The 52,550-nt window shown below is 39.1% G+C and overlaps 5 protein-coding genes across 6 annotated transcripts; 2 read left to right on the plus strand and 3 right to left on the minus strand.

The window, feature by feature from the left end:
• Positions 1 to 1,806: 1,806 nt before the first annotated feature.
• On the plus strand, positions 1,807 to 2,719 carry LOC110095930 (50S ribosomal protein L28). Its single transcript, XM_028696289.1, has 3 exons — positions 1,807 to 2,059; positions 2,142 to 2,434; positions 2,573 to 2,719. Exons 1-2 carry the CDS (start codon positions 1,846 to 1,848, stop codon positions 2,372 to 2,374), a joined length of 447 nt encoding a protein of 148 aa, XP_028552122.1. The 5' UTR covers positions 1,807 to 1,845; the 3' UTR covers positions 2,375 to 2,434; positions 2,573 to 2,719.
• Positions 2,720 to 12,314: 9,595 nt separating this feature from the next.
• Positions 12,315 to 16,110, minus strand: LOC110095929. The gene is made up of 2 exons (XM_020821655.2): positions 15,118 to 16,110; positions 12,315 to 14,907 (listed from the first exon to the last, which is right to left on the minus strand). Exons 1-2 carry the CDS (start codon positions 15,470 to 15,472, stop codon positions 14,168 to 14,170), a joined length of 1,095 nt encoding a protein of 364 aa, XP_020677314.1. The 5' UTR covers positions 15,473 to 16,110; the 3' UTR covers positions 12,315 to 14,167.
• A 4,729-nt stretch (positions 16,111 to 20,839) lies between these two features.
• Positions 20,840 to 22,600, plus strand: LOC110095928 (caffeoylshikimate esterase). The gene has a single exon (XM_020821654.2). It carries the CDS (start codon positions 21,301 to 21,303, stop codon positions 22,309 to 22,311), a length of 1,011 nt encoding a protein of 336 aa, XP_020677313.1. The 5' UTR covers positions 20,840 to 21,300; the 3' UTR covers positions 22,312 to 22,600.
• Positions 22,601 to 23,283: 683 nt separating this feature from the next.
• Positions 23,284 to 34,131, minus strand: LOC110095927 (SAP-like protein BP-73). 2 transcript variants are annotated; one of them, XM_020821652.2, is made up of 4 exons: positions 33,952 to 34,092; positions 33,802 to 33,872; positions 33,169 to 33,262; positions 23,284 to 24,546 (listed from the first exon to the last, which is right to left on the minus strand). In XM_020821652.2, the coding sequence occupies exons 3-4, from the start codon at positions 33,203 to 33,205 to the stop codon at positions 23,465 to 23,467; spliced, it is 1,119 nt and encodes a 372-aa protein (XP_020677311.1). In that variant the 5' UTR covers positions 33,206 to 33,262; positions 33,802 to 33,872; positions 33,952 to 34,092; the 3' UTR covers positions 23,284 to 23,464. The 2 variants fall into 2 exon arrangements, with proteins under 2 accessions (XP_020677311.1, XP_020677310.1); XM_020821651.2 differs by lacking the exon at positions 33,802 to 33,872 and having other exon boundaries at positions 33,952 to 34,131.
• A 4,804-nt stretch (positions 34,132 to 38,935) lies between these two features.
• On the minus strand, positions 38,936 to 43,702 carry LOC110095926 (lysine histidine transporter 1). Its single transcript, XM_020821650.2, has 8 exons — positions 43,423 to 43,702; positions 41,256 to 41,401; positions 40,771 to 41,154; positions 40,096 to 40,489; positions 39,908 to 40,013; positions 39,725 to 39,816; positions 39,578 to 39,646; positions 38,936 to 39,277 (listed from the first exon to the last, which is right to left on the minus strand). The coding sequence occupies exons 1-8, from the start codon at positions 43,480 to 43,482 to the stop codon at positions 39,179 to 39,181; spliced, it is 1,350 nt and encodes a 449-aa protein (XP_020677309.1). The 5' UTR covers positions 43,483 to 43,702; the 3' UTR covers positions 38,936 to 39,178.
• Positions 43,703 to 52,550: the final 8,848 nt, after the last annotated feature.

The following is a 52,550-nucleotide window of genomic DNA, read 5'->3' on the forward strand; positions in this document are numbered from 1 at the left end:
GTGGGAAGAAGAATCAAAATGTTATTTTAATTTTTTTCTTAAGCTTTAATAATAAAAAAAAAAAGTAAAAATCAAGGAACATTGCAAGTAAAAAAAATTTCTAACGGGAATCTAAAGTGCAAAACCGAACAACACTATTAACCTAGGCATAAAATGATAAAAATTAAAACCATTAAACCAGACAACATTACAAGTAAAAAAAAAAAAAAACAGCGAAATAGAATACCAACAGACCTCTGGAAGAAGACAGGCGGGAAGAAGAAACCAACAAACGGAGGAAAAATGCCACCGTCGCCGTCGAAGGCGATCTCTCGAGTCTCGGCTCTCGCTCGCAGCTCGCCGTCGAAGGGGGTCTCTCTGCTCTCGCTCGCAACTCGCCGTCGAAGCCTCCAAAACGATCTCTCGCCTCTCGGCTCTCGCTCAGTCGCTCGCAGCTCGGAGAGGAGAAGGGCTGAAGCGGGATGAGAGAGCGAAACCCGATTCAATAGGGCAAAATAAATATTTGAGGGGGGGCAAAATTACAAAAATAGCCCTCCTCTAATTTTTTTTTTTTTTTCAGGGGGGGCAATTACCCCCCTCACCTCCGAATGGTTCCGCCCCTGGTGATAGAGGCCCACGAATGGCTGGCTATAATGTCATTCAAAATCATGAACTTGGTCTTATTTTTTGTTGATAAAGGTTAAGGTAATACTTTTCACACAAAGAATAGATATTAATATCTTGACTTTGTGTAGAGAGTATAATAACACATGAGCAAGCATGCCTCATGCCAATGATAAATTATTTTGTGCATACACTGGACATCATCTGGAGGCCAACCAGCACGTTATTTTTTTGCTCAGTACTAATGTTGGGTACTACTCTTATCGGGTGACGTGACATATTTTGGTTGACCTCCGGACCGTCCAGTATTCACACAGAATAATTTATCCATGTCCACACATACCTCACTCCTAGGATAGAAAAAATACATGTTGCTTATTACTACTATAATGTTGGGTTCTATCAAAAAGAACAGATGAGCAAGCAGGCCTCATGCCCACGCACATATATTATAATATAATATAGTTCTGATATGCAATGTGAAAAAATTATTTTTAAAAAAATGTCACCTTTTGGTAATTTTAAATGAGTGCTCAATTTCTTACAGTACCAATAAACCGTTACGATTCCTCAAATCTACATATATCTATATCATGTCTAGGGGTGCAACCAAGTCAATCCGACTCATGAGCTGGTTCGGACTCAACTCAGGAACAGGCTCGACGAATCGAGCTTATCGAGCTCGCAAGTCGAGCTTAAAGGCTTATTGAGCTCGAACATGCCTAAGACTCGACGAGCATCTTGACGACGGAGCTCACAAGCGGGAAATCCTAATCCACGGAGCTCGTGAGCGGGAAATCCAAATCGACAGAGCTCGCACGTGGATCTCGACGGCGAACAAGCTCTGGACGTCGACATCCATCATTTTCGACTACGAGCTTGGGACGACATCGCCGAAGTTCAGGAAGACGACTGACACGATGATGAGCTCGGGATGAAGGATATCGACGGCTGAGGTCGGGAAGACGAATGCGACAACGGACGAGAGATGACGGACGGGACTCGATGACGAGGGAGAGAGTACGATAGCGGAGCTCGGAACTGAACTCGACGAGCTGCTCGACATGAAGACGAGTCGAGCTCGAGCTCGAAATTAGATAATCAAGCTCGACTCGAACAACCCCTAACTTGAGCTGACTGGACTGATTTCCACCCCTAATCATGTCCCACTGGCCACTGACCGCCCGTCTCTTATCTATAAGGCCCTAAGCTCTTTCGCAGCATAGAAGACGAGTTGGGAAAATGGCAGCGCAGCTCCTGCGTCCGTTCACCATGTCCTTTGGGAGACTGGATCTTAATTCCAAATCTATGTTTTGTTTTTCGACTTCCAGCCCGTCGTCGACGAGGTGTCAAGAGTTAGGGCTCCGGAAGTCACAATTCGCCGGTCTCAAGCTTAGCATCTCCCCCCTACCACCTTCCTTCCACCCGACAACTCCAGTGCACAAAATTCTTGCCAGTAAATCCACACATCTGGCCGTTAAAATCCACATTTTTCTTGAAGATTTTGTTATTTATATTTTTTTTTTTTCTTCTCGCAGAGAGGATTTGCCCATTCACAGGGAAGAAAGCGAACAAGGCTAACAAGGTATCATTCTCCAATCACAAGACCAAAAAGCTGCAGTTTGTCAATTTACAGTACAAGAGAGTGTGGTGGGAGGCAGGTAAGCGCTACCTCAAGCTCCGCCTATCCACCAAGGCTCTTAAGACTATCGAGAAGAATGGCTTGGATGTTGTGGCCAAGAAGGCTGGCATCGATCTCCGCAAGGAATGAGAGAACTCCTGTTGGATGATTTTCCACTCTCTCAGTTTCAGTTTCTAGTTTTTTTTTTTTTTTGGGACATTTAGGCCAATTAAGGCAAACTCACACACACAACGCATACACATAGACTCGAATCTTGGACCTCTTAGTTGGAAGTCTAAGCTCTCAACCAATAGGCCAAGGAGAGTTGTGTTCAGTTTCTAGTTTTATTTTTGAGCTTCTGCTCTTTCTTGCCTGCTGTTTACAAATAGCACATACTAGTTTGGTAATTTCACTTGTTTTTATCATTGGAATCAAATAAAACAATTGCTCTCCAGCCAAGTATTTTGAGTGCTTATTATTTTGCAATTGCGATAACCTCTTTGCCTTTCTAAATTATTCATGAACATAATATGCTCAATTTGTTTCAATCTTAATCCACAAATGTACAATCTCAGTTCTGTTTTAGTATAGAAAATGTCGATGCATGCATCTCTTTTTAAGTTACTCTATCTCAAAATAGCAGTTCACTTAAAGGTGGTATCTATTGTCATTATCCAGAAACTGCAAATTATGATCAAGCAGAAGTTCAGAATCAGAAACAAGTTAATGCTAGTGGGGAATTTAATGAAAAAATGATTTATTATTGATATTCCATTATATATAACTTGGACTATGCATGGGAAGATTCAGGTATTCATAAACCAGATGGAGTTATCTCTTCATCCTACACGTGGTTATAGTACTTGTGCTGAAGAGAAAAGGTAACTCCGCAATCCCTTTATTTGATCAACTACAAGTTTAACCATCCAAAAACTATTAGTCATTTCACGATGTGAACTTGCTCATAAGTAGAGGGTAGGCGTTATTGTTATACTGATTCCCGAATATCCTGCATGCTTGAAAAGGGTTATGATCAATTTCAATTTGCAACACAAGAAATGCTTCAAATCGGATTATTTAAGCAGTCTATTTCCTGTTACTCTTTTTTTTTTTTTTCCTGTTACTTGTTAAGCTAGTTTTACATATAAAATGATTTAAGCATATAAATTATTCTGTCAGCTGATGGAATGATTCAATTATGACTTATTTGAAACAGGAAAGAGTCGTAATTCTATATCTAAGAAGTAAACCATTACTTCTGAAGGACCTATACCAAAAGTTTTTGAGTAAATTACAATTTAAGCTAGATGGGTAGGAACATGAGTGATACACATATATAATGTTGTTTAACCTTTTCATTATTTTCTTCCATTGGAATTAGGGAGCACTGATGTTGTCTTGGGCTAAAGTGGTTGCAGACCTTAGGAGTAGAGGTGTCAATTCGGGTCAACAGGCCGTAAATGGGTTGACACTAACCTGACCCAGTTTTGCAAACGGGTCAGGTTTGTCAACCCGAACCCGACCCGTGCAGGTTGCCGGGTTGACTCGACATGACCCGCGAGCGAGGGCGAGATCTAGAGTTTAGGTGCAGTTCAAGCGAAAGCAAGTGTTGCGTGAGCTTGCGGCGTGCCTACGAGGCTACGAGGCAGTGCGATGTGGATGCGACCAGACCACGCGAGCGCTAAGGTGAGACTCGAAACTAGGGGTGTAACCGAGTCGAGTCGAGCCGAGTATTTGTCTTATCAAGCCTGGCTCGTTTAAGACTTAATGAGCTCGGGCTCGAGCTCGATTAGTGGGCTCGAGATCGACTCGTTTGGAGTATACCAAGTTCGAGCTCGACTCGCAAGCTCGAGCTAGAGCGCGTTTGAAAAGCTCGAGCTCGGCTCGTTTAATTGGCTTGACTCTTTAAATGTAAACCTTTTTTTTTCTTAAATTTAGTTCTTGAAGAAATCAATATATAGTGTCATAGTGAGCAATCATCTTCCTTTAAAATATTTGATCAATATCAAGTGCAACTTTATGCAATTAATTACAATAAAAACATGATCAATATAATAATAGAGCATTCATATCAATGTTAGACCAAATTGTATATCATCACATCATTATACAAAAAAAAAAGTAATTGGAATTATACAATCCATTAAGAAGTTTCATGATAGAGCATAAGTAAAAAGCACAACAAAAGATAAAACTATTTATTCCATGTCTGTCTGATATTCCATATTCTTCAAATTCTTTCATCTCAACTCTCTATTACCAATTAATATCCTGCAAACCTGAAAAATTAAGAGAAAAGTTAAATAATAATTATTTTAAAAAATAGCACTATAGCAACTGTCTAAATTTACATATTCTTGTTGCGTGCTAGAATATACGCGGCGGTAGAATTTGTAAATTCATGTTCGAGCGTTGTACGAGTATTCAGCACACAAATAGAAAAGTGAAATGAACACCAAGGTTTTTACGTGGAAAATCCGAAAAAGAGAAAAAACCACGGGGCCTCGCCCAGTTGTAAAGTTCCACTAGTATTTGTTTGAAGTACAAATGTTGATCCGTCTTACAAATCAAGACGATCAGTTTACAATCAACTTCTCACAAAGTTACAAAGTTTTGCAAATTCCCGACGTTTCCCGAAAATCTGGCAAAGTTCCGACGTCTTCAGGCGGCGGGAAGAGCTCCGGCGGTGGTCGAGGAGGAGCTTCTTCCTTCTCTTCATTCTTCTCTTCTTCTTCTCTCTCTTCACTTGAGTCCCCCTTTGTGAAGAATGAGGGCTCTATTTATTATTTTTTTGGAGTGGCGTGGCTCGTAAATAGGTGTGAGATCATGGGCGAATAGGGAGTGGTTTGAATGGACGGCCGATATTGAACCCTTCGATCGTGCACCGTTCGTTTGACATTTGGAGGCTTTAATGATGTTGGAATTCGGCGATCTTGGGCTCGTTAGATTCGTCTCGTCGAGTCGCTCGATTCGAGTATAAGCTCGTTAAAATCGAAGACCGTTTGGTAACTCAAATTGCGGTTTGAACCTTCCAACAGTGCTTCGGGTCCTTGATTTGGACCCATTTGGGCTTGGATTGGGTTGAATTTGATGTCGTTGGGTTCGTATTTCCGAGACGCTCAATTTGATTGTAAGCTTATTGAAATCGGAGTTCGGGTGCTCCCGGCCTGCACGCGCACTTGGGCTTGCGCCCGCGCAGTTGCTCGCACCCGCCTGGGCTGCTTCACGACCCGCGCGTGGATCTCCCGTGGTTCCGCCGGCAGGCTGCTGCCGCTGCAGCTGGCCGAACGCCACGCGGCCTTCGCGTGCCGCGCACACTGCGAGTCGCGATCTGCACGGTTCGTCTGTGGTTTCGTGCGTTGTCTGCGCTGTTTCGAGGGGAGAGAAAGGTCGGTTCGGCCCACCGCCTTTGTGGGTCCCACATACGTAGAAATAGCGTTTTTTTGCTATTTTTGGCTCCAAAAAATTATGAAAAATTTTAAAAAATTTTGGGATTCCGAAAATGGCAGTAACTTCCCCTCATTCTCTCCAAAACCTATAAATAATCCTCCAAATCCTTAAGGAAACTTGCACCTTCTCCTTTTCTCCCTGTGGCTTTCTAACAGTTGAGGCTTCCGCTATTTGCGAGTGGGAAATTTCCCCTGCTCGACTTAGCGCCCCTCATCTCGTGCAGAAGTTTAGGGGATTTCTTCTCCTCCCCCCGGCTTTATAACGGTTGAGGCTTCCGCTATTTGTGAGTGGGAAATTTCCCCTGCTCGAATTAGCGCCCCTCCTCTCGTGCAGAAGTTTAGGGGATTTCTTCTCCTCCCCCCGTCTTTCTGACGGTTGAGGCTTTAGCTATTTGCAAGTGGGAAATTTCCCCTGCTCGAATTACCACCCCTCCTCTCGTGCAGAAGTTTAGGGGATTTCTTCTCCTCCTCTCGGCTTTCTGACGGTTGAGGCTTCCGCTATTTGCGAGTGGAAAATTTCCCCTGCTCGAATTAGCGTCCCTCCTCTCGCTTAGAAGTTAGGGGATTTGAGAAGATCTGGCGGTGATAGCATATTGGAGGAAATCCATAAGTGATGAGCAAATTGAGAGAATTTCAATGTCGTTTGAGCGGAAGTTTACTGGCGACGGACGATCGAGTTGAAGCCCATTAGCAGTCAACGACCGAGTGTAGAGCCAAAGGTGAGAGTTCGAGGGTGCGTTGCAAGTAGCAATCGAGCAAGAAGACGATGCTGGCTTGTACAAAGTAAAGGACCGACGACGAACATCAGGCAAAGAGTCAATGATGACGGTGGTCTAGTTGCATTTTGCAAAGATAATAAGCATAAATACAAAAGTTTGCTGACATCAGATATCCCTTATTTAAGAGGTCGGAGCAGTGTGTTATGTCGACATTCTGGCGACAGATGTATAGTATCAACTGAGTTGAGGCCTGAAGAAGACCAATTTGTAATATGTCTTGTTGCTTGATGTTTGATGATTGTAACTTGTACAGCTCATGTCAAAGTACTTTTTGCTTTCAGATTCTTACAAAAATGTATTTTTTTGTACAATTTTTGTTATGTAACTCCAGTGATATTGAATATGAAGTTGAGATGTTATCCCTCAGAGGAAATTGAATTGTTTATGCATCTTTGAGTCATGCTCTGATATATTGCATAATATACTTTTTTGAAGCTTTTTCGCCTGCTAAGAATCTCTGTAGAAGATGCCGAAAGAATCCATAAAAGATGTGAGACCTATACGAGGTTGTATGTCGGAGCCTTTGCTCGACAACGTTAACCTGTGTGGAAGAGATCGAGAGAATCCACCAATGATGTGAGACCTATCTGAGGTTGTATGTCGGAGCCTTTGCTCGACGACGTTAACCTGTATGGAAGAGGTCGAGAGAATCCACCAATGATGTGAGACCTATCCGAGGTTCTATGTCGGAGCCTTTTTCTCGACGACGCTAACCTGTGTGGAAGAGGTCGAGAGAATCCACCAAGGATGTGAGACCTATCTGAGGTTGTATGTCGGAGCTTTTTCTCGACGACGCTAACCTGTGTGGATGAGGCCAGATCAAATCTCCCTGGGATTGATCATCCGGTGATTGAGATACAATGTAGATTGTGTATTTCTCGAATCACAGAGAAAGAGTTTGAGAAGTTTTTTTATCTTTCACAAGAGAAAATAATATCACAATAACATGAACATTATATTACTGCATTATGTAAGACAATACAATAGTTCCCTAGTATGAGTTAGGGATATACAAATTACAAAGTACTCAACACATAAGATCTACGTACGGTGACAATACAATATTTAACTTGAAAGAAGACATTAGAGATATCAAAGTGACACCCTACTCAACATAAAAGAGACAACAAGACAAGTAGTATTGCTAATACAAATGCACGGAGTGCGTGATCATTCAATCTCTCCAACCACTTTAATATTATTCAATAGTTGTCTTTATTGTTGATTTTGCCCCCCAGCGGGACGAGCTTCCTCTCGGGTAGGTGGATCCCGAATAAACTGCCAAAGATAGCCTTGACGGATAAGCCTTTCAATTTCCTCCTTCAGTTGTCTACAGGTTTCAGTAGTGTGGCCACGACTTCGATGAAAGTGACAGTACTGATCTGCATTTCCTGTGTTCGACTTCAAAGGATTCGGTCATTTTAATATATCTTGATCTCGAATGGCCATCAATACATTTGCTCGAAACGCGTTGAGTGGGGTATACTCCTCCTGTCGGGGTTCCCATCGCGGTAATGGAGGCCTAGGAGATAGATCATTCTGCCTTTGCTTTTTCTGTTGTGAGAATGAATTATTCATCCCAGGTGCACCTTTGCGCTTCCCGTTGATTTGTTCAAATTGCTTCCTGTGAGCATTTATGGCTTCATCTGCAGAAATTTGCGCCTCCACGCGATGGATCAGGTCAGCATATGAATGAACAGTGTCGCGCATGAGTGCTGAATAGAAGGGGTCAGGACGAAGACCTCCAAGAAAGACCCCTCTGAGTAATTCAGGGTCTACTCCTGGAATCTGTCTAGCCTCGGTGGAAAACCGTAGAAAATACTCCTTTAACTATTCTCCCTCATTTTGGCGGATTCCGGAGAGGTGGGAAGAATCCTTAGCAATTCTTCGATTAGCCACAAACTTTTCAACGAATAGTTTGAGCCTGTTCTTTAAGGGTGGCAGGAAAAACCTGGCAAAGGAGTGCGTCTAATGCTCGTTGAATATGCATGATGGTTCTGTAGTAGTCGATATGCTCATACGGGTCGGTCGTCCCGTTGTAAGACTCAACGTTTGGCACTTTGAATCCGACCGGAATGGGGTGCTGAAGAATGGCTTCAGTCAGAGGTGATGACTCCTGGAAGTTCCTCTGTCGGAGAGCTCGCCTCACATCTCCTCGGGGGAACTCTTCCGTACCAATTTTCGTAGTTCGTGCCGTAGAGCATTGTGAGGGAGCTCAGCAATGTGCGGTTGGGCAGAACCTTCTGGCAGATCAGGGAGAATGCGAGGCTGCCAAGTTGAAGGCGGAGGATGTGTAGAACTTGCTGTATCGGCAAGTTCGTTATCCTGTCGAGACTGAGGAAATCTTCTAGGTGGAGGGAGATGAATCTCTTCTTGAAGATGCTCGAATTGAACATCTTCAACCCTTAGTGGATCCCGAGGGAGAAGGACCTTCTCCAATGTCGGCTGTCGATTATCTTGCAGGAGTTGAAGGATCTCGTTCTAAGATTCTTCCATCTTCTGGATTCTTTCTTCTAAAGAAGGTCCCGAGGTCCTTTCTCCGGCAGCATTCTGCCCCCCAGTATGAAAAGAGACAGGCATCAGGCGTCTGTGATTTGCAGACAGATTTCTGGACTAGTGGGAGTTGGAGCGAGAAGCTCCAATGATGCGACTGCTACACCTGTTGACCATTGTAGCAATACTTGAAGTTGTGCGATAGTGTTTCCTACAGACGGCGCCAAACTATTGCGTGCTAGAATATACGCGGTGGTAGAGTTTGTAAATTCGCTTCCAAGCATTGTACGAGTATTCAGCACACAAACAGAAAAGAGAAATGAACACCAAGATTTTTATGTGGAAAACCCGAAAGAGGGAAAAAACCACGGGGCTTCGCCAAGTTGTAAAGTTCCACTAGTATTTGTTTGAAGTACAAATGTTGATCCGTCTTACAAATCAAGACGATCAGTTTACAATCAACTTCTCACAAAGTTACAAAGTTCTGCAAATTCCCGGCGTTTCCCAAAAATCCGGCAGAGTTCCGACGTCTTCAGGCGGCGGGAAGAGCTCCGGCGATGGTCGAGGAGGAGCTTCTTCGTTCTCTTCCTTCTTCTCTTCTTCTTCTCTCTCTTCACTTGAGTCCCCCTTTGTGAAGAATGAGGGCTCTATTTATAGTTTTTTTGGAGTGGCGTGGCTCGTAAATAGGTGTGAGATCATGGGCGAACTGGGAGTGGTTTGAATGGACGGCCGATATTGAACCCTTCGATCGTGCATTGTTCGTTGGACATTTGGAGGCTTTAATGATGTCGGAATTCGGCGATCTTGGGCTCGTTGGATTCGTCTCGTCGAGTCGCTCGATTCGAATATAAGCTCGTTAAAATCGGAGACCATTTGGTAACTCAAATTGCGGTTTGAACCTTCCAACAGGGCTTCAGGTCCTTGATTTGGACCCATTTGGGCTCGGATTGGGTTGAATTTGATGTCGTTGGGTTCGTATTTCCGAGACGCTCAGTTTGACTGTAAGCTTATTGAAATTGGAGTTCGGGTGCTTCCGGAATTAATTTTTGAAGTTTCCAACTAACTTTTTGCCTCGAGATTCGTGCCCGATCAAGATAAATTTGTGATGACGTATCAATTCTATAGATCTCAAATTTGATGTCTCATATTAAATATTAATATACCTCTATCCTGTCATTGGAGAAATTTTTCTCATTAGCAGATTGTGAACAATCCTTCCCCTGAAAGCAGCAGAAGGCGAAGAACTTAATCAGGCAAGAAAAAACGGGGAGCATATGATTGGTTCAAGAGGTTGAGAGGGATTGTTCTTGTGATAGCTATGATGAGCAATGCTTGAAAATTTTTCTCTGATTTGTTAACAAATGGAAACTTCTAGTTACAACTCCCTTATATGGGAATATTTGAGATGGGGTCATCCTCCAAAACCACATAGGTAAATAAGTTTTAAATAAGAAACAAGAATCACTACATGTTGGATGAAAATTAAATTACAATGCCGCAGCTGAGGTAGCCAACTAAACTTAGCTGAAAAGAAAGTTTAAAATTCTAAATATTTATACAACTCTCCAACTAAACTTAGCTGAATAGAAAGTTTATACAAAATTGGAACATAACTATGCAAATAGTTATGGACAATCTAAGTAAGAATTTCTGAGAGACGGTCGGACCTACTCGCCTCAGTGTGAAACAACCGAAGGGAAGAAATTACCTGGAGTCGGCTCACCGTTGCAGTCGCGTGAGAGGCGGCCGGACCTACTAGGGGTCTTTGCGCGACTTTTTCTCGGCTCGGATGAGAGGACGACGGAGGAATTAGTCGGCAGACTCGGCACTCGGCACCTGTTCGGTCGACCGAGGGAGAAGAGAGACTGGAGTGACGAGAGGCCACACGATGTGTTTAGTTAGGGCATTAGGAGGCAAAATGAACAGATGTGCGGCGGGCTAGGGGTTTTTTTATCCTATAAGTTATAACATATAATATGATTTTTAATATTCTAAAAATTATAATATTATAAATATAATATAATCGAGTATCTTGATAAGCTTTCTAGTCGAGTCAGGTTGAGCTCGAACTCGAGCTCATTTATCATTCGAGCTCGATTATAGGCTCGAGCTCGAAGCTCGATAAGCTCGGCTCGCGAGCTCGTTAACGAGTCAAGTTTAAGCCAGCTCACGAGCCAGCTTGACTCGGTTACACCCCTACTCGAAATCGACGAGAGGTGATTGTCCCGAGTCCCGACTGGGCGGCACGGGTGCGACCAAACCATGCGAGGAGGCGAGGGCTAGCCGCTAGGGCTAGACTGTGGTTGTGACTACGCGACGTGGGGCGATGAAGACCGGTGCGCCTCCGTGATTCGACTACAGAGTGCGAGACGTTGGGCAATTCGACGACCGGTTACACTTCGTAGCCGGGTCAATTCCGGATCAATTTCGGGTTACCGGGTTGACCCTGACCTGACCCATTTTTTTAAACGGTTTGAAAATTGAAACTTGAACCCGACCCGTTTATTAAACGGGTCAATCCTAACCCGGATTTTCCGGGTCGGGTTTGGGTCCGGGTCGGGTCAATAATTGACACCCCTACCTGGGAGATACCAATGTCAACTGGGGAGCTCTAACGATGGAGTTGGTGGTGGAAGGAAAAATGGTGGTGATTAGGGGAGTGCGAATTGCAGAGTCTAGAAGGGATCAAAATAGGAGGGGATGTTCCCCTTTTGGTGCAGTCACTCATACAATAATTCAGGAAGGTCTTTCAGACACCTTAGGGCTTACCACCGTCATGGGAGCAAGAGTATGCCATCACCCTAAGGGAGGGGGTTTTCCCTATCAGTATCCGACCGTATTGCTACCCTCAAATTCAAAAGGACAGGATTAAGAAACTTATCCGAGGGATGTTGGAGGCAGGGACTATTAGGCCGAGTGTGAGCACTTTTTTAAATCCAATTTTGTTGGTCAAGAAGAATGATAGGAGCTGGAGTAATCTTTGTGATTTGTGATTTGTGTTTTTTTAACCATTTTTTGGAGGTATTGATTTTGATTTTAATGGTTAGTATCCATAGTTGTATTTCTTTGCTCTTAATATTTCCATTTCCTCCTTTTTGTTTAACTTTTATGTTTCCAATAATATTTTGTGATTTATAAAAATTTTCTTCTATATGTTTCAGCTAATTGCTAGATAATAACCATTTGCATCAGGACCCCTAATGTTCTATTCTCTATTGGTAAGAAAGCCTCTTCCTTGTGGCTCTTGGGATGAATTGGAAGATCCAAGATCACTCATGCTCCTACATCCATGATGAAACCTAATGAGTTTGATTTCCAAGCATATAGAAGGTATTAAGCCTTTTGGGAAGATAATTCTAGAATGTAAGGTTCCAATCTTCGCAAAGTTGGTCTACAACTTATTTGATTATTCTAAAAACCACTATTTAAATTTTGGGTATATAAGTGTATAACATTTAGGAATGTGTGAAAATAAATTTACTTTTTTTTATTTTTTCTCAAAATGTTATTGAGCAATAATAATTTCCCTTATGAGGGTGCCCTCTCAATAGAGGATTACAACACTTTCATTTTATCTTAAGTACTTAAAAAATATAAACCCAAGAGCACAGTTAATATAGCAAGCCACTCATAGCACTAGCCATATTGTCTATATAAGAGTTGAATGACTTGTGATATTAAGGCCAACTTAACTTTTATCATGAAAGTTCACTCTTTTGTTCCTTTTAAATCTATGATAATTAAAGAGTCCTCTGGTACTGTTAGATTTTTTATTTATTATTATTTATTTATAAGCTCACTAAGAGAGTTTTGTCTTTTTTCATTGTGGTCTTTTTATCATTACATATGTTAGTTTACTTGTTCATGATCATTTCTTATGTTAGGGCATCAATCATCCCCACTGGGGAGGTCTTTGGATGCACATGAGGGCACGAATTTTATGAAGGTGGCTAAGAGGTTAAACATTTGATGAGACATGAATATGAAAAAATAAAAAAACTGTCCATTATGAATGGTTATAAAATTTTCATCAATTTACTATCTGATATTGCCTCTATTGCAAAGTCTAAACTGGGGGATAAAGCTCAAAGAATTATAAGCTAGCCTATTTTGCCTTATAAAGGTACTCGTCATCACGAAGATAGTCCTATTGTTGTTAATATAATTTATCTACTATCAAAGAAAGATATTCATGACTACCTTGTAAGATATGAACTCATTTTAGAGCAACAATTTGTTCTACAGTTTAGGGAAGCAACTTAGAGTGCTACTGAAGCTTAGTTAGAATCAAGCATAGTTCATCTTCTGGCAATGTTGTAATAAGCAACTAAGGCATGACTCAAAAAGGAGCGAACCAAGGTCATAGAAATTATTGTATCATTACTGGAGAGTGAATGCATTATCACTATGGAGTTCAAGTTTTACAAATGCAAGTACAAGGTTGAGAGATGGAGGCAAAGTTCATCTCTCTGGTTCTTACTTGAGGCCAAGAAATGGCAAGGCATGGCTTATATTAAGCCATGCGAAGAGGTAGAGTAGAAAAAGGATTATGTGGTGGCTTAAATTTTCACCCAACTTTAAAAGGAGAGGGATGTCCAACTTGCTATTGATTAGGCTACTTCTTCCATCAATATTAAGGATGAGGCCTTCTAAATTGTCCTTAGACCTCCTCCACAATACTTCAAAGGGTTGATTCACTTTTCTCTATCTCTATGAAAAGTGAAAGAGGACTTGATTCTATATAAGAAACATTTTCCTTGATGTAATGCTACTGATTTTGGAGGAAGATAGTGTAATCACACATTAGGTGGGTGAAGGAGCATTCATAGAAAAATGAGACTCTTCAAAGGAGAAGATAGAGGAGAACAATACTTTTAGAGAAGTACATCATCAAACTTTTACCATTATTTTAACTTGAAATCTCAGAAATCAAATAAGGCTTTCAAGTAGTGCAATTTTTTTAAAACATATGAAGGCTTCACCTTGTAAAGGATAGAAAGATAATCTGCATAAACTAGTAATTATCAATCATCACAAGCTCATATTATTGCTCCCATTGCTCAAGGTTTTAGTAGGTCCAAATATATGTAAATTTAATACATGTAAATTGATGTAACATTGTTGAATAAAACACGACCTCTATTATTGTTTTTTAAATAGTACTAAGATCCAATACTTGACTCGATGCTTAAAATACAACACTTAATTTGGCTTCGTGCCCATCAATACAGAACCACATCCACCGTAGCAGCCTCGCCACTGATTGCATTGGGTAACTGGAATCGGCAAGATCCGCAATGCGGAGACATGAACCCCGGCGTCTGGTATCGATCCTCCCCACCCATCATCGGCATCGCCACTCCCTTTTTCACCGGACTGATATATCCCGCCCTATACGTCTGGCCCAATACCCCCTCCACGTCGTCCGACAACCTTCCTAACTTAAACTGCATCTCCAAGTGCGCGAACGCATCTCCTGACGGCAAACCATATCCGTGCGTCCTGTTCTCCTCCTCGCCAATCCCCACCGCCCTCACCTCCATCTCCAGCATCTCGGATACCGTCAACCGTATGCTATTAGCCTCTGACGTTCGCTCAACCACCACCTCACCCGTCTGGCTCCGCCACTCGCCATCAAATTCAATTGGAAGGGCGATGGCAACGCCATCAAAAAGCAAGGAGAGGACGTCCACCGAATCATCCCAGACCGCCACACGTCGGGCCGCGACGACGAGGCTGTGGGACTCAAACATGATTGCGAGGGCTTGAACCCAAGTAAAGTCACGGGAACGCCCGACGGGACGAATGCCGATGAAGTGAGCGTTGATGTGGAGGTGGCGGTCGGAGACGAGGGCGAAGTTGCCACCTTTGGCACCATGGAAGTAGAACATGGTGCCGTCGCCGCCGACGAACCGGGGATCGTAGCAGATGGACCCGAAGCCGTTGCAATTCGGCAATCGATCTGTATATGTATCCATCAAGCATCAATCAATTGGTATAAAGTCTCCTTAATTTTGTTAGAAAATATTTTTTAGTTAAATCTACGCGAAAATAGGATATTAAACAACCTCTTAATACATCTTAAAAAATTTAAAATCATCTAAAATTGGATCTCGTTGCCTTGTACTAATTATGTTAATAGATATGGAAATTATTAATAAATTGGGCGTACGCTTGCAGGTGGTTTCGCAACGGCTGCTGCAATCTGCGAAGCAAGCCTTTACGATTCGGTTCTTCTTTGGCTTGCGCCGAGGGCACTGCGCCGGGCATTGAATTATTTTAAAACGACACCTTCCTCTTGCCAGGCAGAAGAACCTCTCCTGTCCAGTTTTAGGATTCCTGTCCAGCACAACATAGTTGGTCGATGCCGGATCCAATTTCCCCTTGTTATTATCGCCGGCAGCTGCTGCCGCTGCTTTGATCATACCTTCTCCTCCGTCAAGGGAAATCAGCGGGCTGATCAGTGAAGAGAACAGCACCATCAGCAGGCCCATGGTCAGCTTCCTGCCAATAATCCTGTTGGCCATCCTGATCTGATTAACTGGTTCATAAGTGTTAGGAGTACTGGCTAGTTATTTATATGGATGTGGTGCGCGGGGATCGAGAGAGATAGTAGACTTTCTACGGATTTGAAGGAGGGCAGCTCATGCGTGACTAACGCTAGCTGCTCGATGCAATTGCTTATAAAGTTTTGCTTGGAGTTGGGAGGATTGCATGTGCTACTTCATCCCTATAGTTCTTGTAGTGAGAGCTTATTAGTTAAACAAATGCTTTTCAGCTAACCCAAGTGAGAAGTCCATTCTTGACTTGACGTACAGATTCCGACTTGATGCCTTATACTGTAAGTCCACTTTCCATATGCTGTATTAGCATGTTACCACATGCAGGCTTGATGGCTTGTCGTGGAAGTTCTGCATCCATAAAAAAAGGTCTATATGGCTCAATGTGTGCTTTCTTTACTTATATATATCCTTACAAATTACTCAAAATAATCTCTTGATTATTCATATGCAATCTAAATTTAGATCAATTTTGTATGGCTGATGAAGAATCAAATTAGGATCAATTTCATGTCCCATTTTTTTGTCAATTAACACCTAATGAATTAATTTGAGATCAATTTTGTAAAGTTATTGGACTATATTTGTCATCACCTTCGAGGAAAATATGAAGATTTTTTTTTATTATTATTTATTTTGGGGCATATTAGGGGATTCGAGCACTAGCAAGATTGGGAGGAAATTTTTTTTTCGTCGATCAACTGGCCTGCAACCCGATCTCCAAGAAGAATATCATGTATTATCCAAAAAATAATTGGCATTGCATATTAATTGGATTACACCAATTGTATGAAGATTTATTTAATTGTGCCATTTTGTGGTGAACCATACGGTTCAGAGGGTCCCAGTTATAATTGTTTACCTGTGGCGTCATTTGGTGGCGAAATACACAATGTGGTGCTATTTGGCGGTGAAATCACCAGTTAAATGACACAATTTGTCTGCTTAGGTAAACTATTGCGAATGGTGGATGAATTTTTGTGCTTTAAGTGTTTGATGATTTATTTCATTTCTAAATATCTTTGAATTTTGGTGTTTTTGGATATTTTTAATTTTATGGGTATTTTGTATTTTGTGAAAGTTCAAGGGAATTTGATGATATACGATCCACTCTGGTTGAGATTAAAATTCAACATGGCCATCATCGGGGAGTTTATGGGTTGTTATACTTTTGCTCGTTGAACCTTATCAACTCTGCCTACTTGTCGGCAGAGGATCCGGTTTGAACATAAACTTATTTCTTAACCCGCGTGGTATTCTCTGACGTCACGTGTGTACCTACGACACACTCTCTAGGACCTACGTGGGTATATGCAATTGTATACAGTTTGTATGATGCATTCACGTGTGTGTATGATATGATTTTTGAAATGCAGTTACAGTGTCATATGATATAATGGAGTGAAATCCTCTGCTTATGTAGGATGATGATTTTGGAATATAATTGTGATGTCAGATGACACACTGGAGTGAAACCCTCTACTTATTATAGGAGGAGTATTTTTGAAATGCAATTACAGTGTCAAATAAAATACTTGAGTAATACCCTATGCATATCACCAACACATGCGAGAGGTATTTTGAAATGTAACAGCAAAAGTCAGAATGACACGCTAGAATGAAATCCTCTACATCCTACATATGTATATCAAAGGTCTTTTTGAAATATAATAGCGATGTTAAAGTGGCACGCTAGAATAAAATTTTCAACATCCTACAAATGCATGCGGAAAGGCCCTTGATCATGCATGTACGACACATATGCATGTAAATGCAATGTTGAATAATATGCTTATATAACTTATCATGCTTATTACAATGCATATATGAGGGGCATTTTAAGATATTTGCATGCAATGCAAGGGGTGTCCCACTACAAAAGTAACTATCGATGTTGAATGTACATGGTTTTATTTTGGGCTTTCTTGACCTCTTCTATCTGCTCGTACGAGTGCTGCATATTCGGTGGCATAACGTTGCGCTTCAATAGCCCATGGTTTTTACTACTGATTCCCTGCTTTTGCTTACAAGTGATTCATAGCGCTGACACCTGACCGCCATGAGATAATTCATTGTTCTGACGTATACTCCCTTTTCTCATTCTTTGGAAGATCAAATCTATGAATCGACCGGCCCTTATTTAGATTGGGTAAACACATATAAATGACATAAGGTCATTTTGTGACATATGATGTATGACAAGCTAATGAAACCAAAGGCTTAGTTAGTACATGGTTATATTGCCTTTTTCTTGAATCGTCATGAGGGTAGGATATTGAGTTGATTGACTTGATCTTCTGGTCTTCACTCAAATGGTTCGGCATAGTTTTTGGGGGCCCTAACACTTTTTCAAAGATGATAGAATGAGATATCATTCATTCATTTTCATTTTTTTTTTCTTCTTGTGCTCATTATTACATAATCATTCATAAAGCCATTTGACTTCGCATCACAGTGCCGTAAGAAAATTATTTTACAAACTTCCTATAATAGTAAGCAATCCCTAAGAAATTTTGTATCTCTCATATGGCAGTAGGTCTAGGCCAATCCGCAATTACTTGAACTTTTTAAGGATCTATAAAAATACCTACGCTACACACAACGTGCCCCAAAAATGAAATGCTTTTCAACTAGAGCTCGTATTTTGAGAACTTCGCCTATAACTGAAGTTGTCTCAGAGTCTCCACAATAATCCTCATATTCCTATTATTATCTTCCTCAAAAGTAGAATAAACCAAAATATCATCTATAAAAATAATAACAAACTGATTTAGATAATTTATAAACACTTCATTCATCAAATTTATAAGACGGTTGGTGCATTAGAACCCCAAAAGGTATGATTAAGAACTCATAGTATCTTTACCTTGTACTAAAAGCATCCTTTATCACACCAGACTCTCTCACCTTTACCCAATAGTATCTGGATCACAGATCAATCTGGATAAGATCCATAAAGTTAATCAAATAAATTGTCAATCTTCAGTAAAAGATATTTACTCTTAATAGCGACTTTGTTCAATTTTCCTGTAGTCAATGCACATACACATCATATCATCCTTCTTCTTCATAAATAAAATATGTGCTCCCCACAGAGACACACTAGAATGAACAATTCTTTAGTCAATTAACTCATTAAGCTACACCTTCTACTTTATGAAGCTCCTTAGGTATCATCCTATCTGGAGCCTTAGAATTTAGAGCCATACCTAAAAATATATTAATATTGAACTTTATATCTCTGTCCAGAGACAAACTAACAAACTAATTATTTAGGAAACTCCCACAATACTCGAGCATTAGAAAGAAAATAAGAATCTACTCTACTATCTTGAATTGATGTTAAAAATATCATACAACCCTTCTTTCTACATGTACATTAGTGATCATACAAGATATAACTCATTTAACACCCTAAAATAAATAGCTCTCACTACCCAAAAATAAGATAACTTACTTTTTCAAGCAATTAATTCGAGCATCAAACAGTTCAATTCCCAAAATAACATCAAATTCTAAAATGAGCAACAAAATTAAACTAGATCTCCACTTCCTATCAGATATCATAATATCACATAAATAGACTCTACTAGATATCGTACCATCTCCAATCGGTAAAGTAATAGATAAAAAAATATTATAAATTGAAGATAAGTGTAATAAATTAAAATTGTGGTCAGAAATAAATGAATGATTAGTTCCAGAATCAAATAAAATATGACATAACTGAGCAAAAATATAAGATGTACTTATCACAACATCTTGAGCCTCATAAGCCTCCTACTAAACTATACACATGTGCTTGAACTGGAGCTGGTATAATAGAACTATCAGGCTCCCTCTGAGTGCTACCCAATGGCCTCCCTACCATGGAACCAAAACTACTGTCTCCACCAAAGGAACTCTGAACAGCAGTGTTAAAGGGTACTATATTCGATCTCCATGACAGTTTAACAGAACTCTCATATCTAGGCTCAGATCGTCATTCATATCATGCCTATGGACTCTCATCAATCATATTTCTAGTTTGCCCACACTTGAAGCACTATCCAATCATTATGTAGCACTAACCAAATTGATTTTTACTATAACTTTAGCATACATGGTCCCATAATCTCAATGCTTCCTACCTTTGATCATTTGGCTTCTAGAAAAACTGCTTAGCATTGAATCAATCCATTTTGGAAATTCTAAAATCTCTCATCCTGGTCTCAATCTTTGAAATATAGGAAAATATTTGTCACTACTTTAATCAAGAGTATTATTAGGTGATTCATCTCTTCTAAAATGTAATTAACTATAAAAGCTTGCCTTTATGCGATACATATAACTCCAAATTAAAATAAACACTGTCTTATTTTCATAAAGGGAAAATCTCTGAAAAAATGTAAGAATTTAGAAAAAATACATTTTTGTATTCAGTATACATTTGTTAAATGTCATAATCGTTCTTCGAGGTGATATTATATTTTGTTTGTTGTATTTTCTTACATAAATGGTAATTTTTCAAAATACATTCTTGCATCTAAATACCTTCGTAAAATATTGTATTTCCCTTTTGAGGTGATATGATAGCCTCCCTGTTGTATTTGTTTGCATGAATAGTAATTTTCCAAAAGCTCGTTTTTATTTTAAATACTATCTTAGAATAGCAAGTCAACCTTTCAAGGAAGTATATTATTCTTTTTTTTATTAAATTATGAAAATGAAAATTTTACAAAATCATATTTTTATTCTTGAATCCATTTTAGAATATTGTTTCCATCTCTCGAGATAGTACGCTATTCTCAATACTATATTCGATCACAAGAATAGAAGAAACCCCATTTTGTGTGGGGTATTCAAATTTATTTTCCCACATATGTAAAGTAAAGAAAAAAATACAAAGTTATGAATGATCTAGCATGTGATGAATTTATGATAATCGGTGAGAAGTGAGGATAAGTTGAATTCAAACTCTATGAATAGTCTGTAGCTGTAAAAATCTTGTTCATTCCTTAAAGGTCCTTCTCTAAGGGTTTTGAACTCACACACTCGAGTAGCCATTCACTTGAGAATAGAAGCACAATAAGTAGAGTCAAAAAACTTAAGAAGTGCATTTTCGATCAATAATTAAGTGCTTAGCTTTACAAGATGATTGCCAAGATATATAAGCCTACATCCAAATTCAAACACCACACCAAGCATTTGCCTACCATCATTACTTTCATATATACCATTAATAGCATACCTACCACCAATTCTAATAACATAAAATCATGTATGGGTCATGACATAAAAAATGACCAAACACATACAATCCCCAAAATACCTAATAAATATATGATCAAAATATAACATCACAATGCAAATGCCCAACAGTATAAAAGTCTAAAATACAATTTTATACATCTTAAGTACATAAACTTAGACCTTAGGACAATGACAAAGGAGATGACAATGATCCCTAAACCCTAAATGGATGGAGAAATTATGATATAAGAGAAATTGATGGATGGACCAGAATTTATTTTAGGACTTGTTGAATCCACCCGTGACCCGTGACCCGTGACCCGTGACAAAATTATCAGATTTGTTAGACGGACGGAGGCATTTATAAGTTAGGTGGGAGGTGCTTCTCTCACCTTCCTTCAATGCATTAACTCTCTTCAGTATATTGCTTGATTGATGCTTCAAAATAAATGTTCTTACTTTGTTCGTATATGTGATAATAATCGCATTAACATTTAACACCCCAACTTCATTCCCTCCCTCTTCCAGATCTCTCTCTCTCCGAACAACCAACGCATTGGGCGATGGAGCACCACCCGGTGGCGGAGGCCGACGATCGGAGCCCCTTTGGACGCCTCACGCCCGACGAGTTCTACGCCCGACACGGAGTCTCCCACGACTCCTCCTCCTTCCTCAACCCACGCGGCCTCCGCATCTTCACGCAATGGTGGATTCCCCTCCCCACCTCCTCTCCCATCATCGGCATCGTCGCCGTCGTTCACGGATTCACCGGTGAGTCCAGCTGGCTAATACAGCTCACCGCCGTCCATATCGCCAAGGCGGGCTTCGCTGTTTGCGCCATCGACCACCAGGGTCACGGCTTCTCAGACGGCCTCCCCACTCACATACCCGATATCACCCCCGTCGTTGATGATTGCATCTCCTTCTTCGATTCCTTCCGCGACCGCTTTCCCGCAGCCCTCCCATCTTTCCTCTACTCCGAGTCCCTCGGCGGCGCCATCGCTCTCCTAATCCACCTTCGTCGCAGCGCATCTGCTGGAGTCGCGTCCCGCCCCTGGGACGGCGCCATCCTCAACGGTGCCATGTGCGGCATCAGCGACAAGTTCAAGCCTCCTTGGCCGCTCGAGCACCTTCTCTGGCTTGCTGCGGCAGTGATCCCCACCTGGCGGGTGGTTCCCACAAGGGGCTCCATCCCGGAGGTCTCATTCAAGGTGGAGTGGAAGCGACGGCTGGCGATCGCGAGCCCGCGGCGTTCCCTGGCTCGGCCTAGGGCAGCCACGGCGCAGGAGCTGCTTCGAATCTGCCGGGATTTACAGGCCCGATTCGAGGACATCACCCTGCCTCTGCTTATCGTGCACGGCGGTGATGATGTCATCTGCGACCAGGCCTGCGTTGAGGAGCTCCATCGCCGTGCTTCCAGCCAGGACAAGACCATCAAGATATACCCCGGCATGTGGCACCAGCTGATTGGCGAACCGGATGAGAATGTAGACCTTGTTTTTGGTGATATTATAAACTGGCTTCGCACTCGGGCCGAGCGTTCAACCGCCGGCCGGCCGGCTGCTGGTTCATAATTGGGGCTTCATTGGAAATGGGTCGGTATCTTCTTCACGCTTCTTTCATGTGGTGCTGCTGCAAGCCACCGAACTCTAACTACCTGTAGCTGCCATACATACAAGCTAGGTCACAGCCGACTGAATTAGTATTAGCCTTATTTCTAAGGTTATTATTTATTAAGTGCTTAATTATGGTATTTTTATGTTAAGATTTAGTCTCTCTCTCTCTCTCTGTGTCTTTTGCTATTTTGTATGTAGTGGTGGTTATTAAGGAAAATGTAATGAAGTCATTCTGCTGTTTCGTTTAGTTCTGATTGCAGAGAATTTACAGTCCTGAGCTGGGAAGAGAAGAGTAATCTGCCAAGGATATTTAAGAGTCACATCAGTTTCATAAAGAGATGTTTCAAAAAAAAAAATTTGCATTGAAATCATTCAAGAAATGCCCCCACAACAGCCATGCATTTGTAGCTCCAACATAATAGCGGTTTGGTTGGAGACCTTTTCGGATGAATTTATAAGATTATTATTATTATAGAGATGCAATAGTAAAGTATATTAATTGAATCCATATCTACAGCCTTGGCTACCTAAGTTTTATGAGGTGTTTCCAGATTAGCTGCGGTTGCCTTTGATAGACTTATATTGAATCACATCAATATGATACGAATAAGATTTTTCAGCCTGCAAAGCAAATAATATTTAAGATCTATTTGGAATAATTTTTTCTTTATTTACTTTTGAAATCACAACCATATTTTCTAAAAAATATTATTATTTATAAATTTCAAAAAAAAAATTATTTTCCTTATAATAATTTTACAGTCATTTTTATAAAAAGCTTAAATCCTTAACTTGAGTGATTTTTATTTTAATAAAAGAAAATATAGTTTTGAAGATGATAATATTATTTGGTTTTTCATCTAAAATGAATTTTAAACAAATTTCTCGACAACCTTGCTAATGATAAAAAAGCAAGCTGAAAGGCCTTGCTAGGTTAAGCCAAATTGATTTCTGTTGGGTTGTTTTTCTTTTTTAATGGCGAATGGCAAATGTCAACTGGCAATTACAGAACATGGAGCTTCATAACAACATAGGTCGATAACACAATAAATAAACATTAAAAAAAAAAATTAGCATGAAAGATCCATATAATGAATGCATTGCAATAAGTTCAAGCATTGTTCAACCTCAACAATTCCAAGAGCTCCATTTTCTTCAGCTTGGTATAACCCTTGATGCCTCTAGATTTTGCAAGGCCCCTCAATTCAGAGAGTTTCATGGAGCTCAAATCAAAGCCCTGTACCATGGACGGTTCTGAAACCCCCGGATCCGTTTCATCCAAATCGGCAGAGTCGGATCTACCTAAGCTCACTTCACTCTTGGCATCTAAAGATCCAAGCTTCATTGAAGACTCATCTTCAAGCTCAAATAGATGCCGAGGTTGAGGGTCCAACTTGGTTTCAGAGGCAACACCTGTCATCCCTACTGACTTCAAGGCGGGACTGGAACTGCCACCTTCTTCCTCAGCCGAGAACACAGGCTGAAACTTCACCTTCGGTACAGGAGATTTGCGTTTAAAGCTTGAAATGGGCCTACTTGAAGGAAAGGGTTTCTGCTCATGAACCACATCCTGGGTAGTACCTAGATTATCAGATCCAAAGAAGCTAGAATTTTGTTCCTCTTCAAATAAGTCACTTCTCTCTGGTTCATCAAATGGATTGGTCCTCTCAGGCTGATCAAGATCATAGCCATCATCACTGCTGCTCTTCTTCCCTTGAGCTGCCGAGTGTTTCCTCAATAATTTCAGAAGAGAATCTACGGTTCCCCTCTCTCCCTGACCAAGCTGTGCGGATTCAACCCTCTTCTCTTCCTTAATAGCTGCTCGCTCTCTTAGTTGTGACTGAACCTTTCTAAATAGCTCAACAATTTCCTTCTCCCTTCTCCCAGGAGTGGCAGTAGCAGAAAACCTTTGGTTATTGGAAAGGGAAACCAGAGACCCATTTTTAGAAGAAAGAAGATTATCCTCCAGGTTCTCAGCGTTTTCTTTTTCTTGGCTTTGCCTCTTACCTTTTGAAGATCCTCTATACTTTCTAGAAAAATCAGGGTTTCTTTTGTTTGAACTAGCCTTACACATGGACACAACTGTAGGATAACGAGAAATAGATGTGCTCAATGATACATCATCAGCACCTAGAAAGAGTTCGTGCCTTCTATTGTTTGGAGAAAATGATATTGAAGTCTTTCCGATTACCCCTGGGCAATAAAGGAACTTCCAATCAGAAACCATGCAGTAAAATATAATATTTTGCCATCACATCACTTGAAGCATAGAGATCACGAAAGATGCATTCTACATCAAGACCATTAGGTAAATTATGGCGATGGTAATAAAAATGGAAGATTCAAAAGACACGTGCAGGAAAACTACATATAAATCAGGAAAAAATAAAAACTATAAAACTCAACAAATTCTTGGAAGAACTGCTAGGAAACTTGGCTAACGCAAGCTACCATGCAAAAAAAAAAATCAAGAAAAATTATATTTATGTATTCTCCATGAAAGTTTTTTTATTAGTCTCAACTTTAGGCCAACATGGTAGGGCTTGGATTTTAGGTTTCAGAGGTTTTCTTAAGCACATATCTATGCACATGTAATGCGGTAGAAAATTTCTCAACAAGGCTAGAAGTACAACCTTATATACTCCACATTTTTTGGGCTATCTCTTGAATACATTTTTTATGTACTTCAAATATTTTGATCAAATTTATAATAAAACAATGAGTAAATACCCATATATTTAATAAATAATGAATTTTCTCGAGTACATAGTTATGAATTGATGATATAATGATAAAATTCTTAGTAAGGCCAAACATACAAACCAATGTACTACATAGTTAGGAATTTATTCTGACTTCTTCATGATATTTATATTTTCTAAAATAATACTGATTTACCACAGGATCAAAGCCAGTTCATAAATTCAACAGATCGAGTAACTGGGCATGAGGCAAGCATCAGGTCAGCTAGGCAAATATCACGTCAGTTCAAACATATTCAATAATCTTTTTTATGATATTTTACTAATACTGCATCACCTATTCTAAAAGTAAAATATACTATCCCCAAGCTTGGTATTGATTTGGATTCTAAGATTACATGTCAAAAAATAAAACAGAATTCCAAAATCAATGTTATATGAATGGTTCTCAAATCACCTAATTTTCTGTTGTCAGCAAATAGCGAAGGGATGATGCTTAACAACCAGCATTAATTTGTGAGCTGCTGAAACAGAAAGGGGGAGGGGTTGGTAGATAGCAACTAGAAGTACAATAGCATTGGTACAGATAGTCAAGCAGAGAGTGATCATGAAAAGAGAATCACAAAACAAAGATAGGTAGGACAGGGAAGAGAAGGGATTAGATTGTACTACAGAAAGGTTTTTAATATGTATTCGTTTATTTAAAAACCAGCAGCCTAACTATAAACCATTTTAGATAATTTTCACATCAAATATAATACATATAGAACAGAGTTTTAATTGACAAACCCAATTCCCACAGGGAATACCAATATTTGAAATGGGCATTCAATTAGATTAATAATCAGAGAGAAAGAGGAGGAGGCCAGAGACAAAAAAGATGTAATGAGGCAGCACATTCGTAAACCCTAAAGGAAACATAAACTATCAAATAAGCCATTACATAAGGAAAATAACTTTTCATAACTCTCATACATATCATCATTCCATCAGCCTTATACAAATTATATGCATAATGATAGCAAATATAGCTTCCAAAATGGAGCATTTGCTTGGATACATATTATCATTACAAACAGCCTTACCCCACGGGTTTAAATGTTGCCCATTGTAATTTGATCCCGCCTTTAGAATTGCACTCTTACCCTTCTAGAGTTAGTTTGGCAATTCGGAGAGTTTCTTGGATCACATGTTGCTATGACTGTCTCTTTTCCTTCTAGTTTCCTATTCATCGATGTCCATCTCTTGCAATAGTGATGGTTAATGCCTCTTAATAAATCGTTCCTTTTTTTAGGAGAATCATGAATTGTGCGTTCCAAATATTCCATGCGCCCAATAATCCTGTCATTGCACTATGAAAACAAATGTTGGTTTGTTTTGTTTCTCCATGATGTTAGTGATCTATAACTTTCCCTATAAAATTATTTATAAAAGTGGGATTTTTATCTCATTCTTGCAAAAATCCTTCTAATGTATGTTTTGCTTGTGAATTGGCTGATACAGAACAGAGAAAATCGGAACAGAAGAGGAAAGAATGCGAGACAGAGAAAAGGAGAATAGGAAACTATTGTATTGCATGACCTTTATTATTACAGAGTATACATGTATATATAGAAACATAAGCTAGACATGAGTATGGAAAGTTCTGGACCCGGTACTATACCGGGTGACGTGTCAGTTGCCTGAACAGTCCCCCTCAAATTGATCATTAGGTAAGCGAATGGTTAATTTGGATCTTAGGTCTAGAAACCGGTTGATCGGAAGAGGTTTTGTAAGAATATCTGCGATTTGATCTTTGGAGCATATGTGAGCGATGCTAATGTTGCCCTGTTGAATGTGACTGCTGATAAAGTGATAGTCGATTTCTATGTGTTTGGTCCTTCGTGAAAGACCGGGTTGTTGGCGAGTGCAATGGAAGAGGTGTTGTCGCAATGTATAATTGTAGGTGTTGTCGGATGAATGCTGAGATCGGCAGCGAGACGACGAATCCACAGAACGTCCGACATTGCCGAGGATAGGGATCTGTACTCCGCCTCTGTCGATGATCTTGTCACTGTATTTTGCTTTTTGACGGACCATGAAATTAAGTTTGGGCCGAGGAAGGTGCAGAATCCTGAAATGGATTTGCGATCGGTGGGATTGGCGGCCGAGTCAGCGTCCGTGTAGCAGGGGAGGTTGAGTGCGCCGGTTTTGATCGGAAGGCCGAAGTCGAGTGTTCCCTTGAGGTACCTTAACAGGCGTTTGAGAGCTTGATAGTCGTTGTTGCGAGGATGATACATCTGTTGGCAGATAGCATTTGTTGTGAATGCTATGTCCGGACATGTGATTGATAAGTATTGAAGGGAGCCTGCTAGCTTGCAATATAGTTGAGGGTTGGAATATGGTTGGTTGTCTGGGCTTTTGGGCAATCGAGTTGGAGCTGGAGACGCCAAGGGCTTACAGTCGACAAAACTAACATTGTTAAGAAGATTTTGTGCGTAGTGTGATTGAGTCAAAAAATAGCCTTAGGTATTTTTGATAACCTGAATTCCTAGGTACAGGGAGATGTCGCCTAGCTGTTTGAGGCTGAATTCCGAGCGAAGATGCTGTAGTGTTTTGTTCAGTTTGACGGTATTATTTCCGGTGATCAAGATGTCGTCAACGTATATAAGGATAAACAGCCTTATGTCTTTTTGTTTGAATAGAAGAAGGGACGGGTCCGCCGAGCTGAATTGAAACCCAAAATTCTGATAACTTAGTTAGCTTTTGAAACCACTTCCTCGGAGACTGTTTAAGACCATAAATGGATTTCCGAAGTCTACAAACGTGCTGCGGATGTCAATGTTTAAAATTGCGTATTCAGGTATTGAGGTGTTTTTCATTCGTGAGGCGAGACGTAAGCCTCAAGGCGTTTTGAGGCGTAAGCCTCAAAATCAAAAGATTGCGTAAACATAAAATGATAAATTTTTTATATACTAATGAGTGAATAATATAAAACATAAAAAAGCATAAGATATGAAGTGAAATCAAAATATCCTAATAATAAGACAACATAAAATATAGTTCAACTCAAAATTCTATCTTTCCCAAATCCCGGTATTCTTTTCATTAACATATAATTCAAATTTCCAAAAATAAATAGCAATGATATATCACATAAGAACTCATAAGTCATCAGCACTGTCATCACTAAGGGGTTCTTCATTTGAAACATCATTATAATGAGATGCTCTCTCCCCTTCCTCCTCTCCTATAGAGTCTAATGTCGAGCATTTACTTCAAGATTTATGTAAGTTTTAATATATATATATAGCGTGAGGCGTAAGCCTCATGCCAGTGAGGCGAGGCGGGCCTCAACCAAGTTGAGGCACAAGCCTCGTTAAAAAAACCAGAGGCGTAAGCATCGAGGCGTTTTTTACTGGAATTGCATAAAGGCGGACCTCAAGGCGAGCCTCATATTGCGCAATTTTAAACCATGGCGGATGTTGAGTGTCTTCAAAGCCCCGCGGTTGTTTCATGTAGACCTCGTCGTGCAGGTCTCCGTGAAGAAAGGCGTTCGAGACATCCAGCTGGGTGATTGACCAATTTTGGGTTAAGGCTACCGTTAGGAGCATTCGAATAGTTACCATTTTGCGACGAGATTAAATGTCTTGGCGAAATTTATGCCAAATTCTTGAGAGCAACCTTGTGCCACAAGTCGAGCTTTGTAGGTGGCAACTTGTCCGTCGGGGTTGAGCTTTTTCTTGAACGTCCATTTACTGCCAAGTATGGGCTTGTCAACCGGAGCTGGTACTAGTGTCCAGGTTCCTTGAGTTTGCAGGGCTAAGAATTCGGAGGACATTGTCGAGCGCCAGTTAGCATGTTTCACGGCTTCGATGTAGGAAGTGGGGGTGGGGTGGACTGCTCATAAGAGGTAGCGGATAGCGTGAAAATTTGTTTTGGCTTTGAGATGCCAGACCGAAGGCGAGTCTATATGTGATGTCGAGTAGGAAGAGTTTGAGACGATCCGCAGTGGGTAGTATCAGCAGAGACCGGAAGGATGGATAAATGTTGATCATTGGAGTTGGTCGAGTGGATAGCCTGATTCGAATGTTTGGTGGCCGTGGACGAGTTATTACTAGACGATATTGTGGACGATGGGACCAGAAGAAGAGGAGAGTAATACTTGGACGGTAGCATATTGGGTTGATTTGAAATTGTGTTAGAGTACGGAAAAATGTGTTCGTGGAAGACCACATGCCTCGAGATATGTAGCCGTCATTGATTAACGTTGAAGCAACGATAACCTTTGTGCTGAGTGGAGTATCCTAGGAAGATACATTCCTGAGAACAGGGTGAGAGTTTGGTAGTCGCGTAAGGTTTCGTCTAGGGAAAGCATAGACACCCGAACGTGCGCAGATGGTTGTAGGATGCCGGGGTGCCGTGAAGGCGGGAATAGGGAGTTTCATCTTGAATGGCTGAGGACGGAAGCCAGTTAATGAGGTAGTTCGCCGTAGACACGACTTCGGCCCAAAATGCGTTCGGGAGGTTTGTCGCGTGAAGCAGAGTGCGGGTAAGATCAATAATGTGTCGATGCTTCCTTTCTGCAGTGTCGTTCTATTCAGGAGTATGCGAGCAGCTGGTTTAATGAGTGATACCAGGTAAGTGCGGAAGGCATGGCTGGTGAATTCGCCTCCGCCATCTGTCCGAAATGTTTGAATTCTGGTATTGAATTTATTATTAACAAGAGCACAGAAATGTTGAATTTTAGTAAAAACTTCATCCTTGGTGTGGATTAAGTATAGCCATGTAAATCTCGTGTAGTCATCTATGAAAATGACATAAAACCTAAACCCGTTAAAAGAGAAAGAGGGGGTCGGACCCCAGACGTCCGAATGGACGAGCTGAAACGGTTTGTTACAAACAGAACTACTGCGAGGAAAAGAATGTTTATGACTTCTAGAAACGTTACAAGAAATGCAAACATTAGTAGAAGGGCCTAAAGAAATTTCCGAGATGTGTTTAGCCAGAATTTGCAGCTTGCGAGTGTGAGGGTGGCCGAGACGCGCATGCCAGGAAATCTTGGGCGTTCGGACCGTGGTGAGAGCGGCTTCTTTATGGTTGGAAGGAGCCTTGATGTGGTACAGGTCATTGCGTATTGGACCTCGGAGAAGCACTTGATTGTCCTGAAGATTCTTAATGACAAATTCATTAGCGGTGAAAGAGATTGAAATGTTGTTGTTAGAGGTTAAACGAGAGACAGATAAAAGATTGTGAGAAATTGACGGAACGTGTAAAATCTTTTTCAGGTTGAGCTTACTGTTGGACTCGGGTAAAGGTAGGAGTCCTTGGCCCAAGTTCTGGATAGAGAGTTGCTTCCGTTGGCAATGGAGACCGAATCGAAGCCATTGTATGGGGTTGATTGCTGAAGATTAGTTGCATCTGTAGTGAGGTGAGAGGAAGCTCCCAAATCCAAGATCCAGTCGTTAGTTGCGGCGTGTTGTTGTTGCACCGTAAGGGCCAGCGGGTTGGTCGGAGGTGCATAGCTTAAGTTGCACTGATGCCAACAGTTGATCGCGAAGTGACCGGATTTTTCGCAAATTTGACAGAGGTCGTGGGTATTGGTTTCTTGTTGAAGCTTGAGAGTCTACGGGAGATTGTCGCTCCGCAGACGACTGGCGGTAGCTGGATCGACCGTGGGATTTATTTGATTTCCCTCTGTAGTTTGCGGATCGGTTGGTGAACAAAGCCATAGAATTGGAGTGTTGGCTTTCTTGCATCTGTTGATGGTGAAGATTTATTTCTTCGCTGCTTAGCAGAGAGTATAAGTCGTCAAGATTTATAGGTTGAAGGGAGGTTCTAATTGACGTCTTGAAGGAGTTGTATGCCGTTGGCAGCCCGTTGAGGATGTAAAGAACTATATCCTCTGTGTCAACGGTAGATCCTGCCGCTGTGATGTTGTCCACGATTGTCTTGATTTGATCAAGATATTGTTGCATTGTTCGATCTTTCATCTGCATTTGATGGAGCTCGTTCTTGAGCTGTATAACCTGGGATCGATTTGTGGGTTGAAGTCGACGCTCTAGTGTCCAGACATCGTGAGAGGTGCGAAGCGTGATCACATACGGAAGAATGGATGGGGAAATCGTGGAGAGTAGTGCGGAAACAAGATTGCGATCTATGAGCGTCCAGCTATTTCGCTCGGATTCTTCTGATTACGGCGGGCATACGACCTGACTGGTGAGATGCTCATCGTAGCCGTTCGCGGAGAAGTGCTGAAACAATTGGAGCCTCCAGATCGAGTAGTTCTCAGTTGTAAGCGTGGTGGGAACCAGATTCTTGATATTAGATATCAAGAATTTGAGATGGGGTTGGATATGAAGATCTGTTTCTTTGTTGGAGATCATCGATGTAGTCTGGCGGGAGCCGGCTAAGTCTTCTTCGGCCATGAAGATCAAGAAAACGTTGTGGAGCTTTTTAGCTCTGATACCATGTGAATTGGCTGATACAGAACAGAGAAAATCGGAACAGAAGAGGAAAGAATGTGAGACAGAGAGAAAAGGAGAATAGGAAACTATTGTATTGCATGACCTTTATTATTACAGAGTATACATGTATATATAGAAACATAAGCTAGACATGAGTATGGAAAGTTCTGGACTCGGTACTATACCGGGTGACGTGTCAGTTGCCTTAACATTGCTGAACATGAGATTTGGAATGCATTTTTTTTATTAGGAATTATTTTGGATATGGAAGACGTTTTTATATGATATACCAAATAAGAAAATTTTATATTCACGGTTTCTACCTCTGTGGGCCTGTTGAGAATTTTGTTGCTTTTTCATTAAGAAATGTATGAGGGTATTGGTGAGTGGAGAGATGATGTTATGCTTCCCAAAAAAACCTGCATTTAAACTAAAGCAATAAAAAAAATTACTACGAAGGCCTTTTTTGTTGAAGAGGATGAGGTCTTGATTGCATTTTTTATGAAAAATTATTTTGAAATTAGGAAGACATTTTATAATATACCAAATGAAAATTTTATCTTCACAATTTCCATCTCATTGTAGATCATTTGAGAATTTTGCCCCTATTTCATTGAGAAATCTTTAACAGTAATTGCGCCGAGAGAAAACATATACTCTCCAAAATAAACCTACAATTAAACATAACTCACAATCATTTTTTTATTGAGCATACCAGTAATAATGCACCCCAACCAAAAAAATATGACACTCCCTGTTGTAATTCGAAAGCCTAAGCAAAAACACATATTGGTCACTTGATTATGATATATCTTTATACATATATAAGCCAGATTCTATTATTTTCTTAAAAAATTCAATAACACTCAAAATGGTTGAATATGCAAGCTAAGAAAATTTGAAAGAGTGAATCGACTAATATTTCAAAAAATATTAACTCCACTTCTCTATGTAATTCAACATTCGAAGCAAAGAAAAATTGAAAGAATGAATCGATTAATATTTCAAAAAAATTAACTCCACTTCTCTAAGTAATTCAACATTCGAAGCAAAGACAAAATTGAAAGAGTGAATCGACTAATATTTAAAATATCATTAACCCCACTTCTCTAAGTAATTCAACACTCATGGCCATGGTAACCATCTCTCTCTCTTCTCAAGAAAGTTCATGGCAATGGTAAGCAATGTACATAGAAGCGCTCAGCATTCCACAAATATCAATTATCAAAGAAGTAATTCTATTCGATTGTCCTTTAAACATTACTTTTCAAGCCGTGATAAAACTTGTTCATATTCTTAGTTTCCCCTCACCTTATTTCAGATATATTGGTTGTGTATGTTGTGCCCTAACAATATAGTCTGATGTGAATTCATTCTTAATAGTTGATTGAGGTGAGTGAATATATTTCGTGATTTCATATAATGTAGCTTTTTCCATATTATTATGCAATGCTTACCATTTAAACTGCTGATTTTTTAGAAAATCATATGATTAATCTGATATAGAATGAGATAAGGATAGATATGGAGATATTTTTTGGAGGGAAATCATTAGGGCGGGTTGGCTGTAGCAGGTAGCCTGGAGCATCAACTAGTAAGCATAAAGGGCCCCATAAGAAGCCTAAAGTGGACTAATGATTGGAGCAATTTTCTGTACGGGAGCATACCTGATGGGAATCCAAAAAACGAAATATGAACTGACATTATTTCTGGTTTGGATCGCCTGCTTGAAACAACATACTCCGTTGAAGTTGTGATGACCTGCTTCAACAGCATAAAAGTAGAAGCCAAAATTGTTTATTAATTGACAGCTGTGAATAAGCCGATTTAAAGTCAATCAAAAATCAGCTCAAAATCGGCAGTTAGCTCTGAATCAAATAATGGAACAAACATATTCGATATAAAGCGGCTCGACTTCAATATGGGTTATTTTGATTTCAAGCCAACTCAAAGTGTTTGTATATTCTTCATCACAAAAGTATGCATGCTATCAGAATAAGCAACGCCATACATATTAATGTTAAAAAGTTTGAAGAAACTATCAAGAGAAGTTTACTAATAAAAAAATAGTATCAGCAGCCGATGAAGACCATTAAAAGGAAATATAGCCATCGCAAAAGGCTACCAGACACTTCAAATAAACTAATCTAACTTCAAGGATGCAAAAATTCGAGAAAAATAAAAATTCTTGCTCAAGAAACTAGAATCGCTCTTTTCTTTTTGGGGCGAGAACCAGCCTCTCACAGTGTCCTGCTAATATAACCTACTAAATGATAGAGATTTCAAATGCAAATGCACACCTTGCCAGCAAGGTTTTCTAAAGCTTCAATCTTTCATTCAATCAACTGTCCGGAAACTTCACTCCCTCACCCTGAATCCCAACATAAAAAAATAGTAATAATAAGCACGCGCAACAATAAAGTCTCAGAGTAAACCCAGAACCAAACTACCTTTGAGAAAGGAGAGAGTAGAGTTAGGTTACAGAAGAGAGGAAATGGGGCGCTGTGAGGCGAGAAGCGGGCGATTCCAGATGTAGAGGACAGCGACCATCTATTGCGGCAGCGTGGACGAGTATGCACTCTCGAATTTGGGGATTTAGGTTGGACGTTGGCCATCCATATTTCCTTCGTACCAAATATCAATCAGAGCCCTTCATTCAAAATCCAATGGTTAAAACAAGAAAAATTAAAGTATTATAGGCATGTGGTTCGCACAATAAGTAAGGAGATGTGGACCACATAACAATTATTACTAATATATATTGCAAAACTAATCATATTTTCTTTCTATTGTCTAATGTATGAATATAAGAGTAAATTTAGTTCATGATGAAAATTTGATACTGAAATTTTCAAAATCTTAGAATTTGTTAAGTATATAATATTAAAGAAAGTTTAAATTAATTCTGATTAAATTTTGATCCACTCAACTTGTTTTCATTAACACTTTATTAAACAATTTGATTCAAGTCTTTTATGACTCAAAATCATATTAAGATAAATCGAAGTCGAAATTTTTATATTGTTACAAAATTCACTCATTTCGATCTAAATAAAATTTCATATTATCATGGTTGTAAGGCTAAGATTCATAAAGAATACATTTCAATTTATTCTAGTTAGATGCACATAAAGAGAATATTTTTGTGTGGTTAGAGATACAAGTGATGAGGCATTATTTTTGAATGGTTGTTATGTATGCTTTGTTGTAGAATATGTTAATTAGAGAAATGTTGCTTTGGTTGTTTAGGGTTAAAACTCTTGTATCCCGTACAACATATATACGATAAGATGATATGTTAGTTATCAACTTAATGCTAAAATATTTATATATTTTATACTTATTAAATTTTGTATAACTCGATCCATCTCCAAACATATCCAATTATCCCTATGACCATTCATGATTAAGAAAATTTATGTACATGATGCAATCATCAATATTATAATCACTTACGTAATTCAAGTTGATGTTTTGTCAACCAAAGAAAAGAAACTACCTAGACTAGTGTAAAACAAACCTAGAGATACAAGTGATGAGGCATTATTTTTGAATGGTTGTTATGTATGCTTTGTTGTAGAATATGTTAATTAGAGAAATGTTGCTTTGGTTGTTTAGGGTTAAAACTCTTGTATCCCGTACAACATATATACGATAAGATGATATGTTAGTTATCAACTTAATGCTAAAATATTTATATATTTTATACTTATTAAATTTTGTATAACTCGATCCATCTCCAAATATATCCATTATCCCTATGACCATTCATGATTAAGAAAATTTATGTACATGATGCATGCATCAATATTATAATCACTTACGTAATTCAAGTTGATGTTTTGTCAACCAAACAAAAGAAACTACCTAGACTAGCGTATAACAAACCTATCACTAGTAACATACTACAAGCATATGGGTTGGTCATCTGATATAGTCTTTTAATTTATGCAACCTTCCACGAAAAGCATGTCTTTAGATTAGAGATATGTTAGTTAGGCATGAGTAGCTTAAAAACATAAAAAATATGCTTATTATTAAATATTCATGGACTTTAGTTAGGGGTTGCACATACGCCTAATTTCTTAGTCATGTGATCTTTTTATCGCTATTAGGAAACTATGAAATGATATTTTAGCTATTTGTTGAATGGCTTATTTCATTTGTAGATGATCGTATATAGTTCCCCCAAATAACATAGAATATTACTCATATAAAAAAAAAACAGAGTGACACTTAATCTCACTCATATTTTGAGATATTTTTCAAGAAAAATCAATATTTAGAAAGATATCTACACAAATATGAAATATTGTTAATTAAATTGTATTGCTTCTTCTATTAGGGTATTATGGTGGTAATAGAAGGCACACATGCACCTATTATGGTTAGAGACAAGTTTAAAATAAGTCCCTTGGTTTAAAATGATATAGATCCTAAAATGTTATGACAATCGTCTCTTTTGATCTCTAATTTGTCTATAAAACTATTTAAATAGATGGGTCACTAGTTAAATATGAGAGTGCTTAGTTAAGTTGTCAAAAATGAGAGTTTTTTATGTAGGACTAAATGCTTTTAAATGGATGAAATAAGAATATTGCACGATTCTTTGTTTAGAACAATAAAGATGAAACCATTAGCAATTAAAACAAAAGAATTGTGCCTACGCTTAGGCCAAGCCACTTGCTAAACACTTGGAAACTCAAAATAACATAGAAATTCAACAACATGCTAAGTAAGTAAATTTCAACAACAACCCTAATCTAATAATAAGATTAGAAGCAAATAAAGTGCACTTAATCCCTACGATTGCTAAGCTCGGCAGAGTTCGATGAATAAGATCTTCATGAATCTATCAAATCACAAGAACAAGTTAGACATTGAAAATACGAGAAAAAAGATATGGGTAAACCCTTATAACGGTTGAGTTGCAATCCTCCACTGAACGGTGTCAAGTTGTTTTTCAATGGCCTCGACAAGGGTGTACAAAATGCGCTCAACGTACTCTTCGACGGTATTGTTGATGAGCGGGTTGACGTCGAAAACAATCGAGTGAAGGATGCAAACAAACCTCTGTTCGTCGTAGGCGATACCGTAATCAAGATCTGGATCGGCCATGCATCGATCTTGAAGTGTTGAAGTGTTGTCGTAGATGCTTCTTTGCTAACTTTGTTGATTTCTTTTGAGAGAAAAGGGGTTTTCTTTAAGAATTTAAGTAAGAGAAAGCAAGGAAGGTGGCCAGCCAAGAGGGAGAGGTTTGGGCAAGATTGGGTCAGGTTTTTGGTAATTAGGCTTAAGATTTGGAGTTGGAAGAATAGGAGGGAAGGCTGAAATTACTTTCGAAATCAAAGTCCTTTGACTTGGCAAGAATTTGAATAGCCTAAGGGGGGGAAGAGAGGGGGCGGGTAAGGCTAGGCTGAAATTGGATTTAATTCCAAAGAAAGAGGGTTAATTTCTCTGGACAAATTTCGTCCAGACGAATTTCATGAACGTCCCCGGCGACTGGTCCTCTGGAAAATTTTCGTCCAGACGATCCATGCAGCCAGAACTGTTTTCCTGCCTGTACCGATCGTCCCGGACGATCCAATTTTTATCCGGACGAACCTGGAGCAAAACTGATGTTACAGCATGTGTCCAGATGCAATGTATTTAGACTTAAGGCTTTAATTAATCAATCCATCATTATTTGATTGATTTAATTACATAAGAACCTTTCCTAAAATAGGATTAAGAGAAAAGAAAATATTTGAAAATTGAAGCTAATGTTTTAATTAATGAATCCATCATAATTTGATTGATTGAATTAAATAAGAACATTTCTTAAAATAGGATTAAGAGAAAATGAAAGATTTGATATCTAAAATTGATTTATTTCAAATTCAAATCATTTCCAAAAAATAAGTTGACTTAAATAAGGAAAGTGGGGGATTTAGGAAATAATTTGAAAGGGAAATTGGGGGGTGGGGGGGAGGGAGTGCGGGTGGAGCATGGACTACAGGTGGGGAAGGGGAAGATAGGGTCGGCAGTGGTGGGAGGAGAAAGGGAAAGAGATAGAAAATTAAGACCACGAACCCGACTCTTCTTGGTTGGTGGGTGATGCACGATTCTCCCTCTCCTATGGATCCTTCTCCTTAGTCTTCAAGCTCTCATAAGAAGGTAACAAGCATAATTTTTTTTTTATAATCATTCATTAGCTTTAGAAGAAGAACATGAGGGCTATAAATAGCCTCGTACACAAGACTCAAGAAATAAAATGATGACAATGCCCCTAGGGCTTACATACGACTTCCCTTAAGAAAAGGATAAAACAGAAAAACAAATACACATAAATAATAAAGGCTACATAATATAATAAAAGAAAACAAATACAAGAAATGACTCAGAAATACATAGACTCGATCGTGGCCGTAGATCGACGGCCACGCCTCTGATATACTTTCCATGCTCTGATGTCCCCATCAGTTTTTGCTACACTTTTTACATGCTTTTAAGATACAAATACGGATATGCTACTTAATAACATTAATAGGATATTAATATCATCTCATTGAATGACATGGGGGTTGCCCTCTTTGATATTTGTTCCTCGTGAGATAATTGATCGTCAACATACCGAGTTAATTACGAAGTATAGTGAAGTGGGTGTTTAATATCTTGAAGGAAATATATCAAATGCTAACTCGCATGCAATAAATTTTTTTTAGCATTTTTTGTCAATATTATTTGTATTTTTGTCATCCTCAGTAATTTAGTTGACCACTATCATGAACATGATTTATATTTAATCACGTCTCAATTAAAAATATAGCATTATAGTGAAATATGCTAATTGAGTACAAATAACAAAGACATTGATAGACATACAATACAACAATTAGGAAGATATTTCGAAGGAAATTCATTGCACTATATGTTTGCTTCAAATATTTAGCATCCATGTGTAAGATATTAATGGGATAAACAACAACATCAAGCATTTATCCCACTATGTGGGGTTGGCAACATGATTCTTTTTTCTCCATTGTTTCATGTTTAAAGTCAAATTCTTGTTTAAATCTAATAAGAAAATATCATTTCTAATACTTGCCAACCAATTATTTTTAGGACTATATCTACCTTTCTTAATATAAGCCAGATCTAATACATATGTTAAGATCACAACTCTCTCTAATATTATTTGTCCCTGGAGCTACTCCAACCTTTTCACATAAACACTTGAATATATATATTTAAAGTCAAATTCTCATATTTTCAATCACTTGAATGATGGAAAAAGTAAACCCCAAACAATGAAAGATTGTCACGCACCAAGTTAAAGTTAAAAATATTTTTATTATTCACCTATATTATGATCGAGCTTCTAAATACCATTTGAACGCATAACCATTTTTTTAATTGATAAAACATCTCCATCTCCCAAATTCTGAAAAATAATTAAAAAAAAAATCAACAATTTCAATAAATAGAAAGTTTTTGTTGATAACAATTCAAAGATAGCCATAATCTTTTTAAGTATCCTTCTCCCAACAAAGCATCCCAACATTCTTCATTGATCAAGAAAGACAATTCACAATCAAGCAAGCAAACAAACTTCAGAAAAATGTAGAACAACAACGTAGTGGACTAGAAATCTTCTTCATCTTATTGACTTTTCGTTACTTTTTGATCTGTAGTAGCTTAAGAGTAAAACTTGTAAGTCTTTGCCTGGAGTATGATCTGCCTTAAACCTCCGATTGGTGAGAAGACCATCAACAAAACTCCCAGCATAATACAAATCTGCAGACCAAGACAATTATTTCAATAAAATTAAATTAATGGAGTCAGCTTTCGATTTTGCCCGAGAAAGAAGAGGAAAAATATTTAACTAAATACTCTATCGTGAGGTTAAGCTATTTATAATTAGATATATTAAAAATTGGATGCTATAAGAAAGAAATTGTTAGACCTGATTATTCTCTGACAACAAAAAATATATTATATCACAGTAATATACACACACTCTTTTATTCCCGCTATATTTTCACATTTTAATCTTACAAACAACCTGAACAGTCCCAAATGGACTCTAAAACTTACCCAGTTGATTATCCATGACAAACTGAACTTCTTAGGCTTGTAGATAGCAAGCCACATGACACAGGGAAGCTGCATATCAAAAGTTTTAGCAGTTAAATTATAAACTGTTTTAATTTACAACAACGAGTGTTTAATTTGAAGGCTTACAAAGTATGTTGTTGGGGAAAAAGCAAAGCCTCCGAAGAATCCAAGGAGGGCACCGAAGAAAGGAAAGGTTATACCAATAAACATTGTGACAGCTGCAATAGTCGCAAGATTAATGAAAAACAAGCCAGAAATCAGATTCATGAAGCTTAAACTATTGCTTTTATGAGAGAAATTGAATATTACCAACATAAACACTTCGAGCAATCAAGCGAAGAGGAAGGCCTGGAGGGAAAAAGAGTTTCTTAACTAGCACAGTTTCGATCATGTCGAACACAGGCATGGCATAAATCTGCTTCCAAGTTTATTCAAATCATAAGATGAACTTTGAAAATTTTTGTAGAAAGAAAATACAAAAAAAAAGTCATATGCACCTGATAGCTTCCAATGACATGAACAACAACAAACATATTAGCCATGGCTATCAACCAGCGAGGTTTCACTAGACTGAGAAGTATGTTATCCTCAACTGAGTTGCCGAATGCCCAGTATCCAACTAGAGCTACAGGGAAGTAGCAGAGAGCCACTACGATATAGGCAACAACAACACCTTTCCACATTGGTTTCTTTGAAGGCTTTTCTGGAGTAGAAGGAATGGTTGCTTGGATTTCAAGTACCACGTTATGACCTGCATAGGCAAAGGCCACGTCGCCTAATGCACTGAAGAAGTTGAATACAGTCCCAGCAGTGCTGTGAGCTTTGTATCCATATTCAACCCCTTCTTGTTTCCCCTTGTGAGCTGATGCTCCCCATGCAATGGTGGAGTAGCTGCAATAACATCAAACATTAATTTATATTCAATAATTATTTCTTTGTCAAGTGATTGATCGATGATGTTTAACTACTCTAAGTGAAGTATTTACTAGAAAAAAAAAGATTTTGATGCTCAATTTTAAAAGATTATAACATATGTAATAACCCTCACAACGACCGATATCGATATGAGCAGGCTTAAGTTCTACAATATTTCAAAGTTTGAAAAGTCATAAGTTTTTTTTTATCAATATTTGTGTGCAATATTTCTAACAATATGGTTGAAGGGTGCATACCTTAGGGACATAACAGCAGCGGCAAGAGAGACACCAGAGATGGAGTTGAAGTTAGGTAGTTGGGAGAGGACAAAGTGAACGGAGGCGAAAATCATGATGAAGTAGGAAAGCTTGATGTTCTTACAATCAAGACATACAGTATCATGAAATTTTTTGAGAGATTTGCCTCCAGTTACCATATAAACAATACAAACACCAACTTCACAAATGAGCTGCTGAGGAACTACTATCCATAATCCAAGTTTTTCTCCAAAAGCATATTGACCAAGCTCATGGTATCTATCAAATCTTTTTCCAGGCACCATCTCATGCATCTCAACCATCTGCCATAATGTGAATAGAGTGATGACCCAAGACAGCACTAAAACTGCAACCCCAGGACCCCTATTCATATTACACAATACCCATCATTAGTCTGCATATATGCATACATATATGTATAAGGAACTATACCAGATCGGTATAGTAGATATATATTAGCTTACCATCCAAGCTCAGACATGGCATAAGGCAAGCTGAGCACTCCAGCTCCAACCATAGCCGTGACATTGTGGAAGGCAGAGTACCACCATTTTGCATTTCTTGAAGATGTGATTGGAAGCCAATCATCAATAGCTCTTTCTCTATCAGACTGAAACCATGATTAATGCAAACATGTTAAAAAATTTAGTGATGGATAGAATGGAAAATTGATTTATTTCACATCTTGAAATTTTGGTTAGTGTGGATTTTTTAGACTTTGAATAAGTGTATTATTATATAATTAAAGAATCAACTTTGACATTGCCTCAGTTGAAAGTATTGGCTCCTTTTATTATTATTATTATTATTATTATTTGAAAGCATCGGTGGGCTCAAACCATGCATTAATTAAGACAAAAATTACAGATATATGGCTTTGATTCATCGAAAAATTCTTCTAGAGGCGAATAAAATATTGATGCACTATTGCCAAATATTACAGGCAACAAAGCCTAATTAATAATCTTCAGCCATATGTATATAATAGGTTGCCTAACAGTACAAAACGCAGTAGAAGAAGTAGAAAAATTGGGTACATATAAAATACAGCATAGCTGGCACCCACACTTGTTAATAATAATAATATTAGCGATAAGCCTTTCTCATTTGCGTGTGGGTCAGATTTCAAATGCCGGGAGACTTGCTCAGACTTTGCAAAAGACAAACTTCAATCCATTAGTTATCTCCTTCCTTATTCATGATTAATGATGATTAAGGACTACGATATTAAGAAAAACACATTAATTAGCGATAACTTAATTTGTTATTTATGTAGATTTAAAAGTAGGCATCATCAGCTGATTTAAGTGTTTATTTATAATCCTTGTAATTATTTATCACTATGATGATCGATGATCAGACGAACCAACTCCACCTTCTTTGAAATTTTTGGCCTTATCAGGAGGTAAGCAAGTTAAGGCCGGGCTGAAAAAATTAATTTCTATAAGATTTTTTATAAGCGCGTGCAATAATAAAGTGAGATGTAATTCTGCGCATTAACATCTAAAATTCATTTGTTGGACCTTTTTTTCTTTTTTTTTTTTTTAAGACAGGATTTGCTAGGCCCACCAAGTGACATCAATCGATCATAGTTCTAAGTAACTTTTAAGGCAAGTTGATGTTATAGGGAAATAATCTTTTCAAAAATTAAAAGAGTTGGGTTCAATTGGGATCCTTATTTGAATTTGAATAGAATACATTATATATTTATTTTAAGATATATACAACATGATAATTAGCTGATTAAAAAAAAAATAAATTAAATAAAGAGAGCCAGATACCCATATATAAATTATTTTCCATTGAAACTAAAGTAAAAACTCAAATAGTCAACGTCTCCGCTTCGGAGTAAATAAATTGTCAATTCTTTCATTTGCATGTTATAATCTTAAAATAATAGTCCATATTTATTAAGCAATCAATATCTTACAAAACCAGCAAAACTTTGAATCTCAAACAAATTATGCATTCATTGGGTTCACTGAATCCTTATCTGTATATAAATTAAATAGATATAATCACTTCATGTGATTATAATCTGAAGGGCAATGAATTCTTTCACAATTGTGAAACGTGTTTGCCAGAGAGAATAAAGAAATTGAAATCTCAATCAGAACATTTTTGAGTAAATGAATGGCCAGAATTTGTCCTAGTTTGAATAGTGCTGAAAAGGGAGATCTTTGAGTTCAATGGATCCGAGAAACATTGCAGCTTAGAAACCACTGGCATGCAGCCTTTTTATTTTTTATTTTTTCTAAGTTGATTAGAAATTTTTTCTTAAAAAAAAAAAAACTTTCTTTTTGTTCCAAATACTCGCTCACTCTTCAACTTCCAAGTATTTCAGTGATGAAATTTAAAAAAAAAATTAATTGATGCTATTAATTTTATTTTGACGATCGTATCAATAGGAAACCCTCTTCCCCAACCTTTTATACAAAAAGCTTGCCTCTGTTTGTTAATAGAAATCTCAGGAAAATAAAAAATTGAATCAGACTGATTCATAACAGAAATGGAGAAAAAGAACAAAAGAAGGGGGGTTTTTGTTCCGAATTCCCATCTTAATTAAAGCTAATGACTTGTGCAGCTGAATTTAATTTCAAAGAGTAAGAGAGACAGATCAGTTCTGCATACCTTCGTTAACTCGGTAGTACTGTTGTCGACATCTTTCTCAGAAGGAGCAACTGCTTTCATGGCGGCAGAGAGACTTTGTGAATGGGATGCAGTCAGAACTCTATGTCAGAAAGAGAGCTCGCAAGTAAGAAGGGGAAGAAATTATCGTGGACTGAGGAGCTTTGAGAGAGAGAGTGAGAGAGTAAAATGGATGTTGCAGACATAAGAAGGTATGCGGGAAGGTAGGAGTTATATATAGAGAGAAGAGTCCTGAGTTTCAGTTAATTTGGACTTTTAAGACACGCTGTAATGCCCCATACTCCGGCCACTCCGCGAAGGTCATTTCCTCTCATGGGGCGGAAATCAAAGAAATATTTCAATATAATTTATTTTTTTTATTTATAGAGGTATCAGTTAAATATTTATTTTAAAAATTATATATATTTATATTTACTTATTTATTTATTTTTATTTACATTTATTGATACATCGTCAAAAATCTTCTTGATCATACACAAATTTTGAGGCGTATTCAAGTTAGAAACTTAACTTTCAAAATTAAATTCGAGATCATCTAAATTCTAATTTCAGCAAACTTATAATTAAAATGTACGTCTCAAAGAGTCGCACCTAACAATACCAAAATCGGTCCAACCTGAGCCCAAATGGGTTAAAATCGGTGGCACGAATCACATTTGGAAGGTTCAAAATATTATTTGGATGACAAAATGATATCCAAATATGTCATGCTTATAATCAAATCAACCGGCTTGATGAGACGAATCCAACATCGCTAAATTCCAACATCATTAAGGCACTTAAACAGTTGAAATTTGGATGACAAAATGATATCCAAATATGTCATGCTTATAATCAAATCAACCGGCTTGACGAGACGAATCCAACGAGCACAATATCGCTAAATTCCAACATCATTAAGGCACTTAAACAGTTGAAAATCTCTATATGATCGGGAGAATCAATACGAGCCATCCGATGGAGCACTTCGAACGTGCCCCGAATCTTTTCTATATTTACGAGGTGTGCCACTCATGAAAATCTATAAATATATATATGAAGTAGGGGTATCAATTTTTGACAAAACCCAAAACCCGACTTAGACCCGACTAGAAAAAATCTGTGTTCGAGTTGACCGATTAGCAAACAGGTCGAGTTCAGGTTTAGATTTTTGACCCGTTTCAAAAACGGATCGGGTTCGCGTTGATTCAAAAACCCTAAATCAACCCGACAATGACCCAAAAGCCAAGTTCATTCCGGATTTCTGCCCGCACTCACGAAGTCCTACGGACTTAGCCCACTGTCGCGTGCTCCCGAGTTTGCCTGCACTTGCGTAGTCCCTCAGACTATGCTAGTTGCCTTGAGCAACTCAGCCCGCACTCACGCAATCCCAACTCCTGTGGACTCCACCAGCACTCGCGCGGTCCTGCACACTCTGCCTGCTGCTGCGCGGTCCCACAGTCTCCGCTAGTTGTCGTGCGCAACTTTGCCCTCACTCGCGGTCCAGCAGACTGGCTAAATCTGGGTCAGGTCGAGTCAACCCGGCAACTTGCGCAGTTTAGGTATGGGTTGAAATGTACGACCCGTTTTCAAAAATTGGTCGGGTTTAGGTTGAACCGTTTAGATCCAAGTTAACTCAGGTTCGACCTGAATCCGACCCGTCGACCCGAATTGACACCTCTAATAAGAAGGGGACCTTTGGCTGAAAATCGGAGAGAACTCCGAGGCTTCAAGAGCTTCAGCACCACCACTAGTGAACCCCTACCTAGCCGCTTCGAGACTTTCACCTGGCCGCCGACCGTCGTCGGACTTCCGCCCAACAGTCGTTGGACCACCTCTCGCGGCTACCGACCTCCACCGGACTTCTTCTCGACCATCATTGGATCACTGCCCAACTCCACCATCGGCGAACCTCCACCCAACTGTCGTCGGACTTTCACTCAGCCACCGACCATCGTCGGACTTCTGCCTGACGATTGTCGGAGCACCGCACGGGATGGGTGAACCTCCACCCGGTCGCTGACTGCTATTGGACCACCTCTCGTGGACAACCATTGTTGTTCTTCCGCCGGACTGCCAAGTATGATCAGTCTGACCATTGTTGCTTGTCAACTATGATCCTCCCAACCTCTGCCGTCTACCCACTACAACCCTCATACCACCAACGCCCACTGACTATAATCTATTTGGCCATCATCGCCCGACTACTACGGTTGCTCTGACCTCCATCGCTCGTGTGACCTCCATCGCCCGCCGGCTATGGTCCTTCCAACCTTCTTCGCTTGCAGGCTACGACCCTTCCAACCTTCGTCTCTAAACAACAATCTTTCCGACATCCATCGCACGACAACTACGATCGTTTTGAACTCTGTCATTAGACAACAGTCTTTGTTACCTCCGCCACCCGCTAATTACGGTCCTTTTGGACCTGCTAATCGCTGTGAGGATAGTCCGTCGGCTGTACCGTGTCCAAACTTTATCCAGCTGGATCACACAGATCCCGCGTCGAGCATCCGGATCATCCCGCGTCCGGATCAAACCGATCAGTCACATTTTTTTTTCTCTCGAATTCTGCACCAAGATCTACATGAAGCCCTAGATTCTCTATTTCAGATCTCATCTCAGATCGTCCCATTCCAAGATTATGTGGACCAAGCTTCTGAAGCCATGTCCCCGCCATGAACTACCAGTAGAATGTCGTTGATCGCTCCGTGGCAAGATCTTTAATGGACGATCCCTACTACCTGCACCCCTCTGACAATCATGCATGGTGATGGTGTTTCATTAGTCTCACAAGTTCTCACTAGTGGCAGCTATGCATCTTGGAGTCGGGCTATGGTATTCTCTCTATCTGCTAAAAATAAATTATGATTCATACATAGATGGCACATTAATAAAGCCCACATAAGCTGATTCCAATCTCTGAGTATCCTAGGAATTTTCAAAAGAGTATCATATTCTTGAAAAGCTCTTCCGACAATTGGAACGATCTTAATGATCGATTTCAGCAAGCAAACAAATGGTCCCAAAATCTTCCAATTAAGGCAGGAATTGATCAACCTTAAATAAAAACATAACTCTGTTTCTGTTAGCGTCTATCTCGCTAAACCCTAAAAACAAGTTTGGAAGAACTACACAGCTATAGACCCATTTGCACTTGCGGCGTATGTTCTTGGGGGGAATCAAACAAATTATTTCTCATTATCAAACTTCTTATGGGATTTAATAAATCTTTTACTCAAATAAGAGGGAAAATCCTTTTAATGGATCCCCTCCCACCTATCAATAAAGTCTCTGTGTTAACATCTCAAGAAGAAAATCAGCGTAGCATCACACTCATAAATTCTTCTCATACTTTAAATAATGGAGAAAATGGTCAAGCATTTGCCGTCAAAACCGCAAACAACCGCAATTATGCCAACAAGAAACCTACTGCCGCACACTTTGATCCTTCCTATAGCAAAGGAATTAAGAAGGAACGATCATTTTGTACATTCTGCAACATTGGTCACACAAAAGAAAAATGTTATAAATTGCATGGATATCCCCCTGGATATCAAAATTGAAGGTTCAACACTTCTAAAGAGGCAACACAAACCATTAATCAGATCTCTGCAAAAGAAGTTCAAGACTAAACATATTTATTAAATTTAAATATTTTTAAATACCACCTACATTTTAAAATTTCCGCCTAGGCTCATGAGCTAGCTCGAGCTTATTTACTATGGGAAGAGCTCAAGTTTGAGCCGACTATATATCTGACGAGCCGAGCTCGATAAGGCCACTACTCGACTCTACTCAACTCGCAAAAACCCCTAGGTATGTTTACATCCTCCTTATTTAATTCTCAAATTTATTCTAATAAATATTGGGTCATTGACTCACGAGCATCAAAACATATATGCTCAAACATCAAATTGCTTACTAATATAAAATGCACTAAAAGCTCCACCATCACATTGCCAAATCACATGACCATCCCAGTGACCTTTTCTGGTGACATTAGACTCGACTCTAATTTGATTTTGCATGTTGTCTTTTTTATGATCTAGATTTTAAGTTCAACTTATTATCTTTTATTGCCCTTACAAGTAACATGTTTACTGTTACATTTTTTCACGATCATTTTGTCATCCAGGATTGCAATAACAAGAAGATGATTGGCAACGGGGAATGAATAGGGGATCTATCTCTACATCGCTGACACTAATTCATAACCTACATATATGCCACATCACATGTAAATAACATTTCTATTCAAACTTGGCATCATAGCTTTGGGCTTCCTTTATATGTAAAATTGGACCAAAACAACGTCTTCTATCTTTTATTTCTCATAACATATATCCAAAAATACTTTTGGCTTAATTCATTGTGATGCTCAAACACAAGTCTAACGCCACTTTTATAATCCCAATCTTTTTTAATTTGATGGCAACTCAATTCAACAAAAAAACCAAGCTTTTTAGATTCGATAATGCTAAAGAATTAGGTCTATCTCAAAAAATTTTTTAATGAAATTGCTGTTTTGCATCAATTCTCCCGTGATGGTAGACCTCAACAAAATTTCGTGATTGAATGAAAGCATCAATGTATATTAATTGTTGCTTGTGCTTTGTATTTTCAATCACATGTTCCCATTAATTATTGAATGAATGTATCCTTATAGCTACTTTTTTAATCAATCGAATCTCATCTATTTCAAAACTCCTATAATACCGAAGTAGACTTTTGGCACTTTTAAAATTTTTGGATGCTTAGACTTCGCCTCCACTCTTGCTGCTCAGAAAATCAAATTTCAATCTAGAGCTCATATGTGTGCTTTCATTGGTTATCTCCCCAGCATGAAAGCATATAAATGATACAACCTTGAAACTCATCAAATATTCATTTCTCTGGATGTTATTTTCTATCCTTTCCAATCAAACAAAAATGATGATAATCTTATTGACCCACTTCCAAATTTGGTCATTCACAATCTTGCTATTGAAATAAACAATGAAGGATATGATACCATTAAGCATTATCACAATCATAACCATCACACGCCTCAAAGAAAACCACTATCAATCCACAAGAAATAATTCAAAGTAGGTGTTCCACAAGAATCAAAAGACCTCATTCATACCTTCAAGATTATCCTCTTATAACACCACCAAATATAATACATCAAACAACATGCATGCTTTGTATAATTATTTATTGATAAAACTCCTTCAATAACCTGCATCAACAATCAGAACTATGCAAAACAGAGAAGAGAGTATCAACGTTATAAGACATAGAGAAGATAGTGAAAACAATGTTCATCTCATTTCCTTCCATGATTTTATTCACAACATAGCTGTGGTATATTAAGCCGGAGGAGGAGACAGCCCAAACGGCTGTGATTCCTCACAGTCATCAAACGATGGAAAATTACACCGTACAAAAGGTAAACAGAGTAGTGGAGCAGCCATGAAGGGAACCACGCCGGCTTATGTATAAGTAAAGGGTCATATCAAGTCTCATTATCAGCCCCCCTCAAGGTAACAGTAGAGGGCTGAACTGTTAGCTTGTCACGAAGAAAGGAATGCCGCGTTGCACTTAGAGCTTTTGTAAATATATCAGCTGGCTGATCAGGGGAGCAAATGTGGTGAACTTGAATGTGACCGGCTTGAATGCAATCCCTTATAAAATGAAAGTCTATTTCGATATGCTTTGTACGAGCATGAAATATGGGATTATTGGCCAAGGCAAAGGCAAAGATGTTATCACAGTAAAGAGGTGTGGGTTGAGGTTGTGACAACTAAAAATCGGATAGAAGGCGACGAATCCAAATAATGTCACAAGCAGTAGTTGAAAGCGCCCTATACTCTGCTTCAGTAGATGAGCGTGCTACAGAGGTTTGCTTTTTAACTTGCCACGAGATAATTAAGATTGGAGCCAAGAAATGCACAGTAACCATATATTGATCGGCGGTTGATAGGGTCGGTGGCCCAATCAAAATCAGCAAAGCCTTATAGGGTGAGAGTTGAAGCAGTGATAGGTAAGCCAAGTGACATTGTACCTTGAATGTAGCGTAAAACGCATTTAAGCAGTAAGTAATGTGATTGAAGAGGATTGTGCATATGTTGACACAGAAAATTTACTGCAAATGAGAGATCTGAACGTGTGAGTGTTAAGTATTGCAGTGCCCCCGTGAGTTGTCTGTAATGCTCTGGCCGATCATAGGGAGGATCCGGAGAGGATACCTTGGTGAAAGTGGTAGGTAACGGGGTCAGCACATATTTGCAATCATCCATAGCTGCTTTGTGAAGTATGCTGGCTGCATAGTGAGATTGAGTGAGATGAATACCATTGGGTATTTCGGATACCTACAGCCCCAAGAACTGATACGGCTTGCCTAGATTTCTCATGGAAAACTTTGAGTACAAGGCTAATAAAAGTTTATCCAGTTCAACTGCTGAATTCTTAGTAACCAAGATGTCGTCCACATAGACTATAATATAAAGTTGGGCGGTAGTTTGATGTAAGAAGAATAAGGATGGATCGGCAGTGCTCGAGCAAAACCCATACCGAAGTAGATAAGAGGAAAGAGTGGAGAACCACTGTCGAGGCGCTTGCTTAAGACCATAAAGGGCCTTTTTTAAGAGACAGACATGAGTTGGAAATTGTTTGTCCACAAAACCAGGGGGTTGCTTCATGTAGACAGTCTCAAGAAGAGTTCCATGCAAGAAGGCATTCGAAACATCCAGTTGGTAAAGAGGCCAATGATTTGTCACAGCAACGGTTAAAAATATTCGAATGGTTGGGAATTTAGCAACGGGGCTAAATGTTTCAATATAATCCAAGCCATATTCCTGCTTGAAGCCTTGAGCAACAAGTCTGGCTTTGTAGCGAGCTATGGAACCATTCGAATGATATTTAGTTTTGAATAGCCATTTGCATCCCAACACATTTGTAGCAGATGTTGACGGAACTAGTATCCATGTGCCTTGAGTTTGAAGAGCTTGAAATTCTTTGCTCATAGCATCTCGCCAGGCAGGGTACTGAATATCTTGAGTAAAACTAGTAGGAGCAGCCGGCACTAGCTCATGATTCAGATCAAGGATTTGCCGAGGCTTTAGATGTCCAGATTTAGCTCTGGTGATCATTGAATGTTTGGTGGGACAGTGCGTAGAAATAGTAGTAGCCGGTTGACTGGAACCAGATGAGGGAGGTTGTGTAGAGATAGTAGTAGCCGGCTGAGAAGTTATGTCTAAGGAAATAGATTGTGAACATGTGGCTTGTGGCAGAGTTGAAGAAGGTTCGGCTAAAGTAGTAAGAGTGTTCTGAGATAATGTGGAGATGGGAATTAATGTTGAAGGAGGAACATTGTTAGATGGTAGGGGGGAGATAACATGATTAGAAATTTGTTTAGAAGGAAAGGGAAAGATGGTTTCATAAAAACGAACATGTCTAGATATGTAAATCTTGAATGTTTTAATATCTAGGCATTTGTAACCTTTGAATTGAGGAGCATACCCAAGAAAGATGCAAGGTGCCGAGCGAGGGGCAAGTTTATGAGAGAGATGAGTAGTAAACCAAGGTTAGCATAAGCACCCAAAGACACGAAGATGTGAGTAAGTAGGTTGACGGTTATACAGAAGTTCAAGAGGAGATAGATTTTGAGTGGTGGGGGTAGGAATGCAGTTGATTAAATAAACTGCCGTAAATAAAGCTTCAAGCTAGAAATATGGAGGTAGCCGAGCATGAAATAACAAGGCACGAACTGTTTCAAGTAGGTGTCTGTGCTTTCTTTCAGCAACCCCATTTTGTTGAGGGGTATAAGGACAGGATTTTTTATGAATGATACCGGAGCTAAGTAGGTAAGTTTGAAGGGATTTGTTAACAAATTCCCCCCCACCATCAGTCCTTAGAATTTTAATAGGTTTTTGAAATTGATGTTCCACAAGTGTTTTAAATTGAATAAATTTAGAGTAAACTTCAGATTTGTGATGTAACGAATAAATCCATGAGTATCGACTGTAGTCATCAATGAAAATAACATAGTAACGATAAGATTGCATTGAAGAAGTTGGGGAAGGTCCCCATACATCACTATGAATAAGCTCTAAACATTGAGTTGTACTATTAGCAGATAAAGAAAAAGGTAACCTAGTGCATTTTGCTTGAGCACAAGCATTACAAGGAGAAGATGAAGAACTATGACTAAAAGATAAAACAATAGATAAATGTTGCTGGCTTGTAGTAGAGGGATGTCCGAGACGCTGATGCCACAGATCATTTGAAGATGAGGCAGCAACAAAATCATTGGAAATTAATTATGAGAGAAATTATATCTAATTTCAATTAAAATGATATTAATAGGATTTATCAAGTAAAGAATTCAAAATATATTCTTTGTCAGCTTAAGGCCATAAAATCATAAGAAAACCTGATGCGGTTCCAGTCAAGCAAGCACCGCGACGCATGCGTGTGACGAGATTCGAAGCTCTGCGCTACGCTAGCGCACTTTCTAGGCAGGAATCTTTTGACAGGATGAACGTTCAGCTTTGAGTCTCAGCTCATCTAGCTGTCTTGTAATTCATCTGGGCGTATTACAGTTTTTCACCTCATCGGTGAAAAGTGGTAGGTGTCCACTAACGACTATTCCTAGCTCGGCTCCGGGATCAAGCTTTCAAGGAATGGACGGGCGTAGACCTACGTCACTCGGCTCGCGTGCAATCCTGCCGAGCCATGAGGTAGTTTGGAGGAAGCATGTGGGTCTCCGAAAGGGTTCCGCTCGTGTGGTTCGAATGCAAAGGGTACGATCACACTATCCCGTAAGACAAAAATGGTCGTAGGCCTTTACAATCGACACAAGCAGGTCGATGGAAGAGCAGATGGAGTTATAGATACGATTAGCCATGGAGGATAGCGGCTTTCACCTACTAACCTCAATGGATAATAATATCTATAACCCAAAAGTTCACGAGATTTCCCCTATTTGATACACCAGCTCGAATAGGGTTTATTTGATTGTGGGGATCGGTTTCCTACGGGCGCAAGCCCCCGTAGTTAATTACATCTTAGACCTCGATCTAAGAAAACTCTCGATTAAGGATGTTGGATTATTCACTTCTTGATTTGGTGCACAGATAAAGTTC

The sequence above is a fragment of the Dendrobium catenatum genome, unplaced genomic scaffold, assembly GCF_001605985.2.
Source record: "Dendrobium catenatum unplaced genomic scaffold, ASM160598v2 fragScaff_scaffold_730, whole genome shotgun sequence".
Taxonomy (NCBI): Eukaryota; Viridiplantae; Streptophyta; class Magnoliopsida; order Asparagales; family Orchidaceae; genus Dendrobium; species Dendrobium catenatum.

What these genes read in the sequence shown, in the direction of transcription:
- LOC110095930 (XM_028696289.1), top strand. Translation starts at nt 1,846, where the DNA reads ATGGCAGCGCAGCTCCTGCGTCCGTTCACCATGTCCTTTGGGAGACTG. An exon ending in AGTGCACAAAATTCTTGCCA is followed by an intron (nt 2,060 to 2,141) that starts GTAAATCCACAC and finishes TTCTTCTCGCAG; the next exon opens with AGAGGATTTGCCCATTCACA.
- LOC110095929 (XM_020821655.2), bottom strand. Translation starts at nt 15,472, where the DNA reads ATGGCCAACAGGATTATTGGCAGGAAGCTGACCATGGGCCTGCTGATG. An exon ending in TTGCGAAACCACCTGCAAGC is followed by an intron (nt 14,908 to 15,117) that starts GTACGCCCAATT and finishes ATACATATACAG; the next exon opens with ATCGATTGCCGAATTGCAAC.
- LOC110095928 (XM_020821654.2), top strand. Translation starts at nt 21,301, where the DNA reads ATGGAGCACCACCCGGTGGCGGAGGCCGACGATCGGAGCCCCTTTGGA.
- LOC110095927 (XM_020821651.2), bottom strand. Translation starts at nt 34,116, where the DNA reads ATGGCCAACGTCCAACCTAAATCCCCAAATTCGAGAGTGCATACTCGT. An exon ending in TACTCTCTCCTTTCTCAAAG is followed by an intron (nt 33,263 to 33,951) that starts GTAGTTTGGTTC and finishes CTGTTGAAGCAG; the next exon opens with GTCATCACAACTTCAACGGA. An exon ending in GTTTTTTGGATTCCCATCAG is followed by an intron (nt 24,547 to 33,168) that starts GTATGCTCCCGT and finishes TTTATTGCCCAG; the next exon opens with GGGTAATCGGAAAGACTTCA.
- LOC110095926 (XM_020821650.2), bottom strand. Translation starts at nt 43,482, where the DNA reads ATGAAAGCAGTTGCTCCTTCTGAGAAAGATGTCGACAACAGTACTACC. An exon ending in TTTCCCCAACAACATACTTT is followed by an intron (nt 39,647 to 39,724) that starts GTAAGCCTTCAA and finishes TTTGATATGCAG; the next exon opens with CTTCCCTGTGTCATGTGGCT. An exon ending in TGTCATGGATAATCAACTGG is followed by an intron (nt 39,278 to 39,577) that starts GTAAGTTTTAGA and finishes CTTGGTCTGCAG; the next exon opens with ATTTGTATTATGCTGGGAGT.